Below are 72089 nucleotides of genomic sequence, written 5' to 3'. Positions count from 1 at the left end.
ACTGGGGGGACCCTGGCTAGCGTGGCTGGAGCGCGAACTACCCTGCCTGCCTACCCAAAGCTAAACCCACAGACAAATGGCGGAGATATCACGTGGTTCGGGTATTTATTTACCCGAACCACGTGACCGTTCGGCCAATCAGAGCGCGTTCGGGCCGAACCACGTGACCCGTTCGGCCAATCAGAGCGCGTTCGGGGTCCGAACCACTTGACCCGTTCGGCCAATCACAGCGCTAGTCGAACGTTCGGGGAACGTTCGGCCATGCGCTCTTAGTTCGGCCATGTGGCCGAACGGTTTGGCCGAGCACCATCAGGTGTTCGGCCGAACTCGAACATCACCCGAACAGGGTGATGTTCTGCAGAACCCGAACAGTGGCGAACACTGTTCGCCCAACACTACATGGGACCAAGAGGCGGTTCCACGGCAGTCATTACAATTTTTGTTTGTAGCAGCAGGAGTTGTCGTAGGCCATGGGACCTAGAGCAGCTGGAGTTGTCATAGGCCATGGGACCTAGAGGTGGTTCCACGGCAGTCATTACAATTTTTGTTTTGCCTCTGCTCACCAATTTACAGCACACAGAACAGACTGCCCTGGATTCATCCTCTGCAGGAACAGTAAAATAATTCAATGCAGGGGACGTGCGTGCACGTCCAGCAGTGGTGCAACCTGTTCTTGCACGTCGATGCTCAGCATTGGACTGGTGGGTACTGACAGACGGGAAAGCACTTGCAAGCTGCTGGCCAACCATCTGCTCTTTTTCTCCAAGCTGCTCACGCCTGCTAGTGCCTAACCCACCAGATGGCGACCATGTTAGATCATCCTTAGCCTCATCATCCAAAATATCATCCAGTTCAACCAATGCACTGGAGCCCATACTGTAAGTGACTCTTCTGGACCCTCCACCTGGACACCAAACACCTCTGTAGTTGACTGGTGGTGATATTGTCTGGTGACACTGAATGAAGAAAACACAGGGGCCATTTCTGTCACCACAGAACACACCACTTCTTGGGAGCTTGGTCCCATGGTCTCCTCCAATGCCTCCTCCCAATCCTTCTCCACATCTCTCTCATTGACGTAGGTGTGCTTTACTTCTGGAGAAGAGTACTAGGAGGAAGCAACCTCGTCAAGAGAAGCAGCTGCGGTCGGGTTCTGGTCATTAGGAACCTGGCCACTACTGGTGCTGCTGCAACTAGATTCAAGTCCCTCAGATTGGGTAGAGGGTTCCTGATATAAATAATCGACAACTCTCTTCACCTGCTGCTCTGTCAAAATTTTCCTGCGTGCGAACACAGGGAAGACATCTCTGAGCAGGGGGGAACGCTTCCTGCTGCTGCTGCCACCCTCAACCTGATCACGTACTTGACGTGATCCACCAACACAACCATCACTCCATTTTCTTTTAGAAGTGGCAGGAAATTGCTGCTGCTCTCGCTCCATTGTTTTGGGGCCACAAACTTTATTGGGGAAGGGGTACGAGTGACAGAACAGATAAGAAAATAAGGGGGTGAAATAAAGAAAATAAGTAAAAATAAATAAATAAATCAAAAAAAAAAAAAAAAAAAGGAACTTGGAAAACAAACAAACAAAAAAAAAAAACTTGCACTACACTCAACTAATCAATTACCTAACTCACTCTCACTCTGTCAAACACTAAGCCTGCGGCCTGGCTGGCTGTCTAACCCTCTCCACACAGCAACTACTAGCACACTACACTACAATCTACCACTCAAACTAACAATCTACTGTCACTCTCTCACAAATACACCTAACTACTACTACTAATACCTCACACTCAATCTAATTCTCTCTCACAGTCTTTAAAAAGACTTTTGTATAATAAACAGTCTTTAAAAAGACTTTTTTTTATGTTGAAACAACTAATATGGGTCTGTCTCTCCTCTCTCTCCAACACCAGATTGAAACCCACAAGCTTCGTGACTGCACACCTCTCTAGGGAGCTGGTTGCTAATGTAGGATTGGTAGGTTTTTGTTAAGACTCTAATTGGTGTTGAAATTCCGATTTTCATGCAGAAATCCTGTTGTTTTCACTTTTAAAGGGACTCCGAGCAGTGCAGAAACTATGGAAAGATGCACATCATTTTAAAGCTCTCTTTCTCCTCTTTCCAATGATATATAAACCACCACCCTACGCCTTTTAGTTTTCGCTATTTTCGCGATTGAATTTGCCGCGGCCGTGATTTCGATCGCGAAAATAGAGAAAACTAAAAGGCGTAGGGCAACGATTTAGGTGTCGTCAGAAAGAGGAGAAAGAGAGCTTTAAAATGATATTCATCTTTCCATAGTTATATTGTATTACACAGGGCGACTTTTTGTCAAAGTCAGCAGCTGCATTCAGCAGAATGGAGCTGCTGACACTGGGGAAAGTGTCTTCCTCTGTAATACAATATAACTATGGCTTGATGGATATCATTTTAAAGCTCTCTTTCTCCTCTTTCTGACGACACCTAAATCGTTGCCCTACACCTTTTAGTTTTCTCTATTTTCGCGATCGAAATCGCGGTGCTGCAATTTCAATCGCGAAAATAGCGAAAACTAAAAGACGTAGGGTGGTGGTTTATATATCATTGGAAAGAGGAGAAAGAGAGCTTTAAAATGATATGCATCTTTCCATAGTTTAAGCACTGCTCGGAGTCCCTTTAAGCTATCTGTCTAGGGTCTTCCTTCTGACTGGCTTAAAAAATCTGCATTCTGACGCAATTCTGCATAGCAATTCCGGAATTACCGTTTAGCGCTATAGCAATTCCGTTCTGATGCGACAGAACGGAATTGCCAATTTCCGATCGGAATCGCTGAAATCTGAATTCCGCGGAGCATCCCTACTCTCTAGACTCACAAATCTACAATCAATTCTAAATTCTCCTGCTACACTTATCCATCGTTATGCACACACTATAAGATTTTCTGGCAGATTTACTGTCAGATCGATTATTTCCAACATGTCCGATCTGATGTCCGATCGATTTCTGATCACTTTCCAATCAATTTCCGACTGTTTTCCATTCACTTCTATCAGAAATCAATCGTAAAATGATCGGACATTGATTGGAAATTCGATCGGACATTTTGGAAATAATCGATCTGACAGTAAATCTGCCAGAAAATCTCATAGTGTGTACCTACTACCTAGCACTACACCACTCCTCATCTATCAATCACTTTATTGGTTCCCAGTTTATCTGTGAACAATATGGACTATACAGTACTATGCTTTGACCTCAAAGACTCAAGTCCTACTTATATGTCAGATATTATTTACAAATACCTTTTAAATTTACCCCAATACTAAATTTGCATAATCTTACATCAACTTGGGATTACTTGCATCCTATTGTTTATCGCTATACTTTCAATTATTTGCTAATATTATCTTCAATTATAATCACTTCCCATACATTGCTAGAGGAATTCAGTGGAAAATAATTACCTAATCATGTAAGATTTTGCTCTTTTTCTCATGTGTTTAAACTGTTCCTCAAGATCTGTTTCTCTGGATCTACCTACACATCTTACTCTCTATCCTAACCATTCACAAAGGAATGCACAATACCTCCAGACAGTTGTTCAACACGGTCATCCCATATTTGGACATGTATGTTACAGCCAGCCCCGTTTCTATGGGCGTGCGACACGTGCCATCGCCCGGGGCGCTTTATTTTGCGGCAGAAGGGGGGCGCAGGAGCGGGAGGAACAGACATAATAGTTACAACTCACCTTCTTCAGCCGTTCCCCCGCAGTTTCAATGTCTTTCCTCTCCCAGCGTCCGTCGCCTGGTAACAGCGCCCCCTGTGATGACGTACCGCATGTCATCACAGGGAGCGCTGTTACTGAGACAGATGCAGGGAAAGGAAGGACATTGAAGCAGCGCGGGTTCGGCGGAAGGAGGTGAGTTGTAACTATTATCAGGGCAGGCAGAAGATTGCTTGGGGCGGGTGGGGAGCCGCTGGCAGCATTTCTTCTTATTAGCACATAGCCGACAGAGTCCGCAGTTCTGTCCGTTCCCAGCCGCCAGCTTTGCACACAGACATAAGAAGAAACAGTGGCTGCCTCTACTAGACGGAAGTCTCTATGCTGCTGGGGCTGCCAGTTCCACAGATCAGAAACCCACAGGGGACAGGCATAGAGTGAGATCTCCAGAACCACAGCAGCTACAGTATATTTCCTGGAGGGAAGAGAGAGAGAAAGCATGGCGGGGGAGGGAGAGAGTGATCAGCTGATTAGCTCAGCTGATCGGGACTGGAGCTCACACGGACACAGGAGAAGCAGGGCTCTGTATGCAGCCTATCACAGTGCACAGCAGAGAGGCATAACGATGCAGGAAACTAGATGATCTGATTCCTGACAGGGGATGCCTTCTGTGGCTGCATGCTTGTGAGTAGCTGTTGTGACTGTATGCTTGAGAGTGCACCCTCCCCCCTTTCTCCAAAGTAGCATTTGTTCCCCTCAGCATGTAGTCCCACTCCATAGAGGCACCACAGTTACCAGCATGCCCCTCCTGTCCATAGAGGCATCACTGCTCCCAGCATGCCCATTCACAGAGGCACCACTGCCCCCAGCATGCCCCCCCCTGCACTATAGGGTCACCATACCTCCCAGCAAAAACCACCTCTATATACAGGCACTACAGTTCCAAGCATGCCCTTCCTCCTCCATATAGTATCGAGTTGTCCCTTAGGGCTGGCTGGAGGACCCCCTGGTCCCCCCCCCCCCCCAAAGTGATTAGTGGCTCCCTGGAGCCTCTGCAGCATATTCGCAGAAGAGCACACTTAACTGTACAGCTTGCTTCTCTGTGTTTTATCCTCCTTCATCTCTCTGACCCAGTGACACATGAATGCAGTCCACTGCAAATACAGGGGCCCTGGGGAACCACTATTCACATTTGAGGAGACCTGGCAGCCAGCTCTGAGGGACAACCCAATACTATATGGAGACTGAGAGGCATGCTGGAAACTACGGTGCCTCTGGAAGGGAAGTAGCATCATGGGAGCTGTGGGCCCTCTGTGGAGGGGTAGGGGCATTTTGGCAGCTGTATTGCCTCTATAGAGGGGGGCATGCTGTGAGCTGTTGTAGGTTTGCCCTTAAAGGGATACTGTAGGGGGGTTGGGGGAAAATGAGTTGAACTTACCCGGGGCTTCTAATGGTCCCCCACAGACATCCTGTGCCCGCACAGCCACTCACCGATGCTCCAGCCCCGCCTCCAGTTCACTTCTGGAATTTCTGACTTTAAAGTCAGAAAACCACTGCGCTTGCATTGCCGTGTCCTCGATCCCGCTGATGTCACCAGGAGCATACTGCGCAGGCGCAGACCATACTAGGCTTCTGCTATACACTCCTGGTGACATCGGCGTGAGCGAGGACACGGCAACGCAGGCGCAGTGGTTTTCTGACTTTAAAGTCAGAAATTCCAGAAGTGAACTGGAGGCGGGGCCGGAGCATCGGTGAGTGGCTGCGCCAACACAGGATGTCTGTGGGGGACCATTAGAAGCCCCGCGTAAGTTCAGCTTATTTTCCCCCGACCCCCCTACAGTATCCCTTTAAGGAAAAAATGGTCTTGGCTAGCCCCTTTAATTTCTACCCTTACCTGGCTAACCTATTCACTCTGACCACCCCCTCAGTTCTGGCTGCCCCACTCTATCCTTTTTTTCCTAACTCCTACCTCACTGATATCTCCTCGCCCTGACCACCTCTTTAGTTACTGCTCCTCTCCACCCTTACAAGCCCCCCCCAACCCCGCTCGGTGTGTATGGATCTGTGGGGGGGGGGGGATTGAATCCGGCCCTGACTATTATGTCCGCATCCCCCGCTGCTGTGCTCCTCTCCTGCCACCCATACCTATTTAACCTAAACTGCGGGAACCTACCTATTTAACCTAAACTGTAGGAACCTACCTATTTAACCTAAACCGCGGGAACCTACCTAACTAACCTGTATTGCGGGATCCTGCCTATCTAACCTAAACTGTGGGAACCTACCTAACTAACCTATACTGCGGCAACCTACTTAACTAACCTATACTGCGGCAACCTACCTAACTAACCTATACTGCCGGAACCTACCTAACTAACCTATACTGCGGTAACCTACCTAACTAACCTATACTGCGGGAACCTACCTAACTAACCTATACTGCGGGAACCTACCTAACTAACCTATACTGCGGGGACCTACCTATCTAACCTAAACTGCAGGAACCTACCTATCTAACCCATACTGGGGGAACCTACCTATCTAACCCATACTGGGGGAACTTACCTATCTAACACATACTGGAGGAACCTACCTATCTAACCCATACTGGGGGAACCTACCTATCTAACCTATACTGCGGGAACCTACCTATCTAACCTATACTGCGGGAACCTGCCTATCTAAACTATACTGGGGGCATCTACCTATCTTACCCATACTGGTAGCAACTATATGGGCTACCCTATACTGGAGGCACCTATGTAGCTAACCTATACTGGGGGCAACTACCTATCTAACCTATAATGGGGCAACTATACAGGCTACCCTATACTGGAGGCACCTACGTAGCTAACCTATACTGCGGGCACCTATGCCTGGCTCCTTGGGGGGGGGGGGCATTTTTTACACTCTCGCCCTGGGTGAAATTTAGCCTAGAAACTGCCCTGGTTACAGCCCATGACATCCAATAGTAGTATCATTCGCCACTGGTATTAGAATGTATTACTGCATTTTCTTCTTTTTCTCTTAAGTATTATTGAGCCTTTATCAATCTCCCTGGTTCAACTCTTAACTCTTTGTGGAAATGAGGGAAGTCAAAACTATTCTCATTTCACCTGGGGAGGGGGTGGGTATCTGGTGGTCCCCTTCTTTAAAGCGACTCCCAGGTGCCACCTTCTTCTGGGCACCAGAGGTGGGGAAGAGTGTGAGGAAACGCGGAAAAGCCGCCGCGTGTACTCAGAACGGGGCGGCTGATTCCGCGTCCAACGCGGCAGTTTGCACGCATAGGCCTACATCCAGTAAGGTGGCTGAACGCGGAGGAACCGCCGCATGCCGTGATAGCGGTGCGGCAGATTCCGCGTCCAGCACGGCAGGTGATTTGCAACACATGTCTGGTGTGGCTGGGACTGATAGTCCACACAGGTTCAGAAAGACGCACGCGCGCGTAGAGAGGCAGAACTTTTATGACAGCCAGAAGGGAGTCAGCTGACCTAGCTGGTCAGCTGACGATTCAACCAGTTCCCATTGGTCCAGCACTTAGGGGAGGCGCAGGAGAGCGCTTTGCTATATATACTGGGTGCTGGTCATTCTCTGGTTGTCTGCCGTTGCGATCACTACGTGGAAGCACTCAGACCTTTTGTTAGATTCTGTGCTATATCTCTGTTATACTTCAGACTAGTTCCAGGGTGTTGATGATCACGGACCTCACACCCAGATTAGGGACTTGTGTTATATCTCTGTTATACTTCAGACTAGTTCCAGGGTGTTGATGATCACGGACCTCACACCCAGATTAGGGACTTGTGTTATATCTCTGTTATACTTCAGACTAGTTCCAGGGTGTTGATGATCCAGGAGCTCACACCCAGATTAGGGACTTGTGTTACCAACCTGTTATACGTCAGACTAGTTCCAGGGTGTTGATGATCACGGAGCTCACACCGAGACTAGGCATTGTATATTATCTGTTATGACCTTCTGCTTTCCTGACCATTCCTCTGCTTTCTGATTCGGTACCACGCATATCTGATATCACGTTGCTAAACCCTGCCTGTCTTGGATACCGAATCAGCCTTCTGTCTTTGTACCTTATCTGTCTGTATGTTGCCGACCTGGCTAGTCCGACCTCGAGAACTATCTCCTCTGTTAGAGATAGTTCACAGATCTGTCAGTGACACCCCACCCTTGGTGTCACTCACACTCTGGTCCTTCCTTCACCCAGCCTGACTACCCCTCTTTGGGAGCCTCAGGCCGAGGAAGGAGCCTGTCCTTCAGGCAGTATCCCATACTGCCTTGTATCCCCTTTACGGGGACCCTCCTCTAAGTATTACTGTTGCACCAAACACTCATATTACTCAGGTGTCCAGAGGTTAGTGATATATCTGATTATCGGTGATACTGCAGATCATCAATAATCGGGTATATATCTGTATTCTCGGTGATACTGCAGATCACCGGTAATCAGATCCTCTCTGTGTTACACTGATCGTTACAACAAGGTTCTGATTATTTGGTGATCTGCAGTATCACCAAATAATGCAGAGACTATATCTGATTATATGGTGATCTGCAGAATCACCAATAATCCAAATGTAGTAATAAAAGTAAGTGAAGTGAGCCCAGTCACACTTTATTGCACTAAGTGTAGTGATTGGTGCAAACAGTAAGTACTGGCAGAATTGGCAATACCTCACCAGAGGAGCTGGTGGGCACTGTCAGTACAGCAGCGACAACCTCACCAGTGGCGAGGGCTCAGTAGAGTGGTCAGACAAATCAGGTCGGTAACAGACAGGCAGATACAGTACAGAATCGGAAGGCAGAGAGGAAACGGTTAACAGGCAGAGTCGGCAGTAAGATCAGATGGGCAAAAGTACAGAATCACAGAGCAGAGGGGTAGTCAAGAACGAGCCAGAGTCATACACAGATAAATAATACAATCAATGAGGCTAACTATAGATAGATGTATATTGCAAACACTGCATATACATCTATCACAGGCAGGAACCTAACTAGGTCTGAGCGCTAGCACCAAGTGTTCGCAACAACAGACGAGTTGCGAGTGACTCCTCAGCTCTTTAGAAGCTGAGGAGTCCCTGAAAGCACGCCACCCGCCGCCCAGCCAATCAGGAGCGGACGGAACCTCCAGTGACGTCAGCCGACCCCTCCGTCAGCTGACTCCTCTCCTCGCATAAAGGTCCTGCCGCTGGGCGCATGCGCGTAGCCCTAGCCTTATGCGTGGCCAAAGGACCTGGCCGCAAACCCTCCTAAGACCAAGCCTGAGATGCGGAAGCGGCAGCCATGCTGCTCTCCGTCACGGCGGCATCCCCGCTGATTGTTACATTCCACAGCAGTATCCTCAGAAATGATGCTGCTCCTTAGGGCTGATTTACACTTAATCAGTTTGTGTGCGTTAGTGTGCGTTAGTACGCGTTAGTGCGTGTTGGTATGCATTTTTTCCATAGCAGTGCACTGTAAAAAAAGATTTCAGTTAAAACGCGTTAAGTGTGAAAGGTGCCATAGGAAAACATGGGCATTAGTTTGAAAATCAGTTTTCTTTCAGTTACGACTGAGAGCAACTGATTAAGTGTAAACAGGGCTTTACCCTCTCGATACCCTACGAATCAGGGAGAATGCTGCATGCGTCAATCCCTACCCTGGCCCCTGACAGCACCACACAGGTCAATTCCATTCCCAGTCATGGACTTGCTACTAAGTATAGCAAGCCCCAGAGCAATGACATTCTGAATTCTGCTGCAGAACATCATTTTGCTGACTTTAAAAAACATTTTTTCTTTGAAGTATTCAAAATCAATTTTCTCAAAACTAAAAGGTCTTTTTGAAAAAGAAAATGTCTTTCTTATTTCCACTGTTCTCCTTAACATTGGGGATTCTAGTATGTGTGGAGGACTTTTCTATTAACCACTGAATTTAGCAGCCATTCACTTCTAAGTTAAATCTGAATGCACATTTTGGATGCAAAAATTTGCAGTAAAAAACATACGGCAAACAGTCATTATTTGCCAGGTACCGTTTGCTGGCGAACAAGTTTGTCTATCCATAGTCCCAAGCAACCCCTTTTTTTATTCCTATATTTTTATTCTAGAGACAAGAAGATACTATATTGGTAATGTATTATTTGATTATACGATTCATTTGTACACAAGCTTGAGCTGGCTTGTTCTGTGATTTAGAAGGTGTCACAGGCAGGTGAACAGGATTACAGCCAAGAAATTATTATTATTGCTAGGATATCCCTGGCAGCTTTTGTTATTCTTTATTATTACTTTCATCACAGCTTTACTTTTAAAAATATCCCTGGTTAAAGAAGAAACAAATGTGGCTGCATTTCTCAGTGCTATAAAATCCTAGCTTGGATTCATTCATGTTTTAGTCCGGTTTAAGCGTATATCCTAAGGTAATGGTGGTCAAATAGTCTGGTGAGGTCATAAGATCAGAGAATGATGAATACCATCAGTGTTAAAGTGAGGTTAGGGATAATGAAGGGTTAGTCAGTGTAATGTTAGGTTTGTACTTAGGACCATGTTGCTAGACTAAAGCCCAGTACACACTTTCAATTATGATTGGCCAATCACTGACCAATTTTACCACCTCCGTGTAGTATGAGGGTCAACATATATTGAATACTATGAGCAGATTGCATAGGAAAACCTTATTAGGATTTAGTAGCTACAACTAGTTGCAGCTACTCAGTGGCTAAGCAGTTGCTACTAACGTTACCTAATGAAAATGCTAACAACTATGGACCTCTAGAACTGCAATGAATAATGTTAGAATTGACAGGAGAGCAATTTGGTAAATTAGGCTGGCTGCGGCTCTAAATGTCTGGCATGACACAGGCCTTGAGCATGATTATTCTTTGGGTAGTCACTGTCATGTGTATGTAACAAGTTTAAAGGATGGGACTAAACTTACTTGAAAAGTAGGGTTAGGTCAAGAGTGGAGGTTAGTGTAAGGCTAGGTTCATAGTGGGACGTTGCGGAGCTGCATTATAAAGTCTTATAACTCAACATACCACACTGCATTGATAAGTCTATAGGATGTTCAGTGCGATGTTAGCGTTGCATTGTAACATGTAGCGTTATGGTAATGCCCTGCTGCAGTGCGTTACCTGTAAACGCACACGTTACTAGGTACAGGAAATCATACCTTTCCTTGGCTGTATGCTTTACGGCCCCTACTTTATGCAACAGTAACGCAGCGTTAACCTGCATTAACACTTTTTTGTTGTGTTGTTATGTTGAAATGCTGCGCTGTAACTTTAACGTTGCATCAGAATGCAATGTCCCACTGTGAACCTAGTATCAGGGCTGGATTAACCACCTGAGCGGTCTGGACGAGCTGAGCTCGTCCAACACCGCCGGAGGTCGCCGCTCAGGCCCTGCTGGGCCGATTTTAATCAAATAAAAAGCAGCACACGCAGCCGGCACTTTGCCAGCCGCGTGTGCTGCCTGATCGCCGCCGCTCTGCGGCGATTCGCCGCGAGCAGCGGCGAAAGAGGGTCCCCCCAGCCGCCTGAGCCCAGCGTAGCCGGAACAAAAAGTTCCGGCCAGCGCTAAGGGCTGGATCGGAGGCGGCTGACGTCAGGACGTCGGCTGACGTCGATGACGTCACTCCGCTCGTCGCTATGGCGACGATATAAGCAAAACAAGGAAGGCCGCTCATTGCGGCCTTCCTTGTTTATTCTGGGCGCCGGAGGCGATCGGAAGATCGCCTCCGGAGCGCCCTCTAGTGGGCTTTCATGCAGCCAACTTTCAGTTGGCTGCATGAAATAGTTTTTTTTAATTTAAAAAAAACCCTCCCGCAGCCACCCTGGCGATATAATCAGAACGCCAGGGTGGTTAAGGGCCCATTTCCACTGTCTCGGATGTGGTTTGAGCACAATTTTGGACATGCATATTTATGTGAATTTGTTAAACTGCATGCACTTTTTATGCCAATGTTTGCATCAGATTCTGGATCTCCAAAATGACATAGGGCTTGATTCACAAAGCGGTGCTAACAGTTAGCACGCTGGTGAAAAGCCCTTTATCACGCCTAAACTCAGTTTAGGTGTGATAAGTTTAGGCATGATAAGTTTAGGTGTGATAAGTTTAGGTGTGATAAGTTTAGGCTAGATAACTATAGGAATCTATTTGAATAGGGCTCCTGGAAAAAAGGGCTCCTGGTATAGCCCATATATACAAAATTCAGGTACAAAAAGGGCGCCTGGTGAAGCTCATATGCCAATTTCGGCTACAAAGGGCACATGGTGTAACCCATATATGCCAAATTCAGCTACAAAGTGCACCTGGTTTTAGTTTATTTAAAAGGATGCTGTTATAGGCAAAATTTGTTGGGCTATAAAAGGGCTCTAGATATAGCTAAGAAAAGTGATTATTGTAACCTAAATTCTCCCTACTCTCACACAGAACCCTCCCCTGATGGTGCCTATCCCTAAGACCCAACCCCGCTTGTGATGCCTAATCCTAACCTCCTCTGCATCCTCAAATCAAAAATCTCGGCTATAAAGCGGTGCCCTTTTGTAGCAGAATCAAAAACTTTGTAGACTAAAACCTTGTAGCCAAATAACAATATGGGCTACAAAGGGATGTCCTTTTGTAGCCAAAAATCTTGTAGCCGAATAAAAAATATGGGCTACAAGGGGGTGCCGTACTGTAGCCGAAAACCTTGTAGCTGAATAAAAGTATGGGCTACAAAGGGGTGCCCTTTTGTAGCTGAAAACCTTGTAGCCGAATAAAAAATATGGGCTACAAAGGGGTGCGCTTTTGTAGCCAAAAACCTTGTAGCCGAAGAAAAAATGTGGGCTACAAAGGGTGCCCTACTGTAGCCGAAAACATTGTAGTCGAAAACAAAAATATGGGCTACAAAAGGGCGCCGCTTGTAGCCTATATCAAAACTCGGGAGCCCTTTTCACCACCTTGTAGCCCATATTTGCAGAAATAACATTGATGTCTATGGAGGAGCCTTTTTCATACAGGCAGCTCAGGAGCCCTTTTCAACGGATCCCAACTATAGCACCAACTGAGTTAGCACCGCAGTGCACAGCTGATCAAAAGTTTTGCACTAGCAAAGTCTGGTGCACTTCGCATAGAGATTAACCACTTGCCGACCGCCCACAGCTGATGGGCGGCGGCAAAGTGGACGCAGAAAGGACCGCAATACGCCCAAGGGCATTGTGTCCTTTCGGCATGCCGGGGGAGCGATCGCGTCATTGATGACGCGCGCTTCCTCCGGCAACTTGCTCCGCCCACCCGCGACGACAACCCGCCTGCTGTTCGGAAGCGCTGGCGGGTTGTTTACCCCGCGATCGCCGCTACAAAGTGTATAATACAAATCAGAAAATGGTGAGATAGAGAAAAAGTGGGTATGACCCGGTTGAGCACAAATCACAGATAATGTATACAAAGTGTATTATACAGGCTGCCTCCTGCCCTGGTGGTCCCAGTGTCCAAGGGACCACCAGGGCAGGCTGCAGCCACCCTAGTCTGCACCCAAACACACTGATCTGCCCCCCCGCCCCCTGATCGCCCACAGCACCCCTCAGAACCCCCTCCTGCCCACTCCCCAGACCACTGTTTGCACCCAATTACCCCCCTAATAACTCATCAATCACTCCCCGTCACTATCTGTCAACGCTATTTTTTTTTTAATTCCCTAAACTGCCCCCTGGGGGCTCCTGATCACCCCCCCACCCCTCAGATTCTCCCCAGACCCCCCCTCCTGTGTACTGTATGCATCTATCCCCCCTGATCACCTGTAAATCACCTATCAATCACCCGTCAATCACCCATCAATCACCCCCTGTCACTGCCACCCAACAATCAGCCCCTAACCTGCCCCTTGCGGGCAATCTGATCACACACAAAATTTAGCAAAAAGAGCTTATAGTTTTTGAGAAAATCGATTTTAAAGTTTCAAAGGGAAAACTGTCTTTTAAATGCGGGAATTGTCTGTTTTCTTTGCACAGGTAACATGCTTTTTGTCGGCATGCAGTCATAAATGTAATACAGATAAGAGGTTCCAGGAAAAGGGACCGGTAACGCTAACCCAGCAGCAGCACACGTGATGGAACAGGAGGAGGGTGGCGCAGGAGGAGAAGGCCACGCTTTGAGACACAACAACCCAGGCCTTGCATGAGGACAAGAAGCGTGCAGATAGCAATTTGCATTTTGTCGCCATGCAGTCATAAATGTAATACAGATGAGAGGTTCAATAAACAATAAACAGTAATTGGTGTTGTCCAGAATGCGCACAATGCGTGGGTCGCGTTCAATGCAGTCCTAGGCCGAAGAGGTCATAGCCTAGGGTCACAAAAACCTGTTTATTTGGGCAATTTCAATGGTAGTTATGCTGACGTACATAAATCTCAGCCATGGCCGTTAGCAACGTCTGAATTTCACGAAATGTCTCATGCAGGTAGAAGACATATTGTTAGACTTGGATTCCAAAGATGGGGTCCCTACATCTCTGCAAACCAGAGTTACAGGGGTCCAAAATTGGTAAAATCCCCCATAGGCTTTCATTGCCTCCCTATTTCACTTTCCAAAATCTCACATCTTTTCAAAGGGCAATTGCTCAGCAGTGGCAAATTTTCTAGCATTGTAGGGACCCTTAGGGGGAACATGACTGGTGAGTTTCGGGCCCCTAGGCCAAAGAGGTCATAGCCTAGGGTCACAAAAACCTGTTTATTTGGGCAATTTCAATGGTAGTGATGCTGACGTACATAAATCTCAGCCATGGCCGTTAGCAACGTCTGAATTTCACGAAATGTCTCATGCAGGTAGAAGACATATTGTTAGACTTGGATTCCAAAGATGGTTTCCCTACATCTCTGCAAACCAGAGTTACAGGGCTCCAAAATTGGTAAAATCCCCCATAGGCTTCTAATTGCCTCCCTATTTCACTTTCCAAAATCTCACATCTTTTCAAAGGGCAATGGCTCAGCAGTACCAAATTTTCTAGCATTGTAGGGACTCTTAGGGGGATCATGACTGGTGAGTTTTGCCACTGCTGAGCCATTGCCTTTTGAAATGGTGTGAGATTTTGGAACGGTAAATAGTAGGCCCAATGAAAGCCTATGGGGGATTTTACCAATTTTGGAGCCCTGTAACTCTGGTTTGAAGAGATGTAGGGAACCCATCTTTGGAGCCCAAGTCTAACAATATGTCTTCTACCTGCATGAGACATTTCGTGAGATTCAGACGTTGCTAATGGCCATTGCTGCGATTTATGTACGTCAGACTCGCCACCATTGAAATTGCCCAAATAAAAAGGTTTTTGTGACCCTAGGCTATGACCTCTTTGGCCTAGGGGCCTGAAACTCACCAGTCATGTTCCCCCTAAGGGTCCCTACAATGCTAGAAAATTTGCCACTGCTGAGCAATTGCCCTTTGAAAAGATGTGAGATTTTGGAAAGTGAAATAGGAAGGCAATGAAAGCCTATGGGGGATTTTACCAATTTTGGACCCCTGTAACTCTGGTTTGCAGAGATGTAGGGACCCCATCTTTGGAATCCAAGTCTAACAATATGTCTTCTACCTGCATGAGACATTTCGTGAAATTCAGACGTTGCTAACGGCCATGGCTGAGATGTATGTACGTCAGCATAACTACCATTGAAATTGCCCAAATAAACAGGTTTTTGTGACCCTAGGCTATGACCTCTTTGGCCTAGGGGCCCGAAACTCACCAGTCATGTTCCCCCTAAGGGTCCCTACAATGCTAGAAAATTTGCCACTGCTGAGCAATTGCCCTTTGAAAAGATGTGAGATTTTGGAACTGTAAATAGGAGGCCCAATGAAAGCCTATGGGGGATTTTACCAAATTTGGAGCCCTGTAACTCTGGTTTGCAGAGATGTAGGGAACCCATCTTTGGAGTCCAAGTCTAACAATATGTCTTCTACCTGCATGAGACATTTCGTGAGATTCAGACGTTGCTAACGGCCATTGCTGCGATTTATGTACGTCAGACTCGCCACCATTGAAATTGCCCAAATAAACAGGTTTTTGTGACCCTAGGCTATGACCTCTTCGGCCTAGGACTGCATTGAACGCGACCCACGCATTGTGCGCATTCTGGACAACACCAATTACTGTTTATTGTTTATTGAACCTCTCATCTGTATTACATTTATGACTGCATGGCGACAAAATGCAAATTGCTATCCGCACGCTTCTTGTCCTCATGCAAGGCCTGGGTTGTTGTGTCTCAAAGCGTGGCCTTCTCCTCCTGCGCCGCCCTCCTCCTGTTCCATCACGTGTGCTGCTGCTGGGTTAGCGTTACCGGTCCCTTTTCCTGGAACCTCTTATCTGTATTACATTTATGACTGCATGCCGACAAAAAGCATGTTACCTGTGCAAAGAAAACAGACATTTCCCGCATTTAAAAGACAGTTTTCCCTTTGAAACTTTAAAATCGATTTTCTCAAAAACTATAAGCTCTTTTTGCTAATTTTTTTTCCTCTTGTACCCACTCCCAAGGTGCACATACCCTGTAAATTTGGGGTATGTAGCATGTAAGGAGGCTTTACAAAGCAAGAAAGTTCAGGTCCCCATTGACTTCCATTATGTTCGGAGTTCGGCTCGAACACCCGAACATCGCGGCCATGTTCGGCCTGTTCGGCCCGAACCTGAACATCTAGATGTTCGCCCAACACTAGTAGTGTGGCATTTCCCCGCGAAGATTGGCCTTGTTGAAGTTCCCCATGATGACGAATAGTGAGTCTGGCTGGGTGTATTGTTTACATCTGTTCTCTTCTCTAAACACCCACTAATTACCCATCAATCACCCCCTATCACCACCTGTCACTGTTACCTATCAGATCAGACCCTTATCTGCCCCTTGCGGGCACCCAATCACCCGCCCACACGCTCAGATTGCCCTCAGACCCTCCCTTATCAATTCGCCAGTGCATTAATTACATCTGTTCTACCTTGTAATAACCCACTGATCACCTGTCAATCACCTGCCAATCACCTATCACCCATCAATCACCCCCTGTCACTGCCACCCATCAATCAGCCCCTAACCTGCCCCTTGCGGGCAATCTGATCACCCACCCACACCATTAGATCGCCCGCAAACCGCCGTCAGATCACCTCCCAAGTGTATTGTTTACATCTGTTCTCTTCTCTAAACACCCACTAATTACCCATCAATCACCCCCTGTCACGACCAGTCACTGCTACCCATCAGATTAGACCCCTATCTGCCCCTAGGGCACCCAATCACCTGCCCACACCGTCAGACCCCAGCCCTGATCACCTCACCAGTGCATTGCTTGCATCTATTCCCCCCACTAATCACACCTTGAGACACCCATCAATCACCTCCTGTCACCACCTGTTACCCCCTAGAACACCTACCCATCAGATCAGGCCCTAATTTGCCCCGTGTGGGCTCCTGATCACTCGGCCAAACCCTCAGATCCCCCTCATCAGATCAGGCCCAATACAACCTGTCATCTAAAAGGCCACCCTGCTTATGACCGGTTCCACAAAATTAGCCCCCTCATAGACCACCTGTCATCAAAATTTGCAGATGCTTATACCCCTGAACAGTCATTTTGAGACATTTGGTTTCCAGACTACTCACGGTTTTGGGCCCGTAAAATGCCAGGGCAGTATAGGAACCCCACAAGTGACCCCTTTTTAGAAAAAAGACACCCCAAGGTATTCTGTTAGGTGTATAACAAGATCATAGAAGATTTTATTTTTTGTCAAAAGTTAGCGGAAATTTATTTTTTTTGTTTTTTCACAAAGTGTCATTTTTCACTAACTTGTGACAAAAAATAAAATCTTGTATGAACTCACCATACACCTAACGGAATACCTTGGGGTGTCTTCTTTCTAAAATGGGGTCACTTGTGGGGTTCCTATACTGCCCTGGCATTTTAGGGGCCCTAAACCGTGAGGAGTAGTCTAGAAAACAAATGCCTCAAAATGACCTGTGAATAGGACGTTGGGCCCCTTAGCGCACCTAGGCTGCAAAAAAGTGTCACACATGTGGTATCGCCGTACTCAGGAGAAGTAGTATAATGTGTTTTGGGGTGTATTTTTACACATACCCATGCTGGGTGGGACAAATCTCTCTGTAAATGGACAATTGTGTGTAAAAAAATCAAAAAATTGTCATTTACAGAGATATTTCTCCCACCCAGCATGGGTATGTGTAAAAATACACCACAAAACACATTATACTACTTCTCCTGAGTACCGCGGTACCACATGTGTGGCACTTTTTTGCACCCTAAGTGCGCTAAGGGGCCCAAAGTCCAATGAGTACCTTTAGAATTTCACAGGTCATTTTGCGACATTTGGTTTCAAGACTACTCCTCACGGTTTAGGGCCCCTAAAATGCCAGGGCAGTATAGGAACCCCACAAATGACCCCATTTTATAAAGAAGACACCCAAAGGTATTCCGTTAGGAGTATGGTGAGTTCATAGAAGATTTTATTTTTTGTCACAAGTTAGCGGAAAATGACACTTTGTGAAAAAAAAACAATTAAAATCAATTTCCGTTTACTTGTGACAAAAAATAAAATCTTCTATGAACTCACCATACTCCTAACGGAATACCTTTGGGTGTCTTCTTTCTAAAATGGGGTCATTTGTGGAGTTCCTATACTGCCCTGGCATTTTAGGGGCCCTAAACTGTGAGGAGTAGTCTTGAAACCAAATGTCGCAAAATGACCTGTGAAATCCTAAAGGTACTCATTGGACTTTGGGCCCCTTAGCGCAGTTAGGCTGCAAAAAAAGTGCCACACATGTGGTATTGCCGTACTCAGGAGAAGTAGTATAATGTGTTTTGGGGTGTATTTTTACACATACCCATGCTGAGTGGGAGAAATATAATATATACTTATCTAAACTTATCACGCCTAAACTTATCACGCCTAAACCTATCACGCCTAAACTGGCTTTTCACCAGCGTGGTGCAATGGTTATCACGCCTAAAGTCTCTAACTGGGTTAGCACCGCTTTGTGAATCAAGCCCATAAAATGACGTCACTGTGACTACACAGGACATGGGTTTTCTTGAATTGAAAATTTCCATGGAAAATGTTCGACCATTGACCTTTATGGAATGCCCACCACATGCAGAATAATGCGTGGTGCAAAAAATGCAGCAGCCTGTCTGTCTTTTTTTTTTTTTTTTGAATGGAGCTGCATAAAAAAAAATAGAGGGGATGGAAACTGTTCCATAGAATTACATTGCACACATTTCTAATGCAACTTTCCACAATGAGAATCCCTATGCAGTAAAAAGGGGTCGTTAAAGGATATTCGCATGCAGAATTACAGCTTAATGACATCAATGGGCTGCATCCAACTCATGTGTCATTTTAGACGTTTCTACAGCCAGCATCCTTTTCTATCATATGGGATCAATTTATTGACAGTGGCAATCAATGGTTTGTTAATATAACTTACCGTATATTACCAATTTATGCACAGCAACATATCAAAGAAACAACTGCACTCAAGCAAAATGACATTACTTGAAAGATTCCAGAGAGTAAATACGAATCTGAAATTGTCTTTATTGCTTTTGTGAAACATTTTCCTGAAGGAAAAAATAATATGCCTCACAGCAATCTTGTTATAAGTCTTTTCTATCAGCAGTAACAGGAGGATACTACTGAGAGCTTTAATACAATTCAGTCATATTGATCCATTGCTTTGTGATTGCTGTTCTCTTGCCATAAACCAAACAGAAGAAGGCTGGTAGTGGTCAGTGTGACCTGTGTAGGTGGGAATGATGACACACATCTGTGACAAGATTCAGGATGCACAGCTATATTGATAATGATTGAATGGTATTCAGTTATACTTTGTCAATATCTTCCAACAGCACCACACATTAGTCACATTAGTCACATTAGTCACATTATTTCCCATACCAGTCACAGCTGATGTGCATAATTAATGATATTCCCTCTCTTTCATAGTTGTGTCTTTCGAATGAGCTCTGGATGAACGCCAGTTAAATATACATGTAAACAGCAGTAGTAGAGCTTAACCAGCTTCCGGTGGCAGTGTGTATCCACATGACCTGTAGCCTATCACCCTGCAACTCCTGCTGCCTGTCATGTGACATGCAGACTCTAGAGCCACAAAGCGATGGACTGCATGAGACTGAGCTCCACCAAAAAGGAGTAAGGACCTGTCCTGCCGCTGGAAGCAGGTAAAGAATAATTTCCAAGTCATATTTTTTTTTTCGGGGGGGGGGGGGGGGGCAGAATGAGTATCCCTAGTTTCAGTATCAAATATAGTTTGGATTAGTTACGGGTGTGGATCGATTAAATATGATATTTTCTTTTGACCTGAATGGTCTTCTCTAAAATATGTTAATTTGCAAAAAATCAAAGAGTTGGAGGTTTAGCTACCTGTACGCTACTGTTTATTCAAAGGAGGGGGATTTACTGGCCGTGAGCTTTCCTAATTTTACATAGAAATTCCATCAGCATTTATGACATAAATATGTTTCGGTGCCTAGTTAAAAAGAGAATTATTCTTGTAAACACACTCTTATCAGGAACTCTACATAAAATGCAAGAAATTTCATTTAATAAAAGGATTAGTGAAATTGAGTTTCTGCATCATTAGTCATTAGAGATATAAACCCTTGTGAACAAAGCACAATTTTCCTTTAAATACGTTAATGCATGGAGCTTACTAAGCCTTACCTATCAGCTTTTTAGCTATGTCTTGTTTAAGAGGGAATGTTACTTTAAATGCAAATGTACGTAAACTTGAAACTCAGTTACGCATTTTTTTATATTTCTTGCATTCTGCTACTCCCACAACTAACACTAAGAAGGAAAGGTAAATAGAAATATCACATTTTCACTACTCTTCTGAGCCTGTGGATCTCTCTTTTTATCTTTACTGTAGCCTGGCTATCTGGATCCAGCACCAGTACAAGTGAGTACTGGTAGCAATAGGGGAGCAGGGGCGTAGCAATAAGGGGTGCAGAGGTTGCGATCGCATCGGGGCCCTGAATGGCCCTCCCTCAACTGCAGTATTAGATCTCTATTGGTTCTGTGCTCATAATAATCACCTCTATAGATACTTTGAATAGTGGTAATCATTAACAAACTGTTCCCCATCCCCTTCTTGCACCTCTGACACTGTAGGTGCCATTGGCAGGTTTTGGTGCGCCGTATAAATTGCTATGTATACAGTGCTCGGGGGGGGGCCCACTATAAAACTTGCATCAGGGCCCACAGCTCCTTAGCTACGCCACTGTTTAAGAGCATTTAGGATTCTCGTTAATTTGTAACACTAACAAGGGCTCCTCTTTCCCCATATTCCCCACCAATTATACTCACAAGGATTCCCATGCTGAGGCTTCCAATAGGTTGCCACAGCACTTCTGTCTCCTGCGGTCAATTCTGGGACAAAGCGTGTGGCTCATGCACCACTTCCTTCCTCTGCATCCCCACCAGCAGAAGAGGGTGTGTGGCTGTCAGACATGAGCAGGCAAATGTGTAAGGTTCCATCTTGTTGCAAATTGGGCTATTTTTGCTTACTGAACATTTCTGCAAAATTGCTGCTTATTTCAATTTAAAATGCACCTTTTACATTTTCGCAAATTTGAAGACAGATTTTCGGTGAATTAAATTCAATTACTCCAAATTGTGCACTTTATAGCAAAGCCCCTTACATGCTATAATTAGTGTTGGGCGAACACCTGGATGTTCGGGTTCGGGCCGAACAGGCCGAACATGGGCCAGATGTTCGGCATGTTCGGCCCGAACGCCGAACTCAATGGAAGTCAATGGGACCCCCGAACATGCCCATTTTGGGGGCCCTATGGGGTCGCAGGCATAAGGGGGGAGCATGCCCCGATCGCGGGGGGGGGGGGGGTCGGAAATTCCCCCCACCCCCTCCGCTAGCGCTCCCCCCTCTGCCCGCTTCCCCATAAAAAAAGTTTAAGGCAAGTTAAATAGGACTTGGTGGCTGGCACTGGCAGTGGAGTGAGGAGGAGGAGGAGTCCGAGTAGCAGAGTGACGCGTTGAGGCCGGGCAGCGGGCGGTTCAGCGGTAGTACCCTTGTGGTACTTCCACCCTTTCTCTGACCTCACGTCCTCTACGTGATGACACATACGAGGGTACGCGTGATGCGTACCCTCGTATGCAGAGGACGTGAGGTCAGAGAAAGGGCGGAAGTACCACAAGGGTACTACCGCTGAACCGCCCGCTGCCCGGCCTCAACGCGTCACTCTGCTACTCGGACTCCTCCTCCTTCTCACTCCACTGCCAGTGCCAGCCACCAAGTACTATTTAACTTGCCTTAAACTTTTGTATGGGGAAGCGGGCAGAGGGGGGAGCGCTAGCGGAGGGGGTGGGGGGAATTTCTGACCCCCCCGCGATCGGGGCATGCTCCCCCCTTATGCCTGCGACCCCATAGGGGGCCGTATTGCGGCATGTTCGGGCGAACAGGGCCCTGTTCGGCCGAACAGGGGCCCTGTTCGGCCGAACAGGGGCCCTGTTCGGCCTTGTTCGGCGGCCATTCAGTAGTTCGGGGCGAACCCGAACTTAAAAGGCCGAACACCATCAGGTGTTTGGCCGAACTCGAACATCACCCAAACAGGGTGATGTTCTGCAGAACCCGAACAGTGGCGAACACTGTTCGCCCAACACTAGCTATAATCACCAAATTTGCAAGGAATGTTGTTAAGGAAGATTCCCATTGGTCTGTTAAGAGACTAATGAGGAGCATGGAGCTTGTTATTTAGTTCCAAGTAGTTCAGTGGTTGTGAGTGCAAGTGTCTGGGGTGCTATGGGTGCTGTCGGGGGGTGCTATGGTTACTGATGGTTCCTTTTCGTCTGTTCGGAGACTAATGAGGAGCCTCAGTGGCACATTTAAAGATGATTTGCTGGGGCTCGTTATACTTATATATAGCAAGTCTCCTGGACCCTGTGTGACAGTCTCCATTTTAAGGGATCCCACTGGTCAGTATAATAACCAGTGAGAAACTCAGAAGAAAATTCAAAGATGCTGTTGCCAGGACTATCTTAGTAATTCAGCAATAGAGAATGCCAGTGTCAGTGGTATGGCATGTGTGAGGGGTGCCAATGAGTGTCTGGGGTGCTGGCAGAGAATGCTCATTACCCATTTACACAAAGGGTTAAATGACATAAAAACAAAACAATGAGAAAAGTCCTTTAATAATCTTTATTAACCATACATACTTATCTGTACCTTTACAAAATTGTTCCCACGCCAATGTCCTCAGAAAAGGTCCCACACCAATATCCTCTGTCCTGCGATCTTTACCTTGATTGAAGATCAAAGACGTGCACCCAATGTCACACATCGCCTCCAGCTCTGCTATACTAAGTACCTAATAGGTGCAATGGGTGCTCCAGGGTCCAGTGTAGGTGGGTGTGATAGGTGCAGTGTGCGGGGAGGAGAGTGGAAAGCTGCGGAGGGAGACAAGGAAGATGCAGCTCTGCTATACTTTGGGGGATGCCCATGTAATGGATAAGGAGATAGAGATTTTCCTGATATGGGATATCAGAAAAATTACATTACAAAGGTGGGCCCTTTGCCTTGTTTTTATTCTTCTTCTTTCTCAACTATCTGGGGGTTGAATGTGGAAGTGTGCCACTGAAGTCACCGAGAAACATTTTCTACTGCTAACTCCACCTTCCCTATTTCTACTCTCTTCCTGATACACCTATTGTCTGAGAAATGGAGCTTTCTTAAAGAGACACTGAAGCGAGAATAAATCTCGCTTCAGTGCTTATATTCAGCAGGGGCACGTGTGCCCCTGCTAAACCGCCGCTATCGCACCACTAAACGGGGGTCCCTTACCTCCTAAATCCCCTCCGTGCAGCAGGGGATCACTTCCGCATTCAGGCAGGGCTAATGGCCGCAGCCCTGCCTCACGCGCGTCTGTCAGCGCGTATCTCTGCCTCTCCCCCGCCCCTCTCAGTCTTCCTTCGCTGAGAGTGTCGGGGGAGAGGCGGCGATGCGCTGCTGATAGACGGCGCTGAGAGGCAGGGCTGCAGCCGTTAGCCCTGTCTGAAGAGCAGCAAAATCTACGACCAAGTTGGTCGTTGATTTTGCAGGGGGGGGGTTGGGGGTGAAGGGACCCCCGTTCAGCCGCGGGATGAATATAAGCACTGAAGCGAGATTTATTCTCGCTTCAGTGTCTCTTTAAACACTGTTTATCCTCTTCTTCCTCTTCTAGGATCTATATAGCTACTATAACAGCAAGTTGGCTACCGAACACAACAATTACTGCCTTGTGTGGAAACTCTGTGGCAGAGACAGAATTATGTAGGAAACATGATTGATAACTCGATGATGCCCTCTGAAGGTTACTGGGCCTGGAGCAACTGTCTCTTTTGTGCAGATACACTTACATCCCTGCTTGCTGAAAAGCCGCTAGGATTCATTTTTCCTTGTTGCATTTTGGTCATCTGTACTAAAAGAATGCTTATGAGGTGAAAATAAGCTGATGAGATAAGCAATTATATTTATGCTCCTACACCTAAAAATGACCTTTTTTTTAGATATCCTATGGTTTTATTTTATATTTAAATATTTACAATTTAGATTGAATGTTTTGTTGCCTCTACTCAGTGGTAGCCTATTAAGTGTTCCAGTGTTAGAAAAAGGTCAATAGTTCATGTATTTTATCTCTCCTTGCCCTCAGAAGTTGTTTTCTGCCAAGAAAACGTTTATGGCTGTAATTAGCTTATCAAAGATGTTTACCATTTTCCTGGCAAAGTACCAACAAGACAGAAGTCGTTTCTTCGTATGTCTAAAAACTTTTAAGTCACCAAAATAAAACAAGTAAAACAGCCTGGTTATTAATATGTTTTGCAGTGGACATACACATGTTTATCTCATCATGTTACATGTCGCCTGGGTACATTTTAAAAGTGGAACTGGACATTTGCACAGCACCCAATGAAAAATCATTATTCCACATGTAGGTGCTGAAGAAATCCACTCCTGTGTTTCTCTGTTCAGTTTACACAGTTCAAAATGTCTAACTGAAATGATCAGAAGCAGTGAATAGACTGCAGGAGCACGGTCAGGCTCTCTTTCCATACAGTAAACACTGAGGCTTAAACAATTCAGCATTACCTGCAAAGTTCTTCAGATTTTTTTGGGATATACATAAATTGTAATGAAGACATGTTTTTGTCCATAAAGGTTACAAAGGAAATTCTTTCTGAGTTCAGGCCAAGGCTCACCTGTCCTGGTCTAGGAAAAACTTCCGCCATCAGGGAGCAGCCAAATTCTCATTACTGCTACTTCTGCTATCTGTTGATAATGTGGTTAATATTTACTACTGGGCTGTAACATTGGAAATACCCAAATGATTACTGGATTTCTATTTTATACAATGAACAGGGCTGTGATGGCAAATTTACTGTATACTTTAGTGTATTTAAATTCCCTATAACTGATATTCTCCTGCCCAGCGTTCTGCATGAAGGAACTGATTTTCTTGCTGAGAAAATATTTAAATTATCCATGAAGCAAAACTTGGCAGTCCGGTTTTGATTCACTCAATTCGCCTCACAGTGCATATTGCAACATTAAATTGAAATACCGCATAAATAGTGCATGCCAAATATATCCAAAATGTCTGCTTTAGTAATCTGTCTAGGAATAATTTGAGGGAGTTTAGAGCCTTCATTGAAAAATCAAGGTTAATGCAAAAATGCAGCATTTTCTGTCACCAGTTTAGCACCAGAGATCCCATGATATTTTCATCAGCCCTCTCTTAGAGCAAAAGGCTTTCATTTTATTTTGCCGTTGACATTTACCAAAGCACAGTGTGAAGATGATAATCAGTGAGAAGAGAAGAGATGCATAAGAACAAGCTCTACAAGGCAGAAATAGAAAAAAAAATCATCAGGACATGTGTGTGTGGGTGTGCATATGTCTATCTATCTATCTATCTATCTATCTATCTATCTATCTATCTATCTATCTATCTATCTATCTACATCACAGCCAAACTACATAGCTAATTAAGGCTCACACAATGCCATGCCAGATTAGCAATTGGCGATGTGCCCATTGTACAATGGATCCGCTTTCCATTTCGGATGGTCCACCCTTTGACATCCCTTCACCTACTGTATGTTATTCAATGTGTTTGCATTCAATTTCCAGTCCAAAAGACAGGAGATTACAGTTTTCACTTAGCAACAAATGACAACATCCTGTTTTCGTATGTGCAACGTCTAAATTTCAATTGTGGGGGCTGTGTCACAAAGATCAGGAAACTCCCACACCCTCTGCAATAAAATGGTGTCTGGACATTTCTAAAGGGGCCCATACACCTAACAATTTCCTGCCGATATACAGCAGATTTGATCACTGTGATCGAATCTGCTGTGAAATCGTTGTGCAAACGCTGACAGAACCATCGATTTCCGCCCGAAATCAATCATTGCCGTCGATTCCCGTCGGCCCATTCGTGCGGAAAATTTCGCTCGATCGCCGGCGGGTCGGGAGTGCGTCGATAGCGGCGTTCGAATGCCCGACGACCGACGCTAGCGGCAATACATTACCTGCTCCGGCCGGCGTGTGTCCCCTGGGCTCCGCTGTCCCTTCTCCACACTCGGCTCCTCCAGCTTCACTGAAATTCCTGTCTCGGCAGGAAGTTTAAACAGTAGAGCGCCCTCTACTGTTTAAACTTCCCCGGCAGGAAGTTCAGTGAAGCTAGAGGAGCCGAGCACGGAGAAGAAGACAGCGGAGACCAGGGGACACGCGCCGGCCGGAGCAGGTAATGTATGCGGGGGAAAGGGGCGGCGGCAGCTTCACAGACTGTGATCGGTTTCATGCTGAAATCGATTCACAATCTGTTTGCAGTAAAGGCAGCCATACGATCCCTCTCTGATCAGATTCGATCAGTGAGGGATCTATCTGTTGGTCGGATCTGATGGCAAATCGACTAGTGTATGGCTACCTTAAAAAACATGAACCAATTATTTGTATCATTTTTTTGTGCAAAATTATTCAAAAAACACTTCCTGATTCTTGTCACTGTCTGAAAAGATTGTACCAGTTGTGTTTGACCTTTTGTGATGAGGCACTGGGCAGAAACAAACGTGTGAAAACAGATACCTGAGAACTGGCTCATAGAAGTTGATTACAATCTTTGACCAATCCATTTTGAATTTGTTGCCTATAGCATCAAAATGCAGGATAACAGACCTAGTGGGAACCAAACCCTAATGTCCACAAGGATGACCAGGTCTCCCAGATCATCAGGGCTGGGGAGTGGGGACAAAGAATATTCTATCCAAGCATACTTGCAATTGTGAAACATTTTCTTGCTTTGTCATGAGCCATAGTATGCAATAGAATCTCTCTAATGAGAGAGGACCCTGACAGCAATAAAGCCATTTTCAATAGGGTTAGACTCTTACACAAGGCTTTATTCTCCCAGTAAACAGTCCAATCTAATGCCTCAGAAATCTGCTAGTCACAACCGTATATAAATGTAAATTTTAATATTCCAGAGCAAGAGATGGTACACGGCACCCAAGTGTTACAAATTAATAAGGTGCAACTGACACCATGGATAAAAGAGAAGATTGCCAGCTACGGACAATCCATCTTATGAGGTTCTTGGAGTGTGTGAAGTGGAGTGTTGGACTGGGCTGGTGTGAAGCTGAGGAAATCTACCTACTGGCCAAGCAGCAGAAACCCTGTGTTATCTCTCTGAATAGAAACCTGTAGCAAGTTTTCAGTGTGAGGAGCAACACATGATTACTGATGCTTGGCCGGCACATGAATTTCCTCATCTTTACAACAGCCCAGTCCAACACTGGTGTTGTGTGAATGTGAAACTATGTACATTTAGTTATATAATGTATTACCTGAATCAACGTTTGTTGGTTTGATGTCAGCACAACTGCTGCTCCACAATTAACACAAGACCATACCTCAATTTATAGTGTGAAATTTGCTTACTGTGCTGCCCATTATATTTAATATGGGCATAACTTCCCCTTTCTGCTAAGGTAATTATCTCCAGAGATTAGGAACACAATCACAAAGAGATGGAGAGCATATCCATCACTGCAGAAGGTGTTTATTGAATGGTAACAGGGCTAGTGTGACAGCTACAGTTCTGCCTGAATAATACATAAACACTTGTTACAGAGTGGAGATGTGCCAATGGGGTGGAGAAGGTTCTGGGCACAAGTTCATCTGTTTCAAGCAAAATGTGCTTCTTCTGAGGTTTTGTAGCTGTTATCATTTGATAAACACCTTCTGCAGTGCAGTATATTCTCTCCTTCTCTTTGTGATTATGAAGCCTATGCTCTCATCACTCTCTAGGACAGGTGGTGTCTAATTTCCTTCTGTGCACAACAGAGATTGGAAACAACTGCTGTTTGTTTTCCACACCTGAACACAATTGGTGAGTGGCAGCTATGACACATTCAGTTTTGACAGTTTGTGTGAGCAAGTGTGAAGAAGCTGAGCATCTGAATTCAAAACATACAATTTAAGTCCAAATAATATCGACCATCAGTTGTGCCAATAAGTAAAGATGAACCAATAGGCTTGCCTATCTTTCAACAGAGGTGGAATTTCACTTTAAGTATATTTCCCCTATACTGCCTGCACTTAAAGATAAAGTGAATAAAAACCAATCATTCTGATACTTACCTGTGGATAGCTAAGGCTCTGGACCTGATAGAACCTTACCTGTCCTCTCTCTTGTTCCCCTCGTTCCAGAGCTGTCACCCCCATTTAAATTTGCTACCTTGGGAGGATATGGAAGCAATCATGTCCTGAGTGCTTCCGAAGATAAGCTGCTCTGTACTGCACATGCATGAGTGAACGTGTGTACTCATGCATGCGCAGTACAGAGCCACCCGTCTTTAGAAGCACTTGGGGACACAAGTGCTTCCGAAGCCTCCCAAGAGCTCACGGACATGTATTCAACCACTTGGTGGAATACACACAACGGGGATGACAACGCTGGAATGAGGGGAGCAAGAGAGGACAGGAAAGGCTCTATAGGATCCAGAGCCTTCTCTCTCCATAGGTATCCATAGGTATCAGACTTTTTTTTTTTCCTCACTTTGCATTTACGTTAAAGGTATGAATTTATGTTAATATGAAAATCTTTCCTTCATGTACCACCTCTAAAGCCTCAAGTTTGTTTTTATCAGCACATGCAAATTCAAAGAATGCTACATAAACAGCGCAGGTGGTCAATAGTGATTTAAATGTGGACTGTGGCCACAAGTGTGCATAAGTTGGGCTAAAGTCTACCTGGACACACCTCAAACTGTACTAAATGATCAGTGGCTACAAACACTACATAATACCCATACATGTTTCACCCCAAAGGGTCTTGATCAGTGGATACGTTTATTGTGATCTTGCCAAAACCTATGTCCATTCTCCAGTGTACATTCTTTGTTTGCTATATGTACTGCACTTTATGTCTTAAAGCGGACCGCCCATTTCTCAGTACAGTTATTACTGCACACACACCCCTTGTACACAGGCACTTTTTCTATCAAAATCATAATTTAGTTTCTTCCCATAAATCACACACGATTTTGCACTTCATAGGCAGTCTATTTCAAACAACTTTGTTCAGTACGCCAAGGCATAAATACTTCATTTGTTACCACCCATATGCTCTTTCTTCTTTTCTACTTTGTAATTTTCTGCCATTTATCAAACAGAGGAACATATTTGCTAGCATGGTAGAAACTAAAAGGAACAGATGAGCAACTGGATCATCATTGATCAGGATTTCACCCAGACCTCCGTGATTTGCATGTTCCCAGTCTTGGTGTGCAGCAGATTTTTGACAGTATGCTTATCTCTAATGATGCTTAAAACAGCAGGAAACAGAAGGAAAATGATCAAACAGCCAATTCAACATGAATTAATTCTTCTGATCATTTCTGAGATAATATATGAATTGTTTTTTCCTATTAAATATTCACTCCCTCTGGTACGAGTAATAACCATGGTTTTGGATTCAACCAATCAACAACACTATTAAACTCATTTATTTGTCTATTTTCTTTGGATGACCCTTTCAGGCAATGCAAGCTAGATTATTAGACAAAAACATGTGTTGTGTTCCATAGTTTATAGACTGTAATTTCCGGTATGGCTAATGTGTATTAATTAGGGTTGAAGAGTGAAGTGGGGGCATGGCACCTGGGATGCTGCTGAGATATGAGAGACACTAGCAGAGCTGGATTTATATCTTCAGAGCATAAAGCCACAGAAGAACTGGAGCCTTAAAGGACAACTGAAAAGAGGGGGATATGGAACTGCCATATTTATTTCCTTTTAATCAATACCAGTTACCCGGCTATCCTGCTGTTCCTTTCTGCCGCTAATACTTTTAGCCATATAATCTGAACAAGCATATTGCAGATCAGATGTTTCTGAGGTTATTGTCAGATTTGATAAGGTTAGCTGCATGCTTGTTTCTGGCAGATACTACTGCAGCCAAATAGACCAGCAGGACTGACAGGCAACTGGTATTGTTGAAAAGGAAATAAGTATGGCAGCCTCCATATACCTCTCACTACAGTTGTCCTTTAAACCCTCTCTAAAACTTCAGACTTCATGAGAAGCTATACCCTAACATTGTCCCCATTTGCAGTCATAGGCATCAATAATAACACATGTGGAACTGTGAAGAAAAGAAGGTGACAGTGTCAAAGAAAACCAAACACTGTTGCAGTCATTATAGGAGTCCCCTAAAACAAATGCAGTTACCTATGTCTCCCAAAACATATACATACAGCTATCTGCATCACAAACAGCGATACAACTACCTATGCCATTACAACTCATTTTGTAAATGATGTGTGTATGAGCGTTTGTTACTCCCTGGCAAGATTGATATATTCATGATGTTTAAGGTCTCTTTAATTGGATCTGCAAATATGCGGCTAATTGACATTTGATACTAAAGTGTCAGCTTACATCCTAAATGGCATAGGATAGTGTATGGACCAGTTCAAAGAAGTTTGATTTTTTTACAATTTCTCTAAGCATTGCTGAGCATTGCACAATATGACCCTAGGGTGAGTTCAATGGAATGTCCACTTCTCTGATGATTGGCAACAGTCTTGGATGTTCTCCACTTGTAATATTCTCTGCGCTGTAGAATGGTGGACTTCAAACTGTTTGGAAATGGCCCTATGATAATCCTTTCCAGATTGATAGGCAAAAACAATTGTTTCTCCAAAATCATGATGATGTCTTTACCTTTTGGCATTATGTTAACACACATCTTAAAGTCTAGTCTGGCAAACTGCCACAACTTCTGCCTTTGTAGAAATAGTCACACTTGCTAGTGATCAGTTAATCAAGTGTATTATTAGAAGCACTTAATTCCTATTTACCCTTTTAATTCCCCATTAAATGGTAAGGGTATAATTGATGTTGTGTACAATTCTTATGCATTTTGACTATGTTAATTAACAATAGCATGGTTCAATATATCATGGTCTGTTGTTTATCTGAGGCTGCATTTACTTATTTGTTTTAAGACCTGATCATTGTATTTACCTGGTTTTAAGACCTGCTAAGAGCTAGAGTTTTTTTTTATCAAGCCCTGATCTGCAAAAACGTACAAATGAAAGAGAGAGTACCATCTTTATCTTATAACTATATTGGAAAAAATCATAAATAATATAAGTTGTGTGGAGCAAAGGCCAGTTGATAAAAGAGACTATTACATTTTCAATCACACACACAAAAGAAGACAATTAACTTATGTAACACAATATGATAATAATAATATTATGCAACTAATGTATAAACATGAATAGTAATTGATGCCTACCCAGCAGTATGGATAACCTTGAGCTTTTCTTGCATGAGGAACATCTTAGCTTGATGTTGTGCTTTCAGAATTCTTAGATTTTGTTCTCAGCTTCAACAATATTTTGCTCCATTGCCTAAAGGTAAATACACGCGTCGGATTTTTACAAACGACCGGTCATTTGGACGTTTGAACGTCCGGTCGTTTGGACATCAATCATGTGTTTGTATGGTCGGTCGTTTAGCTGATAAGATTTGATTTGAATGATCCACTTAGCGGATCATTAAAATCCAGTCTTATCAGCTGAACGACAGACCGTACACATGCTCCATTTGACGTTCAAATGTCCAAACGACCGGCCGTTTGGAAAAATACGATGTGTGTACGAGCTTTAAAACGCATGTTTTAATAGTTTCCCCGTGGAATTGACATCAGTTTCCATGAGCTCCATCTAACCAACTAGTCTACTACTCAGTGCTTAGTCAGGCTTCAATTCCCCACTCACCATACAGATGCAGTATCACTCTAATATCTTCAGCCAAGACACTCAGGGATGCCTATCCAATGGCCAGGTGTCATCAGATCCGATACCTTGAAAAAGCATTTATACAGCACTTACATCTTCTACAGTTCTTTACAGAGTATATTGTCTAGTCACTAACTGTCCCTCAAAGGGGTTGACAATCTAATTTATACCATAGTCATATGTCCATCATAGTCCCCATATGATTGTACCCAGAATGGTTAAGAAGGTCAAATTAGTGAGGTAATTGTTGTAACTAATGTTTGAGATAATATTAATCAGTGGTGTTCGAGTTTATAGTGCAGTGGAGAGAAGTTAGCAGGGTACTTGGAAGAACAATTGCTTACTTATTTTCCTACTTGTTGCAGACTTAAACAAGAGGAAAATAAAATGGTTTTTTTTTTTATATTTATCACTTTCAGACAGAGTTCAATTTGTCTTTTGCTTTATATTGTTCACAATAACCAGTTACAATACATTTTTTTTAAACGGCAAACATAAAATAAAGCAGGAGTTAATAGAGAAAAGAATGGTTTATAGCAGTTTTATATACAGCAGTACAAGGAATGAAAAATGTTATATTAGACCCCTTGCTGTCCCCATTGATTTGTGCTCAACTAACCTAAATGCCTGTAGAGACAAATATAGATACTAGATGAAATGCATTTGCCGTATGCCTGAAACGTCTCTATTCCCAGTGTGGTTGTCAGTCCTGCCATAGATGCAAAAACCATTGTGCTATAAGAAACTAGGATTAATTTAGTTATGTAGGAAAGCCCTAGAATCAGACTTCTTGTCTTGAGGGATCCCCTGAAGCCCAGAGGATAGCATAAATAGTTTTTGAAAATGCCATGGATTCCTGAGGCCTCATAATGTGCTTGCTGATGCACAAAACTAGTTGGGCTCTCTCTTAGAACCTGAATGTATTGCCTTTTCTCTGGGTCATTCTTTTCTTTACAATAAGTTAAGTTTTCTGCTTAAAAAGACATTGGGCCTGATGCATGAATGGCCGGTAATTTTGCTGTGCACAGGCAGAGCATGGCAATTACAGTGTCACCCAGGATAACTAACTATTTATATTACATGACCACAATCAGCAAACCTGGGGCTTTGAGAAGTGGTAAGATATGCTATATCCTTCCATAGCTGGCATTATTTGAGTTTGAACACACTAACTGCATAATAATCAGCCACTCGTTTCTTAAGAAAATCTAAGAAGCCACTAAAAACTTAACAGAAAAGATCCATGCCCTTTTTTAAAATAACTTTTTAACACTTTACAAATGAAAAAATACCAAAAAGTAGATGAAAAAGTAATAGTGCTTTCCGGCAGCTTAAAGGAAAACTACGGAGAAAAAAAATTAACTGAATCGGGTCCCAAGGCCCTTAAAGAGAACCTGAGGTGGCTTCCTAAGAATGAAATCCACACACAGAGGCTGTGATTTATGGGGCATAGCAGAGTGCAGGGGGAACTTAGGGGGGATTGAGATAGCAACAGAGGCTGGGCAGTATAGGCAGACCCAGCCTCTGTGTGCGGATTTCATTCTTAGGAAGCCACCTCGGGTTCTCTTTAAGCAATTCATTTTTTCTCCTAACTTTTCACCTAGGTGATATTTTCACACCTTCTCCGAGCATGCGAAGAAAAGCCGACTAGCGTGAGTGAGCAGGATTACCGGGAATGATTACGGCTAAACTGAGGCACCTGGGAGGATGGCGAGGGAAGCATTCATGCTCATGGGGCTGGAGAAAGCCACGGGTGAGTATAAAATCTTTTTTATCCCGCAATTTCAGGTTTCCTTTAAACCACCAGCAAGCAAGAAAATACTCAAAATAATTATGATAGTACTTTTTATGAATATTTGGGTACTTTTGGGTACTTAAGTTACTTAAAGAGAAGATGAACATTATCTCATAGAAGATAACTCAAGAGAAACAGTTAATTGCAGATGGGCCCAAATGTGTTAAGCTGGAGAGGAAGACAATTCCTAGTTTTGCTTTAAAGCTCCACAATTTCACCTGACAGTTGAAATCAAGAATTGAAACTAAGAAAGTGAATATCTGCATTTACCACTCAGCTATTATTCCCTTATTGTGTTTGAAGCAGAGAGAAGTAAGAAAAGGGGATACATGGCAGTGACTGCAAGTCGAATAAATAGAAATTAAGGTGTTGGGGCCCTGGGGCGCCTCTTAGTCCAATAGCAATAAGTGTGTGACGGTGACAGCTGGGGTGGGAGGGATGGCGTGCGCACTTTGGTGTTTCACCCTCGAGTGCTGGAGGACCTCGTCTTGGATCACACCATGGTTTAATATGCTTATTTTCACTGGAAAAGTGTTTCTGGTCTCAGATTGTTTCAGGCCTGAGCTGGTGTTATCTTCAGGTTATGTTTTGCATAGCCCGACCTGGATACAGTGAATTACTCAATGTTTTTTTATGGTACCTGAAAAGGACCAATTTAAAGTGAGCCTTTACTGAGAGGCTATAATATATATATATATATATATATATATATATATATATATATATATATATATACACACATACAGTATATATATTATTATTATTATTTATTTAGTGCCAACATCTTCCGCAGCGCTGTACAGAGTATATATAGTCTTGTCAGTAACTGTCCCTCAAAGGAGCTCACAATCTAGTCCCTACCATAGTCATATGTCTATATTGTGTAGTGTACGTATTGTAGTCTAGTGCCAATTTTTATCTGTATGTTTTTGGGGTGTGTGAGGAAACCGGAGTGCCCAGAGGAAACCCATGCAGACACGGGGAGAACATACAAACTCCTTGCTGATGTGTTGACCTGGCTGGGATTCGAACCGGCAACCCAGGGTTGCAAGGCGAGAGCGCTAACCACTACGCCACCGTGCTGCATCGCTGTTTGCTTCCTGATCATTTATGTTCAATAATGTCAGAATAGATGATTATCCAAAATGAGCATTCACAGTGCTGACATCTACATTTGCAGCATGCTTGTTCCAGGTGTTTGACTGCAACCACATGATAAGTAGAGATGGCCCGAACGGTTCACCGGCGAATGGTTCCAGACGAACTTCTGGGGTTTCCGATCGCGGAGAACCGCAAACTTTTCCAGTAGTTAGATTTGCCCCCATAGTACATCCTTAGGGTCAACTTTGACCCTCTACATCACAGTCAGCAGGCATATTGTAGCCAATCAGGCTACACTCCCTCCTGGAGGCCCTCCCCCCTTATAAAATGCAGGCAACGTCAGGCATTGAACTCACTCGTGTGCCTGCAGTAATTAGAGAAAGGAGAGTTGCTGCTGCTGCTGCAGAGAGAGCTATAGGGAAAGCTTAGTTAGGGTCTTGTAGGCTTGTTAGCTTGCTCCTTGCTGATTCTTATTGCTAAAAAAGCACCCCTCAACAGCTCCTTTGAGAGCTAATCTTGTACGTGTGATCTATTTTTTTTTTTGTGTGTGTGGCCCACTTGCATTATATACAGCCCTGTCAGTCAGTCGCAGCTGGCCTTTGGCCCCTTAATTCCTACTGTGCCACTGCCAGGCCCAGCACATTCAGTGACTACCTGTGTGTGTGACAGGTAGCTGCACATTTGTAATCCCAATCACTGCACCTGTTCACTGTTTAGTCCACCTACCTACGTGAGCGCACGCATTGTTAATGCCACCAGTCATTGCACCTGTTCACGGTACGTGTGTGTGACAGGTGCACATTTGAAATAACCAGCAGCACTGTACCTACCTACCTGTTGTTCAGTGCACCCACCTACCCACGTGAGCACACACAGTGTGATATTTAATACCACCAGTAACTGTACCTGTTCACGGTACGTGTGTGTGACAGGTGCACATTTGTAATACCCAGCAGCACTGCATATACCTACCTGTTGTTCAGTGCACCCACCTACCCACGTGAGCGCATGCAGTGTGATATTTATACCATCAGTCACTGTACCTGTTCACGGTACGTGTGTGTGACAGGTGAAAATTTGTAATACCCAGCAGCACTGTTGTTCAGTGCACCCACCTACCTACGTCATACCACTCCGTGCATACCTACAAAGTACAGTGTTTAGAAGGCGCATGCCATCAACCCCCAAGATTGTCAGAACGTAGTTGACTATTTAACACAGAACACCTCATCTTCCTCAGCTTCCGCACGGAACCGTGACATATCTTCCTCCTCCTGCTCTGATTCTGGCACCCCACTTAACACTCAGTCGGCTCCCACCACCAAAGTGCCATCACCCCAGGGCTCAGCAGTGTGGACATTTTTTTGTGTGTCTGCCTCATATGAGAGCAATGCCATCTGTACTCTCTGCCACCAAAAAATGAACCGTGGAAAGACCAAGACAAATATAGAGACGACTTCCTTACGAAGGCACATGATGACAAAGCACAAACTGCGATGGGATGACCACCTAAGAAAAAAGCGGCACACAAATGCAAAGCCACACACCGCAGTAGAAGATACCAGGCCGCAATTATTTCTCAAAAAAGGTGATACCCAAACTGTACCATGATGTTGAAAGGCAAGTGGTGTCATCTCTGGCACACAGCGTTGGGTCAAGGGTCCATCTGACCATGTGGTCTGCAAAGCAAAGTCAGGCCTGCCCGAAGACAAAGTCAGTACTCACACACAGCATCTCTGCCTGCACGCTGTGTGACTGCCTGCCCCAAGACTAAGTCGCTCCCCACACAACATCTCTGCCTGCAGGCCGCTTGACTGCCTTCTGATAATAAGGTCGTTGCTTCATTGTGGACAGACCAAATTTGATCAGCTGGACAGTCACTGTTGTTCTGTCATTGAGCTACCTCAGCCCGGTGACCAAATGGGTTTGAAAACCGCTATTGCCTGCACTCTCGCCATGGTGCGCACCAGTCCAGCACGGCCGTCACAACACAAACAGCTGTTTGCGGTGCGTTACACAGTGGGTTTGGTCTGTCAGTGTGAAGCAGTACTCTAATTACACTCCCTTAATTGATGTATACACATGCAAGATGTTTTAAAGCACTTTAGGCCTCCAATTTAGCATGCAATGTGATTTCTGCATTTTAAAACGCTGCTTTGCGTCAAATCCAGATTTTTCCCTGGGACTTTTGGTGTGTATCCCACTCCTCCATGCAAAAACTCAGATGTTAGAAACATCTTTTCCATCACTTTTGTGGCCAGCATAAATGTTTCTAGTTTTCAAAGTTCGCCTCCCCATTGAAGTCTATTGCGGTTCGCGGAAGTTCACGTGAACTGAACTTTTGCGGAAGTTCGCATTCGCGGTTCCGCGAACCGAAAATCGGAGGTTCGGGCCATCTCTAATGATCAGTGTGATATCCATGCAATTAGTGTTTTTCAAACTAGGATGGCAATGGTAACTCTCCTTATCCCTCAGTAAAAGTCAGCTTTCAAAACACAAGATTCTATCTATCTATCTATTTATCTATCTATCTATCTATCTATCTATCTATCTATCTATCTATCTATCATGTTTAAGGTACAGTATCATTGTCCTGCTATACATTGCTCCATAGAACATGTCACAGCCCTAGACAGACATTAACCATCTAGAAAGGACATCTCTTTAGTGGTTGCTCACTGATGCTAATAGAAACCTTAGGCATTGCTCAGTGTGACTTCTGTGTTTAGTATATACTTGTTAGAAATACAGTGTGTCAAATATCACAGTGGGGTAGCAGTGCAGTAGGTGATATCCCTCCCACTGGGTTTCTCATATTCCTGTTCCAGGCCTGTGGTGCTGAGCAGTAATAGCATATTACCTTGCCAGCTCACGGATGTTAAGAAGTAGTAAAAAAGGCCACTGTTGGTTATTCAAAGCATGCTCACTATCACTGCCAATTTGCCTGGGTAGATAAGGAATACTTGTTTAATATGTGGGCTGTGCACAGATACCTTAGCAGAGCTATGACAGGAGAAGAAATTGAATGAGCATCTGTGAGAGCATTGAGTTTGCAGCTGACATTAACACTTTCTTCACGAGAGCAGCACATTTTCCTTGTGAAAAACACATTTCAGCACATCACTGTAATTAGGTAAAAGGCTGGCTTAATATGACTGACAATATAAGACATTACTGAGATTAGTTCAGTAATTAGGGCTGTCCCAGTAGCCCATTTTAAATGGCATTTCTGTTATTACTTCTGCATTTATCTCGAGGGATACAGCCTGTTTAGCTTATGAAGACATAAACAGAGGGAAGAAGCCTGGCTCTTCTCTAAAGGCTGCACAGATTACAGGTACAGCATTCTAAAAGGATTCTTTTAATGCCTTTATTTATTTATTTATTTGTGTATCTAGTGTTTTGATCTGTATTGGGAAGGCAGAAGCAACATGGGTTTTCAATGAATGTTGGCAGACTATTCATCAAGAAATTGCAAGCACTTGGGAGGGCAGTTTAAACTCAACAGGCAATTCATTAAAAAGAGATGTGCTGCATATCTTGTTCTGTTCCCATGCTCTAGCTTCTCCCCGAAGACTGTAATACTATAGTGCAAGCTGTAAGGGAGCTGTGATGTTTGTAAAGTCTGGCAAAAAAAGACAATGGAAATATGACATACCGCTTTTTTTTTCTGTGGATAGAAGTATCAGAGCTACTATCACTGACTTGGTTTGGCTAATGTCATGGCTGTCTTGGATATCCTGCATACTGTGGATAATACGTCAAACAAAAATGGGAAGAGGCGATGTTCTCACAATATTGCTCATTTAAATCAGCTGAATTTGACGCATGGCCACTCAGCTATTGTAGGAGTCGCCATGGACCGCAATGAAAATGTGTGGCTATGGGACACTGGTTGCTTATAATGGTCGCTGGCACTTGGCTATTAAAGGGACCAGAAGTAAATGAAAAACAAAAACAGTTTAACTTACCCGGGGCTTCTACCAGCCTCATGCAACCACCCTGTTCCTGCGCCATCACTCCCCGATGTTCCATCCATTCCCCTACAGTGCTTCTCTTTCAGCCTGGTAACTCAGCCAGTCAATGGCCGCTGCACCGGTTGGACTCGGTCACGTATGTCCTCTGTGGCGCTCCCATCACTGAGAGCATCTGGCACATGCGCAGTGGAGATTTCCCATACTGCGTCTGTGGGAGTACAATCAGAAGGCATAGGGAAGGGGCTACACATACAGAAGAAAGAGGGGCATATCAGGTGACAGGAACATCATGGAGTGACGATATGGGCACAGGATGGCTGCAGGGCACTGGTAGAAGCCCCAGGTAAGCTAAACCGTCTTTTTTCATTTACTTTAGGTTCCCTTTACAGTGACACTGAAGCTGAAAAAACACTTATGATATAATGAATTGTATGTGTAGAACAGATAATTAAAAGAGCATTAGTAGCAAAGAAAAGAGTCTCATATTTTTATTTTCAGTTATATATATATATTTTTTTTATAACATAGCATCATTCTCTTATATTTGCAGTTTACAAACTACACTCTGTATTTTAAACTATTAAACAGAGCAGAGCTAATGATCCTTTGCACTTCCCTGCAGTAAAACCTTATCTAAAGATGTCTTGCACATTTTCCTGATGTATAAGTGCTGCAGAAAACAGCCAAGTTGGGTCGGAGAGCTCAGAGAAGCTCTTTTGCATAGAAAACAACTGAAGTTTCTTAACTCCTTTCTGTACTAAAACCAATATGAGACTCGTATCTTTGCGACTAATGTTCTATTTCTTAGCTGTACTACCATTACAATTCATTATCTCACATTTTCTTTTCACTTCAGATTCCTTTTAAATGCCAGGTGCTCAGTTACAGTGTGGTCAAGTGTCAGCTATCGGTTATGTAGTGAAGGGGCTTGGCTAGTATATCTATTATATAAGGATAGGACAGCTCCGTGGGTTTGTGTTAGGTGATAGGGTATAGTCACATCCAGGAGGATCCTGAGGTTTTCTTTTGTCCTCATACTGAGGCCTGTAGTTGTGTCTGTCTTCCTGAGAAAAACAAACAAACAAACAAACAAACAAAAGAGCTAAATCTTTTAGCCATGAGAGGACACTGCGCCCTCTAGTGCTCAGGGAATGTTTTTTTCACTTAGCAAAATACTGACTGCAGGCCAAAACAGATCAGAAAATCAGAGACTGTTTATTTAGCATGAATGTGGCTATTGGCATTTTTATGAGTGCACAGGCAAGTTAAACAAGGATACATTCAATGTTAATAAACTCTGTCTTTGAATAAGCTGAAAAAGACCTTTCTTACAAATTCAACCTCACACAAGTCAGGTTGTTTTGATCTAGAGGAAACTGGAAGCAAACCCCAATAAAAAGCTTTAGGCATTTTACCCCACCCAGGGGTAAAATCTTTCTTAACCATTTAAGGACCAGCGGTCTCTGGGCACTTAAAGACCAGAGACCGCTGGTCCAATCCCGACGGAATCCCGACGAATCGCTGCACAAACCCGCCGCAACCGCCGTCATCGCCGCTCGCCGAGACCCCCAGGATATAGACTCTACCATCTGTATGACGGCAGAGTCATGTGAGCCGGTCAGGAGCCGCTTTCATTGGCTCCTGACCCTGTTTTTCAATGTAAGCCAATGGGAATGGCTTACATTGAAAGACAGGGCCAGGAGCCAATGAAATCGGCTCCTGACCAGCTCACATGACTCTGCTGTCATAGAGACAGGCAGAGCCTGTGAGATGTGGCGAGAATCGTCGGGTTTGAGCGGCACGATCAGTGGGTAGCGGCGGAAACGGCGGATGCGCGCTGCGGACAGTGATTGAGATCTACGCCCTGCCAGCCAGGAGCCCACCAATACAGGGCGTAGATCTCAATCACTGCAGTCCTTAACTGGTTAATTTCACAGAAGCAATTCAATCAGTTTTTGGGATCAATGCATTAGCTTACTATTCTTCAATAATTATAACTGAGGATATTCTATCTTCTTACACATTTTATTATCATTGATTTTGCAATTACTAGTCCCTGCTACAGGACAATTCACTTTTTAATTATTCTTACCATGAGAACTTATTTTATACTCTCTTTACAGTACTGTCTTTAACGTTCTATACATAGCTTTGTTCTGTTTTTTCGTCTCCTGAGTACAGTGTTTGGATGTAACATTTATTTCCAAAATGTATACACTGACTCACCTCATCACTTTTTTGGGAGGAAATTATTGTGGCATACTACTGCTGTCCAGGCAAGGTACATCCTTTTTAACTCAGAAACTGCAGTGAGCAGTCGTCTGTAACTCAGAAACTGCAGTGAGTAGTCATTTATAACTCAGAAACTGCAGTGAGAAGTCATCTGTAACTCAGAAACTGTAGTGAAGGGTTTTCTTTAAATTAAAACTTGTCCAACTGTTTTCAGAGTGAAACTGAAACTCAAGACCAAATATTGAACTGTGTCTGCTACCCTTTCCACACTAACTAAACTGCTACTATTGGCCAACTCTACAAGATGTTCCCATTAGTCCTGTCAATAATATCACATGACTAGAGTTAGTCACAGTTGGTCAGTGAAAGCGATGGAGGAAGGGACAGTCACAATTTAAGACTCAAATCTGAGTCTCATCCCATGAAACGTTGGGCCCACAGTCTGTCAATCAGTCTGCGATTGTCATTAATGCTTGTCTGAACTGCATGTTCTGTTCTAAGCAGAGTGCAGGAGCCTCCGACTGGCATCCAAAACAAAAACACAGTAGCTATTTTTTTAGCCACCCAACAGAAAGGGTCTTCCCAAGACAACGTGAACATAGATATCTGAAAAGAAAAAATGAAACAAACATATATACCCACTTTATAACTGCTTTCACTAGCAATTATAACCTTGAGTCAGTATGGATGAATCCACACCTGCACACTGCAGTTTTTCTCCATTCGGCACTGCAAACCTATGCAAACTAAAGCGTGACAATCTTTTTTTTCACATCCAGGGCATTTGTATCACTTTTTTTTAGTTATTCTTCTTCCTACATTCATTGTGTTTCATTGGAAATAGGTCAGTAATAGGATTGGGTATAATAAGGGTATCCCATACTAAGCTCAAAAAATAAAAGTGTTAAGTGGTACATCATTCCATGATACACTGAGTAGGTGGCTAGATTGCCTTATGCTTGTTGTCCTGACACTGCTTAATGTCCCGTCCCATCTTCCTTTCCCTTTTTCTGGTCCTCAAAATGCATTACCAAACTGAAAAAAATGTGGGCAAAGCTCTGCTGATCTTCTACATAGTGGATTGCACTCATACCTGCGTCACTGGTTCAAATCTGCACAAGGACACTATCTTAATGGAGTTTTTGCGAATACATGAGTTTACTCCACATCCAAAAACATATAGAGAACTTAAATGGCTTCATCCAAAAGCTTCCCTTAGACTATGATAGACATATTGTTATGGTATGACTCTAGAAGGCATTGTAGATTGTGAGTGCCTCTGCAGAGGATGCCAGTGCTATATAAATACTAAATGAATAAAATGTATTTGAGAACTGTTCTGAGAGAGTCAAAATTTGTTTTCAATCACAATACTTTTACATGATCAAACGGAAATACCAAATGTGGTGTTGCCTGAAATCTACCTTTTTGGAACGTGGGACTAATGTATTACATTGTACATGCATATCATATGCACACCTTGGTTGGAGTGACTTTGTTAATATACAAAATTTGTTTGGGGAAGATGTAAAGAAGAAATGAATCTATCAGATGTTAATTCTGGTGCAATGCTTTGCAAAAGATTTGTTTCAAGACCTCCTGGACAACAAGTATGATTGTCTAGAGATAATATTCATTGGCCTATATTCAACGATCTTTACTCTAGATTGGGCCCAGAGATTTTTCATCTTATCTATAATAATAAATAACGTTTCACCACTTAGAAAGAGAATACTTAAAACTACATAAAATAATAAGATCGGGGATGGTCATAGTCAGCCAACTTCGCTACGTTGGAACTACGCATTGTTTTACACACTTACGCTTCGCCACACTACGGCTTTGAAATCAAATATTTGCTTCGTATGCATTTCATAGACTACACATTAAAATAAGCAATTTCGCGTAGTGCGAAGCGTAGTGTATGCAGATGCTTATGTCCGTATGCAGAACATTTTCCGCATTAATTTCTCTTTTAATGCTTCCATGAACTCTGTTATGCGTACATTCCCCTTTCAAATGCGTACATTTGTAAGCTTACAATCATTCGTAGTTCACTACGCAATACACATGTTAACTACGCATAGTGGGCATAAGCTACACGTAGCGGTACTTTGCTATGCGTAAATTCGTAAACGTAGTTTTGAAACTTCGCCTACGAACTATGATGAGTAGATGCGAACTACGATGCATAAATTCGCACTGGCGTAATTTCTGCTCATCCCTGTTTAAGATTGTTTTGAGTCTTTTCTTGCTTGCTGGAGGTTTAAAAAGTATTAAACTGATTACGTTGTGGTAGCATCTCTTGTGAGAAAATTCAGAAGAAAAGTCAAATGAATAGCTATTGACTACCCAGGTACAAAGCTACTTGATGTTTACATGAAAATTGTGTATATGCTAAGTTATGGAAAGGTTTGTTTTTAACACCCAATATTATCCATTTTCTAGGTTTGGAGTATCCCATAAAAAGAAACCCGGATTTACAAACTATTATTGAAAATTGAAGAAAGACTTTTCAAAGATTATCCTATTAATTTTGTTATTAACCAAGAAGAATGTTAAATTCAGAGGCCACTCATGCAGTCTTCCATCATCTCAAGTGGCAATTCATATCAGTTCCTAAACTGAACTATCTTGATGCTTTCTCATTATGCATTCTTGAGGTCATTATGCCTGACTCTGCTGTGGGAAAACTTATGTGTCAGAGGTAAGGGGAAAAGAATCTCCTGTCATCCTGTGACTTACATTTCCAGGAAGTTATTCATAGCCAAATGCAACTTCAGTGTTGCTAACAAAGAACTGAATTCTATGAAAATTGTATAGGAGGAGTAACATTATTTTGCCTGAAGGCACCTTCACTCAGTTGTATTATTTATCAACCGATTCTAGGAGCATATTCACACAGCACAGCACCTTAGACGATGACACGCTAGATTGTTATAATCTGGAGAACCAGCAAAGCAATGGGAGCAAAGGTCCCCATGATACCTAGACTAATCTCTGGCCAAAGCTTCCCCCGAAAAAAAGCTAAACACCTCTTGTTGATCTTCTTATTGTGTGATTATTCATCAGCCTCTTCACCTTACAGACCTACAGTATTTTTAAGAGATTTAATCATGGATATTGTGCAATCTAATAGACCCACTATCTGACTCACTGTAGCTCTGCAGTAGCAGGACCTGGCTCTTTATTTCAGGAAATGTTTGTTGAACAAGGCAAATTCTCTACAAGGATGGCTGCAGTGACTAGCAATGATCAAGAGAATATCTACTGTGCAAAATGGTCAACAACACCATTTGTAATAATAAAAACTCTTAATTGAAGCATGTTAAAACAAAGCTGTATTCAGCAACAACCTGCCAGAGGTATTGCTAGCCCCAAAGATCAGCGGCACGTGCTCCGGATCTATTTTTGAGTGCCCCAGATGTCCCCCAGGCAGAGTCAGCTGTGAGGCCTCAATGGAGGGCATTTGGGAGCTGTGATGCTGCAATCGGGGGTATGCTGGGTGCTGTGGTGCCTCTAGGTGGGCATACTGGGTGCTGTGATTCCTTGTCGGGCACTGTGATGCCTTTATGGGGGCATGCAGGGAGCTGTGGTTCTTCTATGGGGGCATGCTGGGAAGTGCGGTGCCTGAATGGGAGGCCCGTGGGAGCATGGGAGGGGGTCCACAGAAAGGTCAGGGAATGCTATAGGGGGACTGCTGGAAAACCTGGCGGCAGGCCAGCCCGCCCAGCAGAAAGCCAAACTAGCCAGTACAGAAGCCAGATAACTCTGCCTATTTATTTGATATGCTGCACTTTTTTTTTATTAATGGAGAGAGGGATTTATCCAACATTTTGCTGAGCAGGCCTACTTAAACCACTGTTAAGTTCATGTAAATTTGGCTCCACCCATGACCACACCCACATTCTGGTGCATGGCCAAACCCATTTTTTGGCTGGAGTGGCCAAAAGTGCCCTGGATCTCTTAAGATCCTAGCAACACCCCTGCAACCTGCTGTTTCAGGCACAACACCTTTCCTCACGCTGTGAAGCCTCAATAATACCTGTATACAGCTTTGTTTTAACATGTTTCAATGAAGACATTTTTATAATTACAAATGGTGGAGCTGAGCATATTGCACATTGGATATTGTGCAGAGCCTGATCATCCACAAGGCAAAACTTGGCAGTTGACTGGAGGATGCTGGAGAGAGTCTAGGGTCCTGGTTGATTCTAGCCTCCAAATCTTACTAAAAAAGCCAGGTGATCATCAGGGGTGGGCAAAAACTGCTATCTTGCCTAGAGCCCCACTTCATCTTGATCCTTTTCTGATCTTGTGTCTACCTAGAGACACTGGTGGGGGTGGCACACCTCTTTGAACTTTGTCCTCGTACTTGGGTGTTTGCTCCACCAGGGCTAGTGGGCGGCCCTCACACCCCGGCGGTTGCGGCCCTGCGAGCCCCAGTGGCTCCGTTTTTTTCATGGACATAGCTCCAACATCCAGCATGCATATTTGGACGTAGGAGCTACGTCCTGTGGGCTAAAGTGGTTAACGTGTACCAGAGACCATATGAACTAAAAGTTTTATACATACCTGGGTCTTCCTCCAGCCCCCTGCGCATAGACTACGCCACTATCCTCAGAGATACACAGTCACCAGAGAGATACGTAGAGAGAACACTTCTCTTGCGCAAACTGTCGGCATCTGACCCAAGTTATGGGACCTAGTACCGGTAATACAGTAGACTGAGGATGGCGACATGGGAGCGATCCATGGGTGTGGAGCTGGAGGAAGCCCCAGGTATGTATAAAACTTTTATTTTAAAACGTCTCTGGTTTCCTTTAAAAGGTGAAACTAATATATGAAATAGACGCATTACATGCAATGCAAGATATTTCAAGCATTTATTACAATTTTGATAATTATATATGGCTTACAGCTTATGATAACCACAAAATCTAAATCTCAGACCATTAGAGTATTGTGCATAGGGTTCCTGTTTCATATAATAGTTTTACCATTTAAGATGAATTACTGAAATAAATTATTTCAGCCATTATTCCAACTTTTTGAGTTTCACCTGTGTATACAGTTCATATATGTGTATAACGTAGATTACTGGCTGACTTATGCTAACCCAATCAGCCAGTAATGCATTTTACACAATCAATGTGTACATTGTTTGTGTTATGCAAGTTCCGTCATTTGTGTAAACTTAACGTGCACCAACTGTACGTGATCTCCTAAGAGAATTGATTAGCTCTAGCCAGGAGGACTCACTGTGAATATAAATGAATGTCTGGACTAGACTGGAATAACCTGAGCTTGTCCTAAAAAATAATACAATGCAGTTATCAAAACAGAGCTACAGGGAGTGAAAAACGTAGCAGGTCCTTTTAAGGCAGAAACTTTATTAATAACATTAATCGTACAAACAAAACAAGTGCAAACTATTCATTTTTTCTTTTTTCTCACTGCGGCAAGGCTTAGGTTGACTCTTGTCCACTGTAAGCCATTTTCTTGAAGTACCTCAGCTAAGATTCTGTTTCTGAACCATAAGCTTTTCCGCAAAGTAGCCCATTTCTCTGAATCCTGCATCTCTATTGCTTCAGATCATCTGTGCCTGCCCCGACACTTCATTTTTCTCTGAAATGTGTTTCCTTCCTCTCCATTGTTGAATCCCTTAATGCATTTAGAAACTTATATCATTTTCTGCTTTCCCCTTTCCTTCAGACTATACATACTGAGGGCCGTAGGATTTACAGGCTTTTGTGATGTGGAGACAATCCACCTTTGTCACAGACCTCTTCTGTATGCAAGGAATATTTATGGGATGTTGAATAATATATCCTGCACCAAATACAGCTTTGCTTGCATTTTTTTTAATCCATGGTTAGGAAAAGACAGATAAAATGTAAGATAATCAGTTATTATAAAAATAATAATTATATAAAAATATAAGTAGACACATATATCTACTAATAATATTTATAAATTATACACCCCGTGTTTGTTTCTTACGCTGTACAGCGCCATGCAATACGTCAACCCCAGCACCATGCAATACGTATAAAAATTATATATTAAAAATAAATACTTTCTTAAAGTGTAGGATTGTTTAAGTGTAAAACAAATATCAGTGCCACTTAAAGGGGCACTATGGTGAAAAATTGTAAAATTTAAAATATGTGCAAACACAGACAAATAAGAAGTACGTATTTTCCAGAGTAAAACGAGCCATAAATTACTTTTCTCCTATGTTACTGTCACTTACAGTAGGTAGTAGAAATCTGACAGACGTGACAGGTTTTAGACTAGTCCGTCTCTTCATAGGGGATTCTCAGCAAGGCTTTTATTTTTTATAAAGATATTCCCTAAAAAAGGATTTAAACAATGAAGCTGGCCAGCTTCCCTGCTCGCTACACTGTTTTTTGGCAGTTGGACAGAGCAACTGCCATTCACTAAGTGCTTTTGAAATAAGTAAATCCCTGAGAATCCCCCCTATGAAGAGATGAACTAGTCCTAAACCTGTCGCTTCTGTCAGAATTCTACTACCTACTGTACTGTAAGTGACAGCAACATAGGAGAAGAGCAGGGCCGGGCTGAGGCAGAGGCTGGAGAGGCTCCAGCCTCAGGGCGCAGTGTAGGAGGGGGCGCATAATTCATTCAGCTGTCATTCCTAATTGTGTATGAAGCAGAAAGAAATAAGAAAAGGGGATACATAGCAGTGACTGCAAGCCATATAACTAGATATTAAGGTGTTGGGGAGGTTGTGGGCCCTGTGGCCCTCTTAGTCTAATAGCAATCAGTGTATGACGGCTGGGGTGGGAGGGATGGGGGGGCGCACTTTGGTGTCTCAGCCTTGGGTGCTGGAGGACCTTGTCCCTGCTCTGGAAAGGAGTAATTTATGGCTCATTTTACTCTGGAAAAAACGTACTTCTTATTTGTCTGTGTTTGCACATATTTTTAATTTAACAATTTTTCGCCATAGTGCCCCTTTAAAAATAAAAATTCAGTTGTAAGTAAAGCCTGATGATTGCCTCAATTATCTACTGGCTACCTGTATTAAAGGAAATTATCCAACTAATGGCATACATTACACTATTACTTTGTCAGTACCTGTCATATGTACTGTAAAACGATGATCTCTCTTATGCAGTAATAGAAAATAGTGGAAAATATACTGTAATAGTGGAAGTCTAGACACATCCAGGCATGTGGGGCAATATGCAATTTAAGGTAATAAGAAGCTCAAAATGTGTGAGGTTCTTAAATTGCCGGCTTCTCCTTAGGGATGTCTTAGCATTAAGAGTATAATTCAGGTCAATATTAGCTATTCACCTGAATCATGCTCCTGTAGCCTGAGCGATGCCAATCAATGTGGAGGAGACATTTATGATGTGGAGCTGCATGCATGCGCACCTTTGCTGTCACTTGCTGTCCATTGCTAGAGCCATCAGTCTCCCAACCACATGCCTGATGTCCTCGCTGTATGCCAAGCTATGCTTGCATCATTTTCTCCCGTCACTCTGTGCCGCCCACAGGGCCCGCTGTGGCTGCTGTTGCCGCTTCCCTGGAGTCCCAGCAAAAGCATATTTGAAGCTTCCACTAGGTGGACCAATTATTCTGTTTCATTCTCATTGGCTCAAGTTCTCACCTCTTTTTTGATGGGACGCATAGTCCCAAAGCACAGCATGATCCACAAAAGATGGTAGCTATGAATAATATTTACCTGTATCACCTGTATCAATTGTAGTCGATCTCAGAGTGTGTGAGCAGTAGGATGCTCAGACCTATTTTACTAACTCCTAGGCTTGAAAATGGTCTCATGTAAGCAGCTTGAATCAGCGAGTCCACAAACCCCGAGAAAAATGGCTACTCTGCAGTGATGGTGAGGAACATCAAAACAACTGATAAAAAAAATGACTTTAAGTTGCCAGATGTGTGCCACATGTTATTTTTTCCCTTTTTTCCAGAGTTCACATTTGCTTTAAAGTGGTGATCTATACTTCTTACACTGGGCAACAGTATCCTGCTGGATTTTATGAGAACAGCTGTACTGGCTCTTGGAATATTAAGCAACTATAAAAAAAAAAACATCACAGCACACGGAAAGAGCTTCTGAATGCCAAAGCAGAAATTAATTATGAGCCAACGTGGGCCCAATATGATGACACATTCCCATCGGAATATATGGACAAAGGGCAAAATGGGATTGCTAATTTTCTGTAACGAGAAAGCCAGCACCTCCATGCAGCAATTGATTAAAACAGCAAGCTTATTGGAGAAAGGAGATAAAATCACATGGTAGCAACACCTGCTTACATGTTTATGTGATGTTATCTCTTGTCTTAACTAAACCAGCTGTTTTAATTGTCTGCTCTTTGGATGTGCAGGCTTAATTGTAACATTGTGTCTCTTCACAGAGGACATATTGCCACGTGCTGAGGGATCTTGCTGATGGCTTGTCACTGAACTGTCTCTTCTGTTATGCCCCTGGTACACATCATACAAAATCCTGTCAGATTTAGAGTTCAATTTATGATAATTTCTGAAAGGTCCGATCTGATTTCAGATTGTTTTTCTGATTGATTTTCTGATCACTTCTGTACAAAATGGATCAGAAAAGTGATCGGAAATCAGATTGGACCTGTCGGAAATTATCAATTTCACCCAAAATCTGACAGGACCGAAAATTGCATGGTGTGTACCAGGCATTAGCTTTCCACTGACAATAGCCACCCTATTTGGTAGCCATACCAGAAATGTATTTTATTGATTGTGATATTTTCTTCTTTTCTTGAATACATATTTGCAGGAAGCAAATTCTAAATCAGCAGGTCCCACGTCCTTTGCCATCACTAAAATATTGCCAAGCTTTTATTGATACTAAATTAAATCTCCTGAAGCTTTAAGAATATTTATCTGGAAGTTGAAACGGAAATCACTGGCTTGTGCAGGGCTATTGATACTGGCAGAACATGCATTAAAAATTAAAAGATTCTCCAGCGAGATCAGATACGATCTACAACATTTTCCTTGAATGCCAAATGGAACAGTGATATGCATTTGTTCATACTGATCTTTGGAGAAATTTTGATACCAATGTTGATTTGGACATTTTTTAGGATAATAGTTCTATGTGCATGCGATGAATTACTCAAATTAGCAGTTAACCAGTAAAACAGAATCTGTAATAACTATGCTAGAACCCATCTGTTCTAGTATAGGGCTTGTGGCAGGCGTAGCGAAATAAAGACAAGCCAATCACATCACCCTGCTCCTTGCAAACCAGTTTAATAAATAAGGTTGCTTTATTAATAGGTGTGACTAGGGAGACAGGTAATTTGGGCGCCACCATAGGATGTAATGTGAAACACAGCTATGGCAGTGCTCACTAAATAATTTGGGCACCAGCAATAGCCCAAATTACAATAAAAATGGTGTAATGTGGGTATCAAAAGACTTAGGTTATTGGTGGGCGAATAGTTTTCAAAAAAATGCAGGAGAATAGCTAGAGCAGGGTGAGCCATCTTTCAGCTTCATCCTGTGTTCAAATTTCCCTGCACCATCTTTACATGCACACGTAAGTAGAGTAGCAAGCTAAACACAGCAATGAGCTTGCACATTTAAAAATACCATGTGGCATCATCCTTTAAACAATGAACCTTTTGGAGACCACCTCTATTAGATCCTACGCCACACTTGTGGCTGTTCTAGCCTCATGTGGCATAGGATCTACGCCACCCACCGTTTCCACTCCCGACAGGATCGTGCGCACCCGAGAGAGAAGATTAAGCTGTCACATGACAGCTGACATCTCCCCTCAGTGATCAGAAGCCATTGCGTATGGCTTCTGAGCATGTGTTCACTATGATCACCGGAGGAACATTGTGACCACTGAAAAAGCTGCGGCAGTGGGAAGGGGGGGAGAGGATCCACTCACCTTCCTGCCGTTCCCCCGATGATTGGTGCCCCCTCCGCTCTGGCAGGCATCTTCGCTCGCTCTGACGTCAGTGCCGGGTCCTGGCTTGAGTGGCAGTACTAGCAGGGATGCCGGCGAGAATGGATGGGGCTACTGTGGCTCATCGCTGGAGCCCGGGAAGTGAGTAAAGGCTTCTGGTGAAAGGGGGGACATCTGGCTAAAGGAGGGACATCTGGCCCAGCATGCTACACTGGGTATCCAGCTGCCTGACCCCCCCCAAACCCACCCCCCTGCATGTAAATGTGCCTGGTCCTTAAGGAGGGATAGGAAGCGGTCCCCAATAGGTTGAAGGACAACTATCAAAGTTAACTACATTTCTAAATGTCACATATATTTCCAGTAATTACTAGCAAATAGCAATAAAAAAGGCTTTTTTTCATCTTTTCATGTTTTATGTGACGAAAATAGGATATTTAGAGAACAGAGAACAGTTTTCACTGTCGGCATTACTATGGAGGACTGTGTCCAGCACATCCAGCACACAGAAATAATCTTCACTGGTTGTAATACTGTAAGTAAAATGTGTTTAGAATGATAGAAAGCAGAAATATATTAACATCAGCTGCAGCTCTGTGTGCCTGATCCTGTCTCTCTCTCTCTCTGCCTTGCAGTGTAAAGTAAAAACTTTACAGCCACGGAGATCTCATTCTGAAGGTGGGGGGGGGGGGGGAGTAACCAAGTAAGGAAAAGTACAGGTCCTTCTTTTCAGATCATTCTCTGTATCTAAAAATCGCTCAGCTGTTCTCATATGATCTGAGAGAAAGCAGGCAGGCCAGAAACAAACAGTGAATCGTTCCTCTGTGAATAGTGACAGAGAAGCGTAACCTAGCTACATGGTATAGCTCTAGCCTCTTGCATCAACACCGACACGAATTGTTACAAACAGCTGATAAACAACCTCTGACCTCTGAAAAGCTTTCTAATGTTGCTGGCTTTAAGCTCTATAGGTATGTGGGGTTTACAGAAGAACAGTTTCTTTGATAGTTGTTCTTTAAACAGTATGCCCCTCCAAACAACATAATTAAATAACATATCCCCCCCGGGCAACATAATTAGGCAGCGTGTGCTCAAAACAACATTATTAAGTAGTGTGTTCTGTTAAAAGTAATTAAACTTACTCATGAGACATTCTTCGTTCAGTTGCCAAAACCTTAGAAATCTTTTATTACTTGTACAAGGACTTTCTAACAGCCAGCATATAGAGTCTATCTCTAACACAGGCCCAGCATAGCAGTAGAAAGTAAGTTTTTTCCTGCATGCATTGGCCTTTTAAAGCCTAATTAATATGATAAAATATTCCTCCTTTTGGGCAGTCTTTTCTGGTAAAAGTCCAACCAGCATGTTCAGTTCGCCTTTGCAGGTGGGGTCACTTGACTCCTCTTTGTCCTGAAAATCAGCCTTTCAAGGAAGTCCCCTGTAACAATATTCTTGCTTTCGTTTTCCTTCAAAGACAAACCCACTTTCGTTTCTCTGAAATGATCTCATAGCCAAGTGGATATTTTTCCAGGATGAAATATCCAGTTTAAACTGCTTCTGCTCAAGGAATTCTTCGTGCTTGGTACAAAATGACACTGGGGGGAGGTTTGGAGGTTGTTCTGGAATTTCACTGTGAAAGACATAGGAGACTGCACAGTATATGGTTCAAAAACATATATTCAATGGTATCGTGATAACTCCTTGGTTAACAATAATCCTATTACTTAAAGTGTCACTCTAACACAATAATCTAATCTTGTGCATGTGGACTATATAGTCACATAGGTTACACAGGATATACATGATATACAGGGTATACATAAAGATTAACAGATTTAATTATAAAATTCTTTCCACATTTCCCTCCTGTTTATAATTAATACTGTGGGTTGTGGCTTGATTATATATGTGCTATAAAAAGAATATTTACATTCACATTTCTATGCTTATGCTTACTTAAGCCTCAGGTATCTGCAAATGTGTCTCCACTACAGGGGTCAGAGGTTCAAGCAAACACAGCCTTCTACTCCCCTTTGCTGCAAATGGGTATGCACTACAGCAAGTCAAGGCATAGAAGTGAAATGCTCAAAAACAAAAATCAGGCTCTGGCCGTGAGCTGGAATTATTGCCTCACACGTTGGCCTGGCCATCTCCCTCCAGCATACCATCATAATCTCTGCAGTAAAGATTGCCAAAGTAATCCAAAAATTAAAAATTCCACCGGTCACTAAAACTTTATCACTAGTCACGTTCATCTTGTTAATACTGTCCGGTGGGGATGGGTCAGTAGTCTCTTTGTCTATCCTGTCATTGCTGTTCAATGGAGGTCGTTTAGTCATTGTCATTGTCATTCCAGGGCTCTTCTTCTTCTTCAAAAATGCTATGGCTCTAACCCAACTTCCCCTATGTAGCCTTTTTAGGTATCTGTTCCCCCTTTTTTATCTCCTTTTCACCATGGTTCAAGATAAAGAACTACACCTGTGCCTTAGGAAGAATCCTCTAATATCTTCCCACAGCCTTTGAGATCGTGGTCGCACTGAGGCTCAAGCAAATGTTCCCGTCGCCTCAGGATCTCAAATTTCCGCCCCTCTTTACCCCGTGGTGCTAACTATCAAGAACAGATTGGATCTGGCTACTGTTTTTAAAAGGAAATGACCGCTAAGCGTTCTTCTTGAGCAAAATTCAAACAACATTTCTTTTTTTTTCAAAAGCCACCGAAGCTTCGTGTGAGTGTGAGTAGCAAGCTGTGGTTCTGAATCTTTTAATTAATCTGGATTCGGTGGGCCCATGTGCGCCCTCTTGCAATGGTTTAGATATTCCCATATGGTTTTATTCTAATTTAGCCACTATTATCCCTCCTGTTGACACATTTAAAACTCATGTGTCATCACCACAAATAAATCAGACAAATCAGTCAAAGGAAGGTTAGTAGGTCAGCAGTGTACAGAGCGACCTGTAGGTAAAGTCTTAGACTGTAAGTCAGCAGAGGGAGTTGTAGTTGCATATGTCAGGACTGCCAAGTCGTTGCCACGGGAGATGGTGAGGGGACTGGGATGTTGCACACATGTGAATGGCCAGTGTCGTGGGAGCCCGGAGAACATCCATGGTCTGTGGGACAGGTGGGCTCCTCAGTTGCTGACACCTAACCCTGCGGACGCCACTAAGCCGCAAACGTATGCATGATGGGAAAGCGTACACAGTGTTCGTGAAAACAATGGGGGACAAAATCCCATATAACAGGGTAAATAATAAACACACAGCTTGAGCAGAGACGCAGAAAGAAGCTTATCTATTCCACGATGTTCTTCAGCTCACTACTGTAAGACCAGGACAATCATTGGTGTATTCCCTCCTATGCACATAGAACTGATCCACAAAGATTTATTAATTGCCTTGCGGACAAGTCACTGCGCGCAGATGCGGACGGGAGAAACATCCTCTGGTCAATAAACAACACAGAAAACAAAAGTACAGGGGCTAGGGTGGTGCAGCTTTTTTGGACAATGAAGACGTAAATGCCCAAGCAAACTGGCTGTGCAGCATAGGCGGGGGGGGGGGGGGGGGGGGATGGATGGATGGATCTGGAGGGATTGGGCTGGTGGAGGTGGGGTGGGGCAGGTGGAGGTGGGGTGGGCTCTTGGCAGAGAACTACAATCATGTATCCCTTTCTGCATTCGCCGTCAGACAAGGCTTTGTAGTCAAAATATTTCTATCAAAGTCATTTTACTGAACTCCTTCTAACATACCCACAATTTATAAAAATTTAATCAGATGTCAATCAAAACAGTCAATCAGTCGATGACAATGACCCACATACTACAGCAATGCAGCAATCAATTGTTCCCTGAAGCAAAAAAAAAAAAAAAAAAAAAATCATCATATTTACTCTTATAATTGAAAGTAATATTTGTGGGGTTTCTCTTTTTCTTTTCTTTTTTTTTTTATTTATCCCGCATTCTGGGTTTCACAAAATATATACATTAACTTCTTGCAAACAAACCTTTCATCTTGCTGCATGCATTCTCTCAAATCACTCCGTTCTGCTCCAACACACATACACACATCTAGGCTGGGACTAGTAGTCCATGAAGCCTCTTGCCCCCTCCTCAGAAATGTGGGCGTAACTCATACCTTCTCACAGATTCCAGACAGAAACTCCACTCAAATTTCACAGAATTCAACAGTACAAACACATCCCAACTAGCATTCACAAACAGACAACTGCAACAGTTAAAATCACTTTTAAATTTTCAATCTTCAGACGAACATCGGACAAACAGAGTATAAAACTTGTACAGACATTTGTATACTGTACAAACTACACAAACAACAAACAGACAGACAAACAGCAGCTCATAACTTGTGGATTTCTCCTATAGCCCCCCTCCTCCTCCTCAGCTGGATACTTCCCCTGGGAGCTCTGGTGATTTAGATTTCAGAGCTCAGAATTCCCAGCTTCACATCTTACACACCACAACGTAACATTCTTTTAATACCATAGCATAACATTCCATCTTGACATTCGTTTTTTCCGTAATACACTTACACATTTACCTTCAACTAGGGCACAAATGAGTACCCTTAACCACACTTGTCACTTAGTAACCTTGGTGTCTGTCAGGACACTGCTGGACTAGATGATCCTTTTTTCCACATTGAAAACATTCTCCGCGTCGTTTGCGACCTTTATGATCCCTATATCTGCGCCCTCGTGGGCGAAGTGCATGCCCATGATCATTCATGTAACAGCCATTTTCATCATCATCACAATCATAACCATATGTAGCAACTTTCTTCCCTTTCTTTTCCTTAATCCCACATACAGGGTGCCGGATACTTTTTAGAAAATCACTCGGTCTGCAGACTCTATGATCCACAATATATTGTGTGACACACTTGCACAATCCTTCAGTCAAAACCTCACGTATAGCAATCCTACACCGTTCATAAGGGGAATCTGTTGTTTCAGCAGCAGGGGGAGCTACACCTCTATATTTACTAAAAACCTTCATCACTTTATCCAATAGCTCATCTATGTCTGATGCATTAATACCATATTCCGCCTCATATGTCTGGGAGGTCCCATCCACCTTTTGTGGGAGGGGCTGAGTTTGGTTTTGGGGAGGGTTCTGGGGAACTTGACATACAGTAGATGGTACCTCCTCCAAGTCTTTGTTCTCTACTCCTAACCAATGTGCTAAGACTTGGCCCCTCCTCGTATATGCTTCTAGTAGCCATCTTTGAGCTTCTGATAAACCATATTGTTTCTCTAAAACCACATTTCCCTGAGCATCACATTTAATTTGAGAAACAAGATTTCTGCACTCCTCAAGGTGTAAGTGTCCTGCAAAATCATATTTACTTTTCCACAGGCTGCAATATTTTACCCAGTTTTTATTTTTCTTGCGCATAACATATTCATCATCAGTTGCTTTAAGTTTGCCTGTACCTTGCCCCATTCTCAACCTCCCTCGTTCATACACTTGTTTTGAGAATTACAATGTCAGCGGTCTCGTCCCTGAGATGGATTTGTAGAGTTACGTTTCTACCTGGCAGAACTACGTATCTGCCCGTCGGGAGCTGCAGCGGAGACCGGATTCACTCAGTGTGATGAACCTCTGCATGAGGGTACCCCTGACTAAAATACAGAAACAACCTGTGATCTAGATCCACTCCGATATTACTGCCTGTTACGCGGCTGTGTTCTATTACAAAAACGTACAATTCCGCTGAGGCACACGGTAGCTTAGAAAACTGACCACAGATTGTGTCATACAAAACAATATAACAACACATCAAAACTTATACTCTAATTTTGCGCAGCCCTGTGTATGAGAAGTTACAGAAATAAAAGGTAGTACTTACAATTAAGAAGCTTTCAGGACACCCGAGAACTTTGTTTTAGAATCCTAAGCAGGCGATTTCACCGACCTTGGCTGAAGAAGTCTCACGGTTCGAAATAAACCGTACGTCACAAAGACGTGAGCTCCAGTTGCGTTTGGCCACCTGCTTTTTGAAGGAAACGTAGTCCCGGTGGGCTTTCACCAGCTTTTTTTATCAGATTCGCCAGTCGCAAACGCGCTCCTAGGACTCACCTCTCTGTGACTATAGGTTTTCCGGTTCGATGGACCAGATGTTAAAAGTAATTAAACTTACTCATGAGACATTCTTCGTTCAGTTGCCAAAACCTTAGAAATCTTTTATTACTTGTACAAGGACTTTCTAACAGCCAGCATATAGAGTCTATCTCTAACACAGGCCCAGCATAGCAGTAGAAAGTAAGTTTTTTCCTGCATGCATTGGCCTTTTAAAGCCTAATTAATATGATAAAATATTCCTCCTTTTGGGCAGTCTTTTCTGGTAAAAGTCCAACCAGCATGTTCAGTTCGCCTTTGCAGGTGGGGTCACTTGACTCCTCTTTGTCCTGAAAATCAGCCTTTCAAGGAAGTCCCCTGTAACAATATTCTTGCTTTCGTTTTCCTTCAAAGACAAACCCACTTTCGTTTCTCTGAAATGATCTCATAGCCAAGTGGATATTTTTCCAGGATGAAATATCCAGTTTAAACTGCTTCTGCTCAAGGAATTCTTCGTGCTTGGTACAAAATGACACTGGGGGGAGGTTTGGAGGTTGTTCTGGAATTTCACTGTGAAAGACATAGGAGACTGCACAGTATATGGTTCAAAAACATATATTCAATGGTATCGTGATAACTCCTTGGTTAACAATAATCCTATTACTTAAAGTGTCACTCTAACACAATAATCTAATCTTGTGCATGTGGACTATATAGTCACATAGGTTACACAGGATATACATGATATACAGGGTATACATAAAGATTAACAGATTTAATTATAAAATTCTTTCCACAGTTCCCCATACAACATAATTTCCACCCAAACAACATAACTGGACACTGTATTCTCCCAAACAACATATTAAGCCAGTGCATATTCTTCATAATAAATAGTTAAGCAAAACAACATAGTTATGCAGATTGTCCTGAACACAACATTATTATGCAGCCTAATCCCCCCACACAAGGCCCAGGTGCAGCATTTATCACTCCACACCACCAAGACTATCATTAGAGACAGTAATGTAACAATTTCTACTGAGGAAAAGAGCATTTAGTACAGAATCACTGTGTACCTGAATGAAGAAGTCCTTGATAAAGCAGGGTTGAGGACAATGGAGACTGTAATGTGAACTGTGATTGAAGAGGAAATCGGAATGCTGGTCTGACAACAGGACAGGAAATTAATGCAGTGAAGAATTCTCTGAATGCCGGTGCAGCAATGGATAGGTAATTAATGCAGTGACAGATATCAATTATATAAATTACATCAATTACTGACTTTGTATGATTAATTGGACAGAAAACTGGCTACAGGACAGAATTGTCTTTTGGATGAGCCTCACAATGTGTTGGTCTTGGTGAGTGTATTGTTGGCTACTGTAGGTGGATCTTCTGGATGGACTGATGGATGTAAAGTTGTTGTCTTAGATACAGTGGGTTGCAAAAGTATTCGGCCCCCTTGAAGTTTTCCACATTTTGTCATATTTCTGCCACAAACATGAATCAATTTTATTGGAATTCCACATGAAAGACCAATACAAAGTGGTGTACACATGAGAAGTGGAACGAAAATCATACATGATTCCAAACATTTTTTACAAATAAATAACTGCAAAGTGGTGTGTGCATAATTATTTGGCCCCCTTTGATCTGAGTGCAGTCAGTTGCCTATAGACAGGGCCGGGCCGAGGCATAGGCTGGAGAGGCTCCAGCCTCAGGGCGCAGTGTAGGAGGGGGCGCACAATTCATTCAGCTGTCATTCCTAATTGTGTTTGAAGCAGAAATAAATAAGAAAAGGGGATACATGGCAGTGACTGCAAGCCAGATAACTAGATATTAAGGTGTTTGGGAGGTTGTGGGCCCTGTGGCCCTCTTAGTTTAATAGCAATCAGTGTGTGACAGCTGGGGTGGGAGGGATGGAAGGGCGCACTTTGGTGTCTCAGCCTTGGGTGCTGGAGGACCTTGTCCCAGCTCTGCCTATAGACATTGCCTGATGAGTGCTAATGACTAAATAGAGTGCACCTGTGTGTAATCTAATGTCAGTACAAATACAGCTGCTCTGTGAGGGCCTCAGATGTTGTCAGAGGCCTGGTGCACACCAAAAACCGCTAGCAGATCTGCAAAATGCTAGCAGATTTTGAAACGCTTTTTCTTCTTTTTCTGTAGCGTTTCAGCTAGCATTTTGCGGTTTTGTGAAGCGTTTTTGGTGTAGTAGATTTCATGTATTGTTACAGTAAAGCTGTTACTGAACAGCTACTGTAACAAAAAACGCCTGGAAAACCGCTCTGAAGTGCCGTTTTTCAGAGCGGTTTGCGGTTTTCCTATACTTAACATTGAGGCAGAAACGCATCCGCAATCCAAAATCTGCAGCAGCCCGGGAGTATGCGTTTCTGCAAAACGCCTCCCACTCTGGTGTGCACCAGCCCATTGAAATACATTACCCTAGCGGATCCGCACCCGCAAGCAGATCGCAAACCGCAGCCGAACCACTCTGGTGTGCACTAGGCCTAAGAGAATATTGGGAGCAACAACACCGTGAAGTCCAAAGAACACACAAGACAGGTCAGGGACCAAGTTATTGAGAAATTTAAAGCAGGCTTAGGCTACAAAAAGATTTCCAAAGCCTTGAACATCCCACGGAGCACTGTTCAAGCAATCATTCAGAAATGGAAGGAGTATGGCACAACTGTAGACCTACCAAGACAAGGCCATCCACCTAAACTCACAGGCCGAACAAGGAGAGCGCTGATCAGAAATGCAGTCAACAGGCCCATGGTGACTCTGGACGAGCTGCAGAGATCTACAGCTCAGGTGGGAGACTCTGTCCATAGGACAACTATTAGTCATGCACTGCACAAAGTTGGCCTTTATGGAAGAGTGGCAAGAAGAAAGGCATTGTTAACAGAAAGCATAAGAAGTCCTGTTTGCAGTTTGCCACAAGCCATATGGGGGACACAGCAACCATGTGGAAGAAGGTGCTCTGGTCAGATGAGACAAAAATGGAACTTTTTGGCCAAAATGCAAAAACGCTATGTGTGGCAGAAAACTAACACTGCACATCACTCTGAACACACCATCCCCACTGTCAAATATGGTGGTGGCAACATCATGCTCGGGGGGTGCATCTCTTCAGCAGGGACGGGGAAGTTGGTCAGAGTTGATGGGAAGATGGATGGAGCCAAATACAGGGCAAACTTGGAAGAAAACTTCTTGGAGACTGCAAAAGACTTGAGACTGGGGCAGAGGTTCTCCTTCCAGCAGGACAATGACCCTAAACATAAAGCCAGGGCAACAATGGCATGGTTTAAAGCAAAACATATCTGTAAGGATCGGTGTAAGCAACCAGAGAGAATCCAATTGTTGGCGATCTGCAGTATCACCAACAATACAGATGTCACCTGATTATTGATGATCTGCAGAATCACCAATAATACAAGCGCAGCTAACCTCTGGACGCCCAATACAACAATTGACAATGAGACAACAATAATAATAATTCACACGTATGTGAAAATATCCACCACACGGTAATTCTTCAGAGGTGTGGTTACCTCTGAATGGGAACACCGTGTGTGAGATCCTCAAGCAGGCAGAGAGAGGATTCTCAGCCCCTGGCAGTAATCATCTGCTAGGGGTGGCGTCTCGGAGAGGCAAGCCTCAGAGATAGCCCACCAGTGGGAGACGTTCCACTGGAGGGAGAAAGGTCAGACAAGCAAAAGTTCGGCAACAGAGAGACGGCAACAGTACAGGAACGGAAGGCTGATTCAGAGTCATTAAACAGGCAGGGTCGGCAACTTTGAATCAGATAGGCAGACGTACAGGATCGGCAAGAGAAGAGAGTAGTCAGGGAAAGCTAGAGTCAAAACACAGATAAATATACAATATAATCCTAACTGAGGTGTGACGTCCTTGGTATCAACACCTAGGAGCTGAGCTAAGGTTTGAGCATTTACACACAAGTATTCACGACAGCAGACAACTTGCCACTGACCAGCAAGTCCTATTTGTAGCCAGAGAGCTACTCAGTGCCGCCCCAGAGCCCCAGCCAATCCAGAGTACTGCTGGAGTCAGCTGACCGGCCTGGTCAGCTGACTCTTCTTCTGGAACAATAAAGTTCCTGTCTCCTCGCGCGTGCGCGCGTAATGTGCAGACTCCGAGTTGACGAGAGAGCGGGCGACCCCCCAGACAGCAACTGTGCGGCGGAGTCCGCCGAGCTCACGGACTCCGCCGCCTGCCCTACTCCACCCGCCGGCAGGAGTGCGGAGGCCCCTGTCCGAGATGCGGAGTCCGCCGCCACGTGCGTTCTGGCGGCGGCTCTGCTGTTTCTCAAAATATCTATGTGTTAGAATGGCCCAGTCAAAGTCCAGATCTAATCCAATCGAGAATCTGTGGCAAGATCTGAAAACTGCTTTTCACAAACGCTGTCCATCTAATCTGACTGAGCTGGAGCTGTTTTGCATAGAAGAATGGGCAAGGATTTCAGTCTCTAGATGTGCAAAGCTGGTAGAGACATACCCTAAAAGACTGGCAGCTGTAATTGCAGCAAAAGGTGGTTCTACAAAGTATTGACTCAGGGGGCCGAATAATTACGCACACCCCACTTTGCAGTTATTTATTTCTAAAAAATGTTTGGAATGATGTATGATTTTCAATCCACTTCTCACATGTACACCACTTTGTATTGGTCTTTCATGTGGAATTCCAATAAAATTGATGCATGTTTGTGGCAGTAATGTGACAAAATGTGGAAAACTTCAAGGGGGCCGAATACTTTTGCAACCCACTGTATATCACTTGGATGTTATAAGCAATGAAAAAGTTATGGCTGTTTCAATAGTGGCACAGCTGAAGTGTCAGAATTGTCAGTAACGTACGGGGCAAAAACCCACTTCGCAGTTAATCAAAGTCAATGGAGGTGATCCCACAGAAGTGATTTTTCAAAATAGCAATCGTGGCTCGTGCAGCATTTTTTGGAGTGTTGGCGCTTCAATACAAAGTATAGGATTGCTGCAAAATTGCTTTTCATCCACTGAATAAAGCGATTTTGCAGTGCTTTTACTTCCAAACCTATGGAAATCACAAGTTTTTACGCAATCCCTAATTCATAATTGCTGTACAAATCACTTAAATTAAATTCAAAATTCCTTAAAAAAACCCAGAAATAGCTTCTGAAAATGCTGCAAAAATCACTACTCAAAGCGCTCAGTGATTGCAATAGGGATTCAAGCATTCTAGTGGGTCCCAACCCCGATATTGATTAGTGTGGAGAGAGGTGCTCAGCCAAGTTATTACACAAACTTTAGGGCTTTCCACCAGTACTGGAGTATTGCCTGTACTTCTCTAATGACCACTTGGGAAGTGGTCTAGGTCAGGCAAGCTAATGTCCTGACCTGGACAGCATGGCATGGTGTTGTGTAAAACGTATAGGACAACATGATATAAAGTATATTCTGGCGTATAAGACTACTCTTTATCCCTTGAAAATCATCTGAAAAGTCAGGGGTCGTCTTATACGCCAGGTGTCATTGATGCCGGGTGATATGCCCTATCCTGTTACCGACAGGCGCAAATGTGTGAGATCTGAGAGGCAGAGAAGGAGGTAAATAGGATACAAGGGTGGGCCAGAAGGGTGAAAGAGGTGTGTTTTAAGGGCACAGCACAATCTATTCTTCCATACTAACTGATAAACAGATAGACAAGGAGAGCTGACCAATCCACTTAGGGTGAGGGAGAGTTCCAATCCAACCAGTTAATTGCCTTTATACTGGGTACCACATACAGTACGGCACCAGTATCTGTTCATACATAGCACCAGTATATGATTTTTTATTTTATTTGGTGTGCATTGGAAGAAGGGTAGTCTTGTATGGTGAGTATATCACAAACTCTATATTTTAACTGGAAAAGTTGGGGGTCGTCTTACCGTATATGCCCAGTCGTCTTATACGCCGGAATATACGGTAAATACAGAATATTTTAAAAAATTAAACTTCTTTTGATGTTCTTTTTTTCATTTGCTGCAATTAAGTAACAGTTTTATGGTTTCACTACAGTTTTTGAGCTGCTCTCTCTCTATATTTTTTTTACATGTTCAGTGTACTTGAAATTAAGGACTTTATTTTGTGCATGATATTAATCTCCTCTCCTGTCATCAAGTAGCAAAGTCTTTAGCCTAATGCCCATCTGAAAAACTGGCCAACCTCAGAGATGATGTGCTCTTTATCCTGTATGCCCATCTTCTAAGACCTTCATACCCTGTGGAAGACAAGCTGTGACTTCCTGTGTCAGGAGGGTTAATTGGCTTTCAGTCCTGAGATGACATAGGTCAAAGGAGCCACATCTCATCTCTATCTTTTTGCAAAGACCAACCCTTAGCTGCTTTGCATTCATCCATGGTCCTGTCTGCTTCTCTTGGTGCACACACTGTAACCTTGGAAATGCCATGCCCGCCTATCTCTCTCACACACCAACCTTGTTAATAGGATGAATTATTTAGCTAACCAGAATTATGTGAATGTTAATCATGTTAAACTTTATTTATAGAGATGCCTTTCGAGAATTCTTTTCCCGGCTCTTATCAATTAGCATAAATACCAGCGTCAGTATAAACACACACAGCTGTCAGAGTGCAGTCTGACAAACACAGCTTCATCATTGTCTGTTGCATGAAATGCTGGATTTATCTCTCCGCCCTTCGTGGAGCACAGACGAGAAAATTACACTGGAATCTTCAAACAACAGTGGAAGTTAACATAACAATGCAAATATTATCATTCAGATTACTATTTTTGAAGCTGTGCTATAATGGCAGATGCACACTCAGGTCATACTGACTCCGTCAATATATAGAGGAGCAGCCAACTTGACAATCTGCGATGAGCTGTGATGGATTTTGTGACTGTTTATTATTTATTTTGCATTTTCCAGAATGAATTGGTAAATATAGTTGTGTGTAATATGGTGTATTCTGATATTGGCATAATGAACTACTGCAGCTCTACATAAATGAATGTATTTCAATGCCATTGAACTCTACAGACTGGAGTTGCAGGAATGGGATGCTAGAAGAATTAAAATAATTACATATTTAAAGGGATACTGTAGGGGGGTCGGGGGAAAATGAGCTGAACTTACCCGGGGCTTCTAATGGTCCCCCGCAGACATCCTGTGTTGGCGCAGCCACTCACCGATGCTCCAGCCCCGCCTCCAGTTCACTTCTGGAATTTCTGACTTTAAAGTCAGAAAACCACTGCCCCTGCACGCCCGTGTCCTCGCTCCTGTAGATGTCACCAGGAGTGTACTGCGCAGACACAGACCATACTGGGCCTGCGCTGTGCGCTCTTGATGACATTGGAAAAATCAATTAACCCTTCGCACACTCACATGCAAATGTTCAAACAAATGCATTCACAGATTTACTCATCCAGGCACAACTGTTATCCCTACAGCTAAATTAAAAGCCAGGGTTTTGGTTCACAGAAGAATGCATTCTTATGCTTAGTCACCTATACTGCGTAGAAGTACCCAGGTAAACATAGGTGTCCTAACTCTGGCCCTGTAACATGCATAGTGCAGACATGCAAACACATTCATTGCATCAAACCTATCAATGGATTAGGAGCACACATCCTAACTTCCTCTCCTGGGAAAGACAGTGCATCTTACCAATCGCACAAGGGAGCTAATGTTATGTGTCCATGTGCACCATGCGCATACACCAGCATAAGCTGTCTGCATGCTGACAAACATACAGGGGAAGGGGGGAGTGCACCGAATTGGACCCTAGCCACAGGGGTCAATGATAAGAATAAACATATATATATCCAGGCACATCGCCTCTAGTTAGGACATTAAATAAATTATTAGGGAAAGGGAGGTGCTGAAGGGGGTGTGGCTAGAAACAGCAAAAATCAATTAACCCTTCGCACACTCACATGCAAATGTTCAAACAAATGCATTCACAGATTTACTCATCCAGGCACAACTGTTATCCCTACAGCTAAATTAAAAGCCAGGGTTTTGGTTCACAGAAGAATGCATTCTTATGCTTAGTCACCTATACTGCGTAGAAGTACCCAGGTAAACACAGGTGTTCTAACTCTGGCCCTGTAACTTGCATAGTGCAGACATGCAAACACATTCATTGCATCAAACCTATCAATGGATTAGGAGCACACATCCTAACTTCCTCTCCTGGGAAAGACAGTGCATCTTACCAATTGCACAAGGGAGCTAATGTTATGTGTCCATGTGCACCATGCGCATACACCAGCATAAGCTGTCTGCATGCTGACAAACATACAGGGGAAGGGGGGAGTGCACCGAATTAGACCCTAGCCACAGGGGTCAATGATAAGAATAAACATACATATATCCAGGCACATCGCCTCTAGTTAGGACATTAAATAAATTATTAGGGAAAGGGAGGTGCTGAAGGGGGTGTGGCTAGAAACAGCAAAAATCAATTAACCCTTCGCACACTCACATGCAAATGTTCAAACAAATGCATTCACAGATTTACTCATCCAGGCACAACTGTTATCCCTACAGCTAAATTAAAAGCCAGGGTTTTAGTTCACAGAAGAATGCATTCTTATGCTTAGTCACCTATACTGCGTAGAAGTACCCAGGTAAACACAGGTGTCCTAACTCTGGCCCTGTAACTTGCATAGTGCAGACATGCAAACACATTCATTGCATCAAACCTATCAATGGATTAGGAGCACACATCCTAACTTCCTCTCCTGGGAAAGACAGTGCATCTTACCAATCGCACAAGGGAGCTAATGTTATGTGTCCATGTGCACCATGCGCATACACCAGCATAAGCTGTCTGCATGCTGACAAACATACAGGGGAAGGGGGGAGTGCACCGAATTGGACCCTAGCCACAGGGGTCAATGATAGGAATAAACATACATATATCCAGGCGATGTGCCTCTAGTTAGGACATTAAATAAATTATTAGGGAAAGGGAGGTGCTGAAGGGGGTGTGGCTAGAAACAGCAAAAATCAATTAACCCTTCGCACACTCACATGCAAATGTTCAAACAAATGCATTCACTGATTTACTCATCCAGGCACAACTGTTATCCCTACAGCTAAATTAAAAGCCAGGGTTTTAGTTCACAGAAGAATGCATTCTTATGCTTAGTCACCTATACTGCGTAGAAGTACCCAGGTAAACATAGGTGTCCTAACTCTGGCCCTGTAACATGCATAGTGCAGACATGCAAACACATTCATTTTATCAAACCTATCAATGGATTAGGAGCACACATCCTAACTTCCTCTCCTGGGAAAGACAGTGCATCTTACCAATCGCACAAGGGAGCTAATGTTATGTGTCCATGTGCACCATGCGCATACACCAGCATAAGCTGTCTGCATGCTGACAAACATACAGGGGAAGGGGGGAGTGCACCGAATTGGACCCTAGCCACAGGGGTCAATGATAAGAATAAACATACATATATCCAGGCACATCGCCTCTAGTTAGGACATTAAATAAATTATTAGGGAAAGGGAGGTGCTGAAGGGGGTGTGGCTAGAAACAGCAAAAATCAATTAACCCTTCGCACACTCACATGCAAATGTTCAAACAAATGCATTCACAGATTTACTCATCCAGGCACAACTGTTATCCCTACAGCTAAATTAAAAGCCAGGGTTTTAGTTCACAGAAGAATGCATTCTTATGCTTAGTCACCTATACTGCGTAGAAGTACCCAGGTAAACATAGGTGTCCTAACTCTGGCCCTGTAACATGCATAGTGCAGACATGCAAACACTATCATTGCATCAAACCTATCAATGGATTAGGAGCACACATCCTAACTTCCTCTCCTGGGAAAGACAGTGCATCTTACCAATCGCACAAGGGAGCTAATGTTATGTGTCCATGTGCACCATGCGCATACACCAGCATAAGCTGTCTGCATGCTGACAAACATACAGGGGAAGGGGGGAGTGCACCAAATTGGACCCTAGCCACAGGGGTCAATGATAGGAATAAACATACATATATCCAGGCACATCGCCTCTAGTTAGGACATTAAATAAATTATTAGGGAAAGGGAGGTGCTGAAGGGGGTGTGGCTAGAAACAGCAAAAATCAATTAACCCTTCGCACACTCACATGCAAATGTTCAAACAAATGCATTCACAGATTTACTCATCCAGGCACAACTGTTATCCCTACAGCTAAATTAAAAGCCAGGGTTTTAGTTAGTTTAGTTTAGTTCTAGCCACACCCCCTTCAGCACCTCCCTTTCCCTAATAATTTATTTAATGTCCTAACTAGAGGCGATGTGCCTGGATATATGTATGTTTATTCTTGATGACATTGGTACACGGCAACGCAGGCGCAGTGGTTTTCAGACTTTAAAGTCTGAAATTCCAGAAGTGAACCGGAGGCGGGGCCGGAGCATCGGTGAGTGGCTGTGCCAACACAGGATGTCTGTGGGGGACCGTTAGAAGCCCCGGGTAAGTTCAACTCATTTTCCCCTGACCCCCCTACAGTATCCCTTTAAGCTAAAGGAAATATAGCTCTGCATTGCAAACTTATGAAGAGACATATGGAGATCGCTTTCTGACAGTGAAATCTGTAAAATGATTTCATGTTTTAGATTATAGTTTATCAAAGGTTTCTGTAGAGGACTTTTAGGCTCTGTTTAGCCCACTGTAAAAATAAAAATTTGGTGGTCAATCTGGTACCCTGTGTTGTATGCTGACAAATCTTCATATAACTTGCTACTACACACAGTCACATAGGCAAGTCTCCCTTCTCAAATGGCTGTGCCATAAATGTGCTCACTGTTGAGTCAATGCAAACAATGTTCAATTTGTTGATTTTTTTTTTTTTTTGCAGAAATATGCATGCTTTGGTGAAGGGTTGAGGGTTCATGATATGGGTCATATAACAGAATTTGCAATAAAGCTTTGGGCCTGGATAGCCGCTCCCTTTCAGATTTGGACAGACAAATTCACTGGTCTCGGCAGTGTTCCCTCAGGAATCCGCAGCTTGGTCTGATAGCTCCCCAGATTTTTACTTAATTAAAAAGCATGAACTGGGATAATTTATTTGAAATAACAAATACATGGGTTGATTCACTATCACTATAGCTCCCCTTACTGCACGCTTAGCGTGCCTTATCAGCATTAAAGCACCTTATCAGAGTTAACGTGTCTTATCAGAGTTAGTGTGCCTTATCAGAGTAGCATAGCGAGCGCTACAAACTTATGCCTGCTAATTGGCAAAGACGAGAGCTCCACTCATCCTGCCCTGAGCCCCTGTGGGTCCAAACACTTTAAAGGACTTTAATCCCGCACTTTGATTGGCCCAATAGGCTGCCTGTCACTTGACAGGAAACTTGACAGGCAGCCTATAGGGCCAATCAAAGTGCGGGGATATTGTCCTTTAGGCTAGGTGCACACTTAGCAGAAATGCTAGCATTGCGGAAAATGCTAGTTATTGCCGCTAATGGAAGTCTATGGGCCACAGGAAAAAACACATATAAAAATGCATATGCGTTTTCTATACCTTTTCACTCATGCGTTAAAAATACAAAATGAAAGTCATTGGGAACGCAATGGTATGTGTGTCTCATGCGTTTTCCATTCATTTTTATATGTTTTTTTTTTTTTATTGTTTTGTGATGTATTTCTGCTTCCTGTTGTCTTCCTAGTGATTAGCATAAAACGCAATTGAAAAACGCATGCAAAATGCATATGCGTTTTGTATATGCGAAACGCAAACGCATTAAAATGCACACAAAACACTTGAAAAATGCATCGGCAGTCAAAAAACGCCAACGCAAACACAACAAAAATGCAGCAAAAAAAACCTGCACATGATATAAAACGCAACCTTTCACATTATGTTATGTGTGCACCCAGCCTTAAAGTGATTGGACCCGCAGGGGCTCAGGGCAGGACAAGTGGAGCTCTCGTCATTACCAATTAACAGGCATAGGTTTGTAGCGCTCGCTATGCTACTCTGATAAGGCACGCTAACGCTGATAAGGCAAGTTAACTCTCATAAGGCATGCTAAGCATGCAGTAAGGGGAGCTATAGTGATAGTGAATCAAATCCAAAAGAAGCATTCCCCCCTAGGTTTCACCTTGCTCCTTTAGAGTAAGGGCTCGTTTCCACTATCGCGAATCCGCATGCGTCCAACGCATGCGGATTCGCACATGGTATGCAAGTGAATGGGCCTGTTTCCACTGTTGCGTTGGTGATGTGCGTTTTTTTGAGCGGTGAAAAAACGCACAAAAGAGCCAACGAATTCGCCTGAGAATGGAATGCATGCGAATCGCATGCAATGTATTTAATAGGGAATTCGCATGCGTTTTCCCCATGCGGTTTTTGCCGCAAATTCGCATGCGAATTTGCATAGGTACCGATGTAAATTCACACAGGCAGTGACATGGTTAAAATCGCATAAACCCTCACCTATGCGAATTCGCATGCGAATTCGCGGCAAAAAAAGCATGGGCAATCGCATCGGCATGCTATTTTATCAGCGGTGGAATCCAGGCGATTCTGCACCGCAAACGAGCCCTCACAGGTTGTTATTCACACTCTTGAAAAATTTATATTTTGCCAAAAATTTAGCAATTTTTTTCCAGAACAGTGCTGGACAGGAATGTTGCAAGGTGTCAAGTGGCATGCACAGTGTTTCAGGTCTATAAGAATGGTATAAAGAAAACATATACACATCTAGATGCTTATCCAATCTAGCTCTAAAGATTAAAAATGCAAGAATTTTTTTTGTGTACTCATGGCCACTGTACACAGCAACTACAGATTTGTTGCTGTAAATATTTTGACTGGAAGTTCTGTTAACATTACTGTCTTCTGCTTTCACCTATGAACAATCACTTTATGAGGAGCATTCCACTGCCAAGGTTGCTTTTGGAAGGTAAAAAGTCCTTAAGGGATAACAGAACCAAAACAAATAGGAGAAACGGGGAGGGGGGGGGGGGGGCAGGCATGTATAGGAGCTGTCCTGATGGCCACCACTTCCCCCCACAGTCAGGCATTAGTGCATCCTTCAGTGCGCCACAGCAGCTGGGAGTGTTCTGCGCATGCACTTGACGTAAATATGACATCATGGGCAGAGCGCTCGCTGCTGTGGTCACACTCTGTAGGATGTTCGCAGCCGGCCAGGGCCTGTGCACTAATGCCTGACTCCGGCGAACCCGGAAGATGCTGCCAGGGGGCATTTAAGTAAGGAACACAGGGAACAGAGGAGAATGAGGGAGCAGTGGCCATCAGGACAGATCCCTTTACATGCCTGCTCCCCCTGTGCCTCCTATTTGTTTCAGCTCTGGTATCCTTTAAATACTAGTTTAAGAAGTCTAAATTACGTTGGAATTTAGTAAAGTCATTTCCAAGACATAGTCTGGACATTCACTACAATTTTTTTCATAACAGACATCCTAATGCTATAATGTGTAGCAATGACTTCAGTGAGCCTCGTAAATGCATCTTTTGGTCTTCCATGATGCTGACACCCCAAAATGTGGACATGGTGATAAAGGCAGTCTGTGCATGCTGCAATTTTCTATGGCAGCATGAGACATACAGTTTGGAGTACATTGGAAGATCAAATTCCTATGTTAATGAAGTAAAGACTACTGTGCACCCCCCCCCCCCCAACAAGTTTAGATTTTTTAATACTAGGTCATCCACCTAATGGGCAGTGGCTGGATAGTGTAATGGTTAAGGGCTATGCCTCTGACACAGGAGACCTGGGTTCAAATCTCGGCTCTGCCTGTTCAGTAAGCCAGCACCTATTTCAGTAAGGAGTTTCTTGGGCAAGTCTCCTTAACACTGCTACTGCCTACTGAGTGCGCTCTAGTGGCTGCCTCACAAGCGCTTTGAGTCCGACAGGAGAAAGGCACTATACAAATACTGCCATTATTATTATTATTATAATGCTATAGGTAGTACCTTCAAAAATACAAGGTACATTAAGTAATTAAAAATGTTTTAATTAATAAGATAATAGTGATAATAATAATAATACAGTAGTTCTGCTAATAACTTTTGCAATGTGTTATAAAAACAGCAATACCAGTGCACTTAGGCCACTAACAATAACAAATGCTTCATCATGCATGAATCTTTGAGGTCAGTTTTACATTTTTTTTTCTTGCAATTGCGGTGTGATGCAAAAAATGTCATATGAATATTGCCGCCCCCATTCAGTAACGTACTCCCTGCTGGGCAGGAAGTATAGCACTGGTATTTCCATTGGTCCGCACATGCATGCCATGATGCACTGCGCTCTTTTGTTTACACTACGTGCATTGCCCATAGACTTGCATTACCCCAAGCTCCATACAATAAGGGCAGTGCTTGCAGTAACACACTGTAGCCCTTGCGTTGGATCGGCTACTTCCAATGCACTGCAACAGACCATGATACGTATCATGATAAGTATGAAAGTCTCCATAGACTTCCATAGTTTTTTGGCCCCTTGTGGTAACTAAGTATTAACTAATTGAAACATGATTCTGTCAACCGCATGGTATATAAAGTGCATCTTTTCACTGGTTGTTTTGAACTTGCCCCGGGATTAGTCACCACCATTTGGAACATTGATATATCTAAAAGCCTAGTATGAAGCATGCAATTCAGAATTAGTAGATAACATGTAAAATAGGTAACAAAGAGAGGAGCTGTGAGACACTTATCTGCCTAGGGTGGAAAGTATCACTCTGTGGACTACAGAAAGCCTTAGGTTGATACAACTGTCCTAACAGTCACCGTCATGTAGGCTTTATTCACTGGAGGACACAGGGCATTCTGAGGGTGTGGGTGGGTGATTGGGTGCCCTAGGGGCAGATAGGGGTCTAATCTGATGGGTAGCAGTGACAGGTGGGAACAGGG

General features: G+C 43.5%; 1 long non-coding RNA gene across 1 annotated transcript; it reads left to right on the top strand.

Moving 5' to 3' along the window:
* The first annotated feature begins 33670 nt into the window (after positions 1–33670).
* LOC137561341 (uncharacterized) lies at positions 33671–51617 on the top strand. Its single transcript, XR_011029974.1, has 3 exons — positions 33671–33815; positions 43616–43874; positions 51543–51617. It is a non-coding gene; the product is annotated as an uncharacterized lncRNA (long non-coding RNA).
* Positions 51618–72089: the final 20472 nt, after the last annotated feature.

This window comes from Hyperolius riggenbachi, chromosome 3 (assembly GCF_040937935.1).
Source record: "Hyperolius riggenbachi isolate aHypRig1 chromosome 3, aHypRig1.pri, whole genome shotgun sequence".
In the NCBI taxonomy this organism is placed as follows: domain Eukaryota; kingdom Metazoa; phylum Chordata; class Amphibia; order Anura; family Hyperoliidae; genus Hyperolius; species Hyperolius riggenbachi.
The sequence above is the reverse complement of the archived record's forward strand: the minus strand, read 5'-3'. Positions and strand labels throughout refer to the sequence as shown.